Source organism: Pomacea canaliculata, linkage group LG13, assembly GCF_003073045.1.
Source record: "Pomacea canaliculata isolate SZHN2017 linkage group LG13, ASM307304v1, whole genome shotgun sequence".
Taxonomy (NCBI): Eukaryota; Metazoa; Mollusca; class Gastropoda; order Architaenioglossa; family Ampullariidae; genus Pomacea; species Pomacea canaliculata.
In genome coordinates, this window is record NC_037602.1 from 19115206 (window position 1) to 19187110 (window position 71905).

At 41.3% G+C, this 71905-nt stretch overlaps 4 protein-coding genes across 10 annotated transcripts in view; 2 read left to right on the forward strand and 2 right to left on the reverse strand.

The window, feature by feature from the left end:
- Positions 1-2440: 2440 nt before the first annotated feature.
- Positions 2441-31354, forward strand: LOC112553781 (ubiquitin-associated protein 2-like). Of its 7 annotated transcripts, none has more exons than XM_025221223.1 (26): positions 2441-2651; positions 4720-4886; positions 5874-5951; positions 6357-6467; positions 6597-6754; positions 8327-8595; positions 9683-9716; positions 10878-10975; positions 11855-11922; positions 12500-12600; positions 13458-13629; positions 13808-14062; positions 14322-14491; positions 14606-14822; positions 15029-15134; positions 15476-16272; positions 16537-16702; positions 17247-17332; positions 17573-17623; positions 19264-19360; positions 19834-20021; positions 20455-20557; positions 22740-22838; positions 29024-29079; positions 29322-29498; positions 29969-31354. In XM_025221223.1, exons 2-26 carry the CDS (start codon positions 4755-4757, stop codon positions 30062-30064), a joined length of 3885 nt encoding a protein of 1294 aa, XP_025077008.1. In that variant the 5' UTR covers positions 2441-2651; positions 4720-4754; the 3' UTR covers positions 30065-31354. The 7 variants fall into 7 exon arrangements, with proteins under 7 accessions (XP_025077008.1, XP_025077012.1, XP_025077009.1 ...); XM_025221227.1 differs by having other exon boundaries at positions 22740-22826; XM_025221224.1 differs by having other exon boundaries at positions 19267-19360.
- A 2386-nt stretch (positions 31355-33740) lies between these two features.
- Positions 33741-48535, reverse strand: LOC112554531 (TWiK family of potassium channels protein 7-like). The gene is made up of 4 exons (XM_025222331.1): positions 47434-48535; positions 46188-46980; positions 39315-39581; positions 33741-38915 (listed from the first exon to the last, which is right to left on the reverse strand). Exons 2-4 carry the CDS (start codon positions 46609-46611, stop codon positions 38272-38274), a joined length of 1335 nt encoding a protein of 444 aa, XP_025078116.1. The 5' UTR covers positions 46612-46980; positions 47434-48535; the 3' UTR covers positions 33741-38271.
- A 16702-nt stretch (positions 48536-65237) lies between these two features.
- Positions 65238-71905, forward strand: part of LOC112554200 (stAR-related lipid transfer protein 5-like) — a 21142-nt gene continuing 14474 nt past the window's right edge. The window contains exon 1 of the mRNA XM_025221852.1: positions 65238-65764. Coding sequence (XP_025077637.1) covers positions 65657-65764 — 108 coding nt within the window. The 5' untranslated portion in view covers positions 65238-65656. The remainder of the gene's footprint in view (positions 65765-71905) is intronic.
- LOC112554199 (protein Ycf2-like) overlaps positions 71315-71905 on the reverse strand; it is a 4510-nt gene continuing 3919 nt past the window's right edge. The window contains exon 1 of the mRNA XM_025221851.1: positions 71315-71905. This exon is cut by the window's right edge and continues 3919 nt beyond it. The gene's annotated coding sequence lies outside the window, so the exon portion shown is untranslated.

Genomic DNA, 71905 nt, shown 5'->3' on the forward strand with positions numbered 1-71905 from the left:
CAAATTAATTTTTCAAAGATTCCGGACGATGCTAATAAAATACACCAACAGAGTAAAATATTCTAGAGGGAAGAATCTCACGTACAGTAGCAATCACTCTTTCCAGGGCATTAGTCCAGACAGCTTGATACTTGTCCGGCTGACACATCTATTAAGCCATGATGGTCAGAACAACCGTTATCATACCAGACAAGCTGCATCACAGAGAGGTGAAATTCACTAGAACCACTCCTTCCAACTTATAGCTGACTACCCATGCCAGAGGGTTGGGACGGACTTGTTTGACTTCCACAAGAGAGATCAGTATCTTCTGGTTGTAGACTATTATTCCAAGTTTACCTAGCAGCCTTGCTGACATCCACCACATCTCAGAAAGTCATTGAACATCTCAAGAGCATCTCTCGACATGGAGTCCCTGAGATAGTGATATCAGACAATAGCCCACAGTTTCTTTTAAGCAAACATCTTGCTGAGTTCGCCCAACTGTCAGCATGTTATCAGTAGCCCATACCACCAGCAAGCTAATGGGGAAGCCGATCGAGAGAGTTGTACAGACCGTCAAGGGTCTACTCTAGAAAGCTGAGAACCCACATATGGCCATATTAAGTTACCGGTCGACACTATTTAAGTGCGGGAAAAGCCCAGCAGAACTTCTGATAGGGAGAAGACTGCATAAGGAGTCTCGTTCCATTATAATAACGTCCAAACACATGCACACAATAGAGCAGGATTTCTGAGCACACGACACTGCTTCTTCTTCCGCTGCTCACCATGGGGGTAAACAGACTCCCAGACGCAGAACACCATACACCAAACAATGTAAGACCTACTACAACTCATTACACAGGACACCACTCATACACCAAACAATATCGATATACTACAACTCGTTACACTCATACACGAGTCAAAAGCCTGCTACAATTCATTAAACTCTGCATCACTCATACACGACGCCATCCAACCTGCTACAACTCATTACAGGTGCTGTCACTGATGGTTTCGTGGGTCCGTTGCCTCTCACAAAGTGTGTAACACGAAGGCGACTTTTCTGCATATAAAAAATTCATTCAACTCCAGTCTTAGCGCCTTTCACACAGTCTCATCTACTGGACATCGATGGAGAGAAATTTTCTTGCCTTCATCAATCATCCCACCACATTATATTTTTATTGCCTTATTCTGAATTTATGTTATGTTTTCATTTCTACTACTTAGTCCGAGGGATAGATATCAAAAAAAGCATAACTGCTAATATACTATTACCCTCGTGAATAAAGATTTGCCGTCATTTGTCCCGTACGAAAGACGAACAAGGGTTCTAACTGCGTCAAACTAGCTTCATCGAACACCCACATAGTTACCTCCCATATGTTTCCCCATCCCACACGCAGGCTCCCCAGCTCTCTGGGCTCCCTCTGTGCATTATATAAACATCATCAATGAAAACTTCCAGCATATCAAATAAGAACGGTGACACTAACTTTATTTTTGTAGAGATGATTTTTTGGTGGGTTTTAGAATCTTGGGAATGGTGCTCATTACATATAACCATATCAGGTAAAAAAAAAATACTGTATATCCAGTAAATAATAATACAGTATACCTATAGTGTCATATCCCAGTCCTATGGGCAGGATCATGGCGCTTTACAAAATTAAAAATAAAAACAGAATTATGGACGCAAGACCGCGGCAAAGTCTTGGTCAAACCACAGACATTTCTTTTAAATCTGACATTAGTTCGTTGTTTTCTTTTGTTTCCTGCTACGTGTGATTCCACATGCTATAAATATGTAGCAGGAGTAAAAAAGTAGAAACAGGTAAAAGAAAAGCTATAACCGGAGGACATCCCATCCTCTAGTTTGTCACCACTGCAGTGAGGCCCTGGGTTCAGATCTCTGGTCAGGACATTATATGACACCTCTGTTCGTATTATTTTTTTGTTGGACATCGAGAATTTTCTAGGGGTACGCGGGTTTTCAACCCCTCCCTCTCCCCTCACACAGGTATAAACACTTTCCCGCCAAACCTAGCAAGCAACAATTCACCAGACATGAGAACACCAATCGTTGTATCAACAGAACGTGCCCGACACAAAACAAACACAGAACCATATGATCTTGTCTGTGTTTGTGATGTGCGCCATCTACTTCTAGACCACCTGCGAAAACTCTCGAAAATCCCATTTTTCTGATGTGTTGGTACTTATCGCCCGTGATCATCAAAATTACCTCCCTTAGTTGAAAGTTAACAAAGAAATGTCATTTATTAGAAGGCTATTAAAAGTAGATGCAATGAAAATTTTATAAAGATGTATTTTGCACGTTCTTAAAATCATCGTACTCTTTTAATACGACTCATTTGAGCACTATAATATTTTTCTCAGAAAACAATTACTTAGAGCGCCATCTAGAATTATAAAATTATGGATCGGAGAATCCCAAATTAACATTTAGGGGAAGTCAGTCGTATTTTCAAACTGAAATCAGTAAAATTCATTTACTTAGATTTTTCTAAGGTAGTTCAGACAAAGTGATTTTGACTCTTTTGTATATAACTTAGATACTGTATCTTCTGCGAATATTATATGGCGGCGCGAATTCTAGCTTAGTCACGTGACTCACACTTCTCCCTTAACGCAAGACGCAGGTAAAGACGAGAGCTTATAATAATTGTGTTTACCTCTGTCTTTACTAAGAAATTAGCATGTTTTGAATGTATATGATTCATTGTTATGTTAAATATCCCATCCTTGCAGTTGATGACGTAAAACTAAAATGTAAGATGCGATTTTCTAAAATCAAACAATGTGAAAAAATCCAGCATGGCGTCACATGTAGCACGCTAGGTTATGTTTTGTCTAACAACGGTGATCGGTATAGATTATTGAATGCGTGATCATTAAACTAGAGTTCTGTCGACATTAAAAGTTTGTAGTCTGTTCTTTTTAAATTTCTTTCCAGAATGTAGAGTGCACTGTAGCAATTGTTCGATATCTAGCTTTTTATCAAATGTGTTTCATCATGTGGAATTTAGGCGCGACGGAATGCTTAGTCGACCATCTTTTGTTGTCATTAGCACAACCCGAAGTTCCTTTCTTTTCAGACATTAACCTTACGAAATTTTAACCGAACAAAGATATGCCAGGGATAATAAACGAGTTGTATACAATCAGAATGTCATTAAACATACAAAATCATTTTCCCTCCTGTCTGTCGAAAGTCATGTGTATATTATTTTGTATGAGAGGCAAGGTTCCTCCTTTAGTTACATGTTTGTGTGCATTTAAACATGTAACAGTATTGTTACTGAATGATTTAATACAGATCTTGTAAATATTTTTAACTAGTAAGAAACTTTCTGTTGCCTAGACTAAGATCAACTTGTTTGTGAAGTAGTAATTTACACTGGACCTAAGGAAAAAGAAAAAACCAGTAGTCTGGAAAGATCTCATCACTGAGTTCATAAAAAAGCTTATCCAGAATGAATAAATGTGCTTTTATAATATAGTAGCAACATTTTGTTTAAGAAAAAAATGTTATTATGAAGCTGAGCAGGTTGTGCTGACTTGTAAGCTTGCTTTAAAACAGGGTGTTTTTAGGTTGACTTTTACTAATTGTTTTTGTATTGCAATAACATCATTCTGTAAACAAGTCTGTGCTTCTGAGATAAGGTTTAATCAAGAGTTTAAGAAAAATGAGTGGTTGGAATTTCTGCTGATTCCATAGCTGAGTAGATTGTGTTGCAGAATCCATTGCAACAAAAGCTTGAAATGCATCAATAAATTTTAGCTATTAGCAGCTTGATGCTTGATTTAGTTGTTTGATACAGCAGAAGAAGATTCAGGTTTAAGAGACGAATGCTCATATTGTTGATTTTTTATTGTTATTTGATAGTCGTTGAAGATAGTGGAAATTCAGTAGCATTATTAATGAGTTTGGTTGTAGGCTGTGGTCATTTTGTGTAGACACACTAGTTAGTGTACACTTTATACTATAAATCTAAGGATGTCAAAATTTTTGTGTAAGTAGTCAGTTACTTAGAGACTTAAAAGGACTAGCTGTCTAGGAGTGGTAATGTTGCATTAACGGAAATTATCATCATTAGTGATGCAACACTATGCGGCCCTATGCCCATCGAGTAACAAGGAATAATCGTCACAGTGGTTTTGCCAACACATGCATTGGTGATATCACTTGTGAATAGAGAATTAGCATCATAATTTGTGAATAGAGAATTAGCATCATAATTTGGTGTGGTGCATTTCCTTTTTTGCCATTTGCATGTTCAGCAGACATTAATTAGTGTGCCCACAATCTTTCTTAATAAGTACACAAATACCGGTTGGAAAATTTATTTAGAAAATCAGGTATAAATTAATAGGATTTTTTCAAAGAAAAAGTGATATTAATTGTCTCCCACATCTTTCACAAGTGCTCTGTTATGTACTTTTCACTAGCTTCAGTGGTATTTCTAACCCTTTGACCCCAGTGTGCAAAACACTGATACATTGCAACTTGAAGGGTAGAAATGGTTATATGAGTTTATAAAAGATTAAACATTAAGAAAAAAATTGTAATGGCTGCCTCTGACAATTTTAAATACGTAACTAAACTTTCTTACAAACCGTTACAGTTAGTAACATCTGCAGGAAACATTTTTGCATTTATATTTTCAACTGCAGTTCAACCTGGAATACACATGCTGCTTGTTGCAGGACTTTGTACATACACATTGTACATACTGTAAATCATGAGCACACTGGTGGGCACTCAACGTGCCAATAGGACTAACAAGGACAAGAATGCCAAATCCACATCTGTGCTGGGGAGCCAGACGCCTTCAGCCACATATAAGACAGATAAACAGCCTGCCAAGATCCAGGTAAAGTTTTGCACAGCTGTTAATTTATACATGCAACCTTGAAATAAAAACTTAACTCTTGATGTTCTGAACAATTTTTAATATGCTGTTTGGCAGCAAAGTGTTCTGAGTGTTGTTCGATTGTACTTCAAAGTCATGCAACATTCTTCCTCACTATTTCATCAATATTTGTGATCTTCACCGGTTTCCCTCCCCCTTTCTAGATTTTATCACCTGGTTTTGGGGAAGATGTCCTTTAGGCAGTGTGTACCTTCAGGGGAACTGATAGAGTGGTTAGAGCTCTGGCATACAAACCGAGATGCATACTGGTTCAATACCCTTGTAGCACAGGTCACTTCTTCCATTTGACCCAGATGGTGGAAATGGTTACCTGATTCCAAAGAGGGAGGTAAGGCAGTGAGGAAGAAGATATGGGCATTGCCATTTTTTAAAGCTGGCCCTAAGAAAGGACCTCACTCCCTAATGACCTTTTAAAAAAAGGTCATTGAGTGACCTTTGCCTTTAGCACCAAAAACTAAAGAGTAATGTAGACTAAAGAGTATAAGGCAGTTGTTGCATTGTAATATTCTCTCGTACTTTATCTGGGAACTGTGTTTATAGCTGGTCATTTAATGATTTGCAAGTCTGCTGTTAAAAGCTTCTAATTAGCATGTTTACTATATTAAACTTTTAAATATAAAATTTTTACTTCTTTGATATTAGAACTTGTCTTTCTGTTAAAAAAAAAAATTCGCAAATGGGAAAAAAATTGATGTCTGCTATCACACCTATCACCAACACACTTGAAGAAGTCCACAAACATCACTACAATTTGCATTTTATTACAGATGTATATAAAAGGAGGATGTAGGTGTGTAAACATGTATGTTTATCCCAAAACATTAAAGGTGGTCTTAAACGTCAAAGAAAAGGAGAAATTTTTCAAGGTTGGTTTGTGCTTCTGTTATATCTATTTAAGAATCATTTTTCCCTTGTGTATTATTGCAGGTTTTTGAGGATCAGTTGCGCATAGCCCAGATCCTTGACAATGGCAGGGACACTACTAACATGGCTACTGTCAAACAGGTATGCATGTTCGTAAGTTAGGAGAGCATTGTCTTCTCCTGTTTTTTTCTATTTTCCTATTTATCTTAAGTTGTGTCCTGCAGTGTAGTTATAAAATATGGACTAGGCACACATGCATTCAACATGGTCTTTTACCAGAATGAACAAAGATTGTTTTGTTACAAGAAAGCTGCAATATTTTATTTGTATGCAGGAACAAACGAATGCTAAATCAATGTTTCAAATGCTGTGATGAATGTTTTTTAACAGACTATATACAGCATGTAAGTTTGCTGTTGTTTTTGAAAAGATTTTTTTAAAGACAGTTTTTATTTATTTATTTAACAAAGACATTTTAAATGCTGTGTATATTTTTATTACATGATTTGAGAGAAAATGAGAAAGTATTAATTGCCATTGTTGCAGTTATCAGAGATGACAGGGCGATCAGAAGAGGATGTTGTAGTTGCACTTCATGATGCTAAAGATGACCCTCACCGAGCTGTTGAGATTCTTCTTGAAGGGGAAGGGGAACAGGTATTGGTAGATGTAGATGAAAATCTTAATGTCAATTTAAATCTAGTTTGTCTTTATGACCAGCTATTTAAGTATGTTGATAACAAACTTTGAACCATTCACTGAAGCCATCTTTTATTACGGTTTCAGGGTGAGTGGGTTGAGCAAGGGAAAAAAAAGAAACGATCTAACACCCTAAAGAGTGATAAAGAGACCCACAGCAACCACCAGGATGCTGACAGGATTGATGAAAGACCAGATCGTTTGCACGAACGCCCTGAGCATGACAGATTTGAAGCTCCCTCACGGTAAGTCAGGTTGACTGTGAACAGGGTTCGCAGGGTCCTTACATAGAGAATTTTCGCCGTAAGGCCTTATAAGTCTTTATTTTTGCCATGCGGTCCTTACTTTTCTTCACACACGTCCTTACATTTTCTCTATGACCCTTTTAAGTCCTTATATCGATAAAATATTACAGATTTATTTTTCATGCCTCTTATAAATCCACAAATTTATTTTTTGGAGTTGAAATACAGACGATACTTTGCCTCACCGGTATTTTAATCACGCGACTGCCAAGTCTTGTTCACGATGAGAACTTATGTTTCGCAAGATTTTAGTCTTGACGGATGACCACATTTCTTTGTCTTCTTGATGATTCAAAAAATGCCGGGTAAGTGTTCTTTTCAGGAGAACTGGCTAAAGGAAGAAAAATCTAAAGACTGGTTGATGAGAGACTCTAAAGATAAACATTGTGCACAATATGCTGCCTGCGGAATATCCTTGAATCTTTCATCAATGGGCTAAAGTGTTTTGAAAAATCACATGCTTACTGATAGACGCATAGATGCGCATGAAAATATTTCTGGAAGATACACATATTTGTGTTACGGATTAATTTTGTAATCAAGAACCTCCCCAGCCCGCTCTAAATCAGACAGCACCGACCAGCTCTACAAGTATAAACTCATTCCAAAATTGGTTTAGCATTAGAATCACACTTTTTTCACTCCTCTTCTGATCCTTCAAGCCTTTGCATTCCTTGTAGTCACCATAATTTTTTTTAAAAAGTTTGGTCTACACATCTGTACTACACTGGTTGCCCCTCCGTATTCGCAAAAAACACTATTCTTTCAAAAGGTCTTAAAAAACTTCTCTTTCTTGGATCAGAGCCTTGATCTTCTAGTACTGTGCATAGCTCTATTTCTCTCTCTCCCCTTTTGAGTGTGTGCGTGTGAGGGAGAGAGATACGTGAACTGACTCTTGTATTACACCAAAGAATGGCTTTCAAGTCTTGCAATTATTATTACTTAGATTTCTAGAAAACTTGGAACATTAACATTAATGGTGTATGTAATCAGTGCGCTAATGAGATTTTTTTAAAGTTATCTGAATATGGCAGATCATCAGCAGGCATCCAGTAATTTTGTTTACCCGTCTGTGGGAAACAAGTATTGTAGCAACCAGCCGTAGAATGAGCAATGCAAAGGCATTGACTAGCACAAAGTGTAAAATTTTAGGTTCATGTGACTGGGTAGGACAGCTGGTTTATTCAGTTTTGTCCGTTAATCCCCTGAGCACGACATAAAAGTATTATTGGTTAATAACTGAAGACGACAGTGGGTGAAGTTTGTTTTTTTAAAATTGCTGCTCATGTGACCAAGAAGCCTATAATTTTTGGAAAGAATAAGACTTGAATTTTGCAATAAAAGTAATGAAAATTGCCTTCTCCAGCAAAGCTGTGTGGCTTATCGCGCTCTAAGGGTTAAGAGGAGGATATGACAGCTGGCTTATGCAGTTTTGCCCATTAAGAGCTTGGATTACTACCTATGATTTGTCACTTCCTAAGTCACATGTTTTGTTTTAAATTTTGTGTCCAGACGTGGGAGAGATCGCCGCAGTGGAGGCCCCATTCCACGTTTAGTCCGAATAAGAGGTCGTGGTACAAACAATTTCAGTGGTAATCGTGATCGCGAAGGTGGTCGCATTAATCGTGACAACCGCGATCGCAGCAGTTACAGTGGTGAGCGAGAGTCACAAGAGAAGGAAGCAGATTGGGATACAGATACAACAGAATTAAGAGAAAAACGGGGCGACAACGAACGAAGCGCTGGCAGAGAAAGAGGTCGCGGGCGTGGAAGAGGAATGGGTGAGGTTACATCTGATTTTGTTAGTTTGCTTTTGATATGTCACTCAACTGCTTCAGTAGGAATTAATAATTTTCAGAATTCTACTCTTATTTCTATAATGTGGTGAAATTTGCCTTTAATTTGACTGCCATGGTAATGAAGTGCAAAAAGGCAGTCTTTATAGAAAAAAAGCTGATCAAATTTATGGTATGATGTGGTTTAGTTTTGTGAAATTCAGATGTCATTTTGTAAGGTCATATCCCATTTCATACAAGATTGTTTCCATTGGCCACATTTTTAGCAAATAAAATGAATTAAAGAAAAATAACTTTATTATGCCTAAGTATACTTTTAATAATGACATTTAGCTTTTGTTTTTAATTAGAAACTTCATACATATATTAGCTTGCATGTAGCTGCCTTTTTTAATGTGTATTACCTAAGTAGTGCCTTGGTGAAAACTTGGTATGTACTTTAGAAATTCCAGTTTAATGAAATATCACATGAGTAAACTATTCATCCTATGTGAATGAAGCTTACCCAGAATCTGGAAACACAAAATTCTGATGATTTTGTTGCACCAAACTGTCAGAAATAACACATGGAACATCATGCTTTGCTCTCTTCGCCACAAAGAAAATACATTTGAAAAAGACCAGATATCCCATTGTTTAAGCCAAGTGAAGTAACTTGTAGAAAAAGGATTTAGCTTTAAAATACATTAATTTTTGTTCCCGCTCTGTTAACCGTTCATGAATAAAGATATGAGCACTTTACACAGCTGCACAAAGTGATATCTTTAAACAAGGTAAGCCTTTGGTTGCTGCTGGTCGGTGAGTTCACAGTGAGTTGGCAAAATCTTTAGTGGGTCTTCTTAAGTTAAAGTCAGACAGTGAAGTTTGGATTGACGGTCTTTTGGAAATATTGAGACGTGTTTGATACAAAAATTAAAATGCCAAAGAAGCAGGATAGTCTGGCCTGACATACTAGCAAGCATATCTTCTGTAGTTTGTTTGTTTTGTTGGTTTTGTTGTTGTTGTTGTTGTCTTTGCCACTTTCTGCTATCTGTATGTTGTTATATAGTGTGACGATGTCATGCTTTCACAGGTGGTGGGTTTGGCAGACGAGGAGGAAGAGGCAGGTAAGTTACAAGACACAAAGGTTATCCACATATCACATAAATGTAAACTAGCTTTATACATCATAGAGAGACTAAGAACTTTCTCGATGAAATTTAGTCAATTGTAACTGCACATAACAAGCACTTTAACAGGATTTTAGACATGGAAAATAGGAAGCAAAGAGATTGTCATGAGATTCTATTATTGCCATAAAGTTTTAATTACACTGACTGTGCACGTGCATCATTATTGAGGAGTTGAGGTGACAGGCTATTATCTTTCATGATGTCAGCATGCCACAAAAACTTTCTTAAAGTAAATTTTACTGAGTAATGGGTTTAAGGGTCTTACTAGTCTTTTCCCTTTTGCTTTTTTTCCTCCACTTTGGCTTCTCCTATGGGTTCTTGGTCATTGAGAGAGAGGTAAGAGGGGATAGTTCAGTAATAAATTGGTCAGTGGTAACATTTTTTAAAAAAAAGCTATATAAATTTCTCCATTAAAATATCCTTTAAAAGAATAAGTATGAAAAGTTGTTCTTTGATTTTTTTTTTTTTTTTTTTTTGAAAATTTACCACATACTGACCATGCAGTGGATAACTGTGTCCAGAATCTGTCTGCTGATTGTTGCTTTCAGATGACAATAGCTTATGTTGCCTTTATGTAATGCTGTAGACTCAGTTTGAGCATCAAACTGTAGGTTACGTAATGAATTACATCTCATCTCAGCTGAAAACTAGAAATTACAGTGCTTGGTTTTGTTTATTTTGCACCATTTGCTTAAAAAAAATTAAAGCTAAGAAACTAAAGAAAAATGATCAGATTTAAAAATGTGGTTCCTTTCCCTCTTTGTTAATTCTTAAAGAAGGAAATCTAAATTATGTATATCGTGGCACCATTGTAATTGAGCTGATGGGCATAACTGCAGTGTTAGATAAAAGTCCTTATTCTTAAAATAAAACATTATTTAAAAAATTTTTTAGAAGTATTTAGTTATCAACATGGCAAGCAGATCCTTGTTAATTTTTTTTTTTTTTTTTTTTTTTTTTTAATCACAACAGTGACATTTTCTTGGGGATGGCAGTAAACAGTACTTCTGACAGCTTGCTTTACAAATAAATTTCCCATCAACAGCAGTTTTGTAAATAGTGGGTGCACACAGTTATTGTGTCCTGTTTTTCCAGCAGGCAGCAGAGATTTGAACGGCAGAATGAGTCAGGGGATGTCTCCTTTGGCACTTGGACAAATGAAACAGCTGAAAGTGCAGAAAAGGAAAACAGCAGTAAGTCAATTTCAAAAAATTTGCTGGACTTTTGACTGTGAGAGCATCACATTCACATAACCAGCATTTTAGATGATGCAAGGCTTTATTGGTTGCACTTAACTTTTTTTTCCTTTTACATTTCAATAACAGCAAAGGAAGCACAGCAACAGTGAGTGGTATGTGGGCTAATTCCTAGACGACCACATCGTCTGACCACGTCGTCTTGTGTTTCAGCCTTGAAAGTCTCACTTTGATGATGAGAGACTTGGCGGCTATGTTTAATTGTTAGAATGGTAGCTAAAGAAAAGTTTTGCTGCAGAGTAAAGATCTCTTTGCAGCAGCTCTAGGAAGTCAGATTGCCCTCTCTAGCAGTCAGGAGTTTTCCCATTGTCTGATATGGCCACCATAGTGCCCAAAATTATTTTATTTTCGAGGCTGTCTTTAGGTCGTGTTTTTCATTTTAAAAATGTTTATAACTTGAGAGGCTTCTGGATTAACAGTGTCTGGCTATAATTTTTTGTTTTTTTTGGGGGGGGGGGGGGTCCTCCCATCCTTTAATCACCACCCAAAAAATGTTAATTAGTTATTATTTCTGTCAGAGAATGCTTGTATCTTTTTCTTATTTTGGACAGAATATTATTTTCTTCAAGGCAATATATGTGGTGTTTTTCATATTTATATATTAAAGCCACAGAAGAAGCCACTTGTTAATCACTAATAAATTGATAACCTGAAGCTATTTGTGAAGCTTGTATTCAGCATGATGTCTGTTTGACAAGATAACCTGGTGCCGTTTTCCTTTTTTTTTTTTTAAATATTGTCACCAAAAAATCCTGATTTCAACTTTATATTTTTTCCCAGTTGCATTGAAGCAGCTTCATGTTTTTGTTTGTTTAGATTGGGGTGGTGAGTCATTTGATGAGACATGGAAAGAAGATTGGAATGAAGACACATGGACAGGAACTGTAAGTTATATTTTGGTAAATGGTATAGCATACTCTGTCAAGGCTGCGTGTTAGCATTGATAGACTGCTTTTAGGTCTATTTCCAGATCAGTCTGTCCCATAGTCTAACAAGATTGTTCTTGCTTGGAAGCAAACGGTGAGATGTGCGATACTTTGCGGTGTGAGCAACTTGCACTTGAACTAATAGAAGCATGTGAGTAAAGAGAAGAGAACAAAAAAATTTTCTCCTAATTTTACTGCATTTTTAAAACTACAATATTTAATTTCATGTTCAGCAGGCAATTAACTGTTTTTTGACTCCGTATTTGAACCAAACTGTAAAGAATTAACCATCAGGGAATTGGATGAGAAGGTTTTTCTCAATTGCCTCATTTTGCCCCTGGGTTATAACTTTGCTTCATGAATGTAGCCCCTTCTGCTTTGGATTGTTTTCATAACACGAATTCCCCCACAAGCCTTTCTGAACAGTTTTGTAAAGGGAAGCAGAAGCAGGCAGACTTTCAAGATACTGCTGATTTTTTAGCATAAATACCTAGCATTTTGCTGTGGTTGTAGTAATGAGCTTTTCTGTTTTCAGCTAGAAGAGTCAAAGGTATTTACTCCATCTCAGACAAAATCGCAGATGGAATCGGATCTAACTTCAGCTTTAAGTGATTCAACAAATACAATAGGACAGAGGTAATAATCTTTACTGTTTTTATTTTAACCTACAGTTCTTTTTTTTCTGGTTTAATGTAAAAAAAAAAAAAACATTCTTTGACATACACGAAATTTTCCTTTTGAACAGGAAGACGCTTTAAGACAATGTAACATTAATTCAAAGTTGTCTCAGGGTTAATAACAAAAATGTGAATTATATTTACCTGATTACAATTATGATTTTCACCCCTGATGAATTTGGATAGCTGAAATTGAATCTTTAGACAGCAGTTTGCAGGTGAATAGTTTATTCCTTTTGAATCAGATGTCTTCTGTGTCCTATTTACTATCTTCTTCACCATTTTAGTCAGATGCTTTGAAACAAAGAGATTTGGATTTATCAGACATGTTCCAGTGTGCTTTGTTCTTGCAGTTAAAAAATGTTCAATTGGCCTAATGTTTTAGATTCATTGAAAAACTAATTACTGCTCAAGTTCTGTTCCTATTGTTTGCACATGTAGTGATGAGGTGTCCTGTTGTGCATCTGTTTATCCACAAAAATTAAAATGAGTTTTAAAATTTAGTTCTTTGCAAATTTCGTGTTAAAAGTCACATGCACGTAATGCTGAAAAGGAAAAATTTAAGTTATGCATGTTTATTTTAGCTAAACTCTAAATAATTTAGTGTCTCCAGATTGTTTATGGTTTATCACTTATCTGTATTCTCTAAATGTGCAAGTCCATGAGTGTGTGCATGCGTGTATAGACAGACATGAGCATATTTTTAATTGTTAATGTCCCTGAGTTGCATAGTTGCATTTACTCAGTTTATGCGCAGACTACTTTTCTATTTGTCATATTTGTCTCTTGCCTCACGTGATGCACATGCGATGTCAGTGTATCTGTGATGCCTCCTGTATGGCACAGGCTTGATGTTGGGAGTTTATTCTCCAAGTCAGCTGAGTTTGCTAAGGCTCCAGACTTTACTAAAAGCAGCGAGTCAGGTGGAGATTCCTTCATTTCTCAGTACAATCAGCAAGCAACAGAGTCCATCAAAAACTCAATTGGGGTGAGTTCTTATTTTTATTTTTATTTTTTTTTCCTGTTTTGGTAGCTTTACCATCACTAGTGATTGCTCTGTAATAGCTATTTGTCCTGGTGTAATAACTAAAAAAATTAAATGTATTATGGTGCTTTGAAGCGTTTGATGGGCTTAATTCTTAATTTAGCTTTATAAACAATTTCAGATTGGGTCATCTTCACGCCAGAACCTGCCAAACCTCTCAACTGTTACGCATTCTCAGCCTCAGCATCCATCACAGCCTCTTAGCCCACTTCCCTTACCACAGCGAGAGATAGGTCAGTCTGTGCGGGGCTCTCTTCCATCTCCAATCCCTTCTTCAATACTACCTTCGACTTCATCCTCTCTTGGGCAGCAGGCACAGCAACAGCAGCAGCAGAGGCAGCGGTCTCAGAGGTCGAAGCTTCCTCCACCGTCCAAGGTATGAAAAATATTGTGTCCTGTTATACAGTTGTGACTTGTGGTTGTTTTACAAGTTTGTTTCAGCTTATTTTTCTCCCTGAAAACATTCAAATATTTTTGATTTCTTTATGAGCGATATGTACTTCTGAAATCCAAAGAGTCTTAAACTTCATCGATTATTTAGTTTAAAAAATCATTTACTTGTTGGGTAAACAAAAATCAGACCTGTAAAAATTTTCAGCAAATGTAGGGGTTTGTGTTACACTTGATGTGTGCAGATTCCATCCTCAGCAGTTGAGATGCCTGGTCATATGATGCCTCAGCTAGACGTACAGTTTGGAGTAGATTTTGGCACAGACTCGCGGGAGTTTGGCTTTGGAACTGGTGGTGGGGGAGGAGATAATACAACAGTAACTACCTCCTTCTCCAGTGCTACAACTGCCAACAGGTCAGTTAAAGAGTCACTATAAGCTGCATTAAATGTATGGCATTAAACTTGCAAAGATTTAAGTTTCCGGAGTAAACTTTTGATGTTAATTCATGTCTGTATTTTTGTCTGCAGTGTTGGCATTGTAAACCACCTAAGCCAGGTCTCAAAACCCTCAGCAGATGACACTCTTCAGACCTCTGTGATGTCCTCATCTGCTGGTTCAAAATCTCAGCAAGCATCTATCCAAGTTATAGATGTCTCACCATCACGACCAGCAGTTTACCCTAACTCTGTGTATACCACACCTACTAAGTCAGACTCACAGTCTCTTGTACAGTCTGCCAACAAGGTAGAAAGTAAAGTCCTACTCTGCCCTATTTCTCACCTTACCCACCCCTCTCTCAATTTTGTTTTTATTGTAATTATGGCAATTGGAGAAATAGTGGGTATCATCAATTTGTCTTGTATAGCAGGTCCCTTTTTATTGACATGTAAATCTTATCAGTCTTTGTTATATTTGTTTATTTTTTTTAAATGCAACTCATTTTCTTTTAGGTTTCGGGAGATGCAGTTGCATTTCCATCGCCGTCCCCAGACCACAAGTCAAGTGGTTTGATCAGCTCACAACGAACAACGCAAAGTCCCTCAACCTTAGCACAAGGTGGGTGAAACTTGTTTAAGTTGTGTTTGTGAAATCCTTCATTTTTTAACCAATCCCCCACTTTTTTGCGGTAGTTCTAGTGTTGTACCAAGTCAACAAAGTTGCTTTGTTCTATTGGTTTAAAACTTTAATATTAATTAAAGAATTTACAGAGCCCCTATGTTTACAAATTAAGAAATGTCACATGCACATACTCTTGAACTTTTCATTTGTTCTCAGGCTTTGTCTTTTTATTCCTGTATTCAGCTGGATTCATTTATATGCTTATTTTTATAAAATAATAATTAAAAAAACACTAAACAGCGAGAAAGCCTGACTTTTAAAATTTCCCAACTTTTCAGCCACCAATGGTTTTTCTGCTGGTACCTATTCATCTCATGCTGGGCACAAATCTACAGGCCTTACTACAGTATCCTCTGCCTCCCAGACTTTTCCACACACTGCTGCACCAACACAATCAACAGCCACCACGTACCAAAACCAATATGCTAGCCAGAACCAGTTCACTAGTTCCCAGGGACCGCATGGTGCACACAGTCAGTTTTCATCAGCTGGACAGTCCCAATTCCCTAGCAGTCAGTCACAATATCCGTCTGCGGTTTCCGCTGGCTCATCCTCTGCTCAGAACCAATACATGGCCGCACAGGCTCCATTCCAGAGCAGCCAGGGCCAGTTTGCTGCAGTACAGTCTGGCCAGAACCAGTTCCAGGGTGCTGGTAGCCAGTATGGCACTTACCAATCTTCGTCCTCTTCATTCCAATCTCAAACAGGCATATCATCATCAAGTGCTACCCCATCAGTCCAAAGTTCCTTGTATCAGACTTCAAATCAACAATCTGGAAGCTCCTACCCAAGTACTTCTGGTTCGTTCCACGTGAGGGATTCTCAGTCATCATCGAGCTTGCAGCCGTCTTCAGGTAGTCAGTCTGCCAGTGGGTATCAGCCACAGCCAGCAGCCGTTGCTCCAGGTTTGAAGGCACCCAGCACCCAGACTAACAGCAGCTACAGCTCCCAGACATACAGCACCACCCAGCACCCACAGAATTTGCAGACCTCTCCTCTTAGCAATAAGCTGGGGGATAGCCTGTCCAAGATGTCCTTGAAGGATTCAGCGCTAGACACGAGACCAGCAACCCATGTAAGTGCTATGATTATGCAAATAGCAGCACCTTTTAATATTTTGACCTATCATTTGTGAGTTCTTAAAACTGCCAGCTCTGAGTCTTTTACTTTATTTGCACTTTTCGAATCTCTTCTAGAAGACGATTGGACTGTGCTTGGATGTGGTAAAGATAAGTTTGTAAATATTACAGCTGCCTGGTTTCTAATCAGGAACTGGTCTCGTGGTATTGTGTGTTGTTAAAAACCTCATGTAGTCATTAGGGTAACATGTCATATGCAGTATGATCATGGGAGCACCGCAACAACAACAGCTAGCATGACTTCATCAATCAGCACGTCATCCATATCAGCAGTGACGTCAACTGTATCAGCCATGACCACACCTGTGGCGACAAGTTCCACGCTGAATTCAAGAGTTTCATCAACTCTTCCCGTCACCAGTGAGTGTATGTGCTTTTATTTGTTCTCTTTTGTTTTAAGTGTATTTTTATATTTTCTTTCCACGTTCGTTTTAATAGTTGTTTTTTTTTTTTTTTTTAAATCTTGCTTAATCTTAATTTCATTTCATTTTGTACTTTACTGATTAGATTTTAGAGAAAAGTGTGTGGGTGGTGCTCACTCTTTTCAATATAAAGCTACAGACAAGCACAGTATACAGAGTAATTGTAGGTACAAATGATTGTAAACACACTCATTATCATACACCGACTTTAGTTAAAGCTATTTCGGGGCTTGTTCACAACATAATAAACCTGAGTACAAAATTGCTTTGCAATCTGATATATGGAGGTGGACTATAGAGCATGAGGGTTTTGTTTTGTTTTTTTCTTATGCAGTTTTCAGTATTGTATCCAGAATTCTACAACTTAAAGCAAGTTTTTAATCTTCCCAAGAAAAATTTGAGCAAAAGAAGGAAGTGAAAAGCTAAGATTTTTAGTAATATTCAAGGGTTTTTTTTTTTTTTTACTATCTTAATGTTTCTTTTTTCAGCTAAAGCTCCCCCAAATCCTCCACCTGGTGTTCCATTGATCAACCCTCAGCCCTACATTATGGGCCAGGGCATTCCGCCTTACTATGTAAGTTGTAGTTGCTGGGGATGCCGCATGTCATGATTTTGTCTTTATGTCTTAATGCCTTGTAACAGTAATAACCCTGTAACCAATAAGAACTTGATAAAATATTGTTGAGAAATATTAACCACTGCTTTTATAAATCTTGACTCAATTTTTGTTTTTTATTTGCAATTATTTTGCTCACATGGCATGACTAAATGTCTTTATGAATAACAGTATTAACAAGTCTTTTTGTTCTGGCAGCCTTTTTATGGGTTTGAAGAGATGCAGATGCTGCAACAAAGATTGCCTCTGGTAAGTAGATATTTCTGTATGTATTAGTATGCACATGTCACAGACACTTTCCTGGACATTTGCACGTTCTTTTCTTCACAGCTCTATCCTTTTTTTGCAGGCTGGTATACATTTAATGATGTTAACTAATTTTAGTTAAAGTACTTGTTACTCCTCAAGGAGCATAGGGCCACAATAACTAATTTTATGCTAAAGTAATTAAAGTAAATGGTAAATGTAGAAAACAATTTCTCAGTATACAAGCATCAGTCAATCCTTACTATTTCTGATTGTAATCACAGTCCTACAAGAAAGTTCCTTTTCTTGGGTTAATTATCAAACATAAGAATAATAGAGTTTAAAGTCCAGCTCAAGGTCACCGTTAACACTGTCTACACTGATGACTAATCAGATGATACTTGTTACGTGCATAGTAAGATTGTTGTTTGTCCCAGGAGCCTATGTCATCATCAGTAGAGAACAGGCGTTATGCAAACTGGCAATAAATCTTGGGGACGAGCAACCATTCTATCCTGGCCCAAATACTCCAGGATAAAAATTAACAACTCAAAAAAAACTTGTAAATACTCCTTGGGGTCTGCCAGGCCTATCTCCCAGCCCTCAACTCTATGGCCTATCTCCTGGTCCTGTAGACTGCACCTATTGACAGTTACAATAAAAAAAATTATCAATATCTATATCTTTAAAAGAATACAGGAAAAAGTCAACATCCAAAAAAATTTAAATGAACACTGCACCTTTCTAGGAAGACAGCCTCCATTTACCTGGATGTAGTGTCCTTCCTTGGAAAGTGAAGCGTTGACCGGGAACAGTTAATTATATCGTTTTTCCCTTTCTCTCCTACTATCTACTAAAGTAGTAACTGCACGATCTCTCCCCAAAAATATACATTTGAAAAATGTCAGATATAAATAATCATTAAAGATAACTTAAATAGGGTGGCATCCATGTTCATTTTAGTTGATATGCTAAGTATGTCAGGTGGAACTGGATGCAGTTTATCCATACCCAAATGTAGGGTACTGACATGTCAAAAATAATCATCTTTGGTATGCTTGAAATGCTATTTTTGAGTTAATTTACATGGTAAAATGTCCATATAAAAACTAAATTATTTTTATCACAAGTTATACTTAATTAAGTGAATAAGAAAAATTCCATTTTCTCAAAATAGCATTTTGGTCTGCTGTGTGTTCATTTGAAAAGCTAAATCTCGAGGTACATTAAACCTATAGCATTGAAATTTGGTAGTCTTGACCCCAGAAATAAATAATCTACATTTGTTAGCATTGGTTTGTTGATCTAAGCGTTACTTTGGCTGTAATTGGGTTTTGCAAATTATTTTTTGTTGCCTGGTGCCATTGTTGGGTGTGCCTACTTTGCATAATTTTCCCAAAAGATACCTAAAAGTGCATGCTTTCAAAGATAGATAATAGTGACCTATGGTACAGGCTATTGTCTGAAATGAATTTAGCAATAGTTCGTGTTTACATAAAATCTTTGATTAAAGTCTAAAAACATATTTTAATATTCTGTAACAAAAACATAATAAGTCTTTGTTACTTTGAATTTAAGTCTTAGAGCTTGTATGTTTTATTAATCTAAAACAATGTTGATCTTGGTTATTTCTGTATGTGCAGCAGACAGGCAGTTACTATGATATGAGTGCTTTCCCCCCTGTTCCCTCTACAATAGCTGGTAGAGACCAGGCAGCTCTTGGCAGCACACCATTCACAGGTACGAGAAAAATGGTGGCTTGCAGCTAAAATGAAACCCTGCCCATTTTCTCATGGCAAACTAAACATTTTAGTGCAAACGGGCATTAGAAAAAGAGAAAAATTCTTTGGTAAATGATGCAGGGGCTGCCACTAAATATTTACATATGGTGAAAGACCTGTCAAAAACATAATTATAGTAATGAAAACTCAATAGCACACCTTCATTTTTTTATTACTGTAAAAAGAGAGATAGTGGATACTATACTTCTAGCAATTTTTTTATTATTTTTTTCTGCCAATTTCAGGAGGTGATAAGTTATAAAATTCTCAAGAAGTTTCTGAAATGTTCATTCCACCTGTTTTCAGTTGTATAATTTGTTATGGTGGAATCAATGCATTGGATATATTTTATTTATTTTATAACAAGGTATCCAGTATTCTTACTTCGACTGCTTTTTAATTTGTCCTTAGTGTGTACCTTTCTATTGCTAGGGGCTGGCTCTGACAACAAGCAGATGAACCGTGTGGATGCTCAGTCACCCAACTCATCATCTCAGCAGCAGTCTAGTCACAGTGCCCCTCAGCAAACATTGCCTTTCAACATTCATTATGGCTATTACCTCCCAGGTGCTGCTGTTCTGCCTGGGGCTGCAGGCTTCCAGTTCCCTCCCATGTACCCAGTAGGTGCCTGTGTTCAGTGTGAAGGTTATTTTAGACTGCATAGTTTTTTTCCTGTTGCAAAGATTCATTATTAAATGTACATTTTTTCCATCACCACTACTTTATTAATATTGTGAGTAATGTCAGTTTATTTCTAAACCTGCTCTTTCATTCTCATGACTTGTACCGATTCTTGGTACCTTTATATTCTGTCTCTTTGTTTTTATTGTTTGTGTTTAGAATTTTGTCCATATTGTCGCCTTCATTTTTCTGCATGTCACACATTTCTAATGCATAGGTGTGATTTTGCATGGTATTATTCTTTCAGACAGTACTTAAGGCTGTGTAAAGATAGAATGCAAATATGTTAAAAAATATATTTGAAGATAGCAAAATAAATTATATGCTTTTTTTGGCCCTGACAGTTTCACATAATTGCTTTGTTGATTGCAGATGCCGCCAGTGACCAACGCCCCAGCTCCACATGTTCCTGGGACCCCTGCGGCTAATCAGCTGCCAAAAACATATGGGACACATCAGGCGTATGCTTCTAAAGGTAAACAGAAGTAGTGGTAGTATTTTTTTGGCTCGTAGTTGGCATCCTGGTGAGCACACCAAATAGGTTAGCTATAAAAATATTAGAATATAGAATGATGAAGCCAAACTAAAACACAGACTTCACATTTTATTGTATTAGTTTACTTTATAGAATACATAAAGGCTATGAGTCTCAGTTAAAACAGAATCAAACTGCACAATAATAGTATTGAGTTAGCAATGGATGGCTGCATTGTTACCTTGTATGATATACTTCATAAGCAACAGCTGTTGTGTGAAAACAAGATTTGATTTTTTTTTTTTTTTTTTTTTTCTAAACCATTTGACTAGTCTTGAGGCTGAGTGCATTGTTCTAGCTAGAACTGAGGCAGAAGGTTTTGCAGATGAGATTTGTCAAGCTTGGTAGTTAGAGGCATTTTTTTCCTACCTTTTGCGTGGCTTTTGAATCACAATCACATTCTGTGACCCTTCTACAGCACTTCATTGTTCAATTTTTCTGTGCTTGTTCTGTTTGGACTTGTGGGAGAGGACATTTTACAGGAAAGAACATTACTATGTACTTTTTTTTCTCTCTCTCTCTCTGCATGGAAAGGGGAGCTTAGAAATACGTGCTTCTCATTTTACACATGCAAGCAATGCAATTTGCAACCCTAATGCTTTATTATTATTTGATTTTTGGTATGGGTAAGGTTGAAAACAGGCATCTCACTTAATTATCAGCAAACTGTAAATCCTTGTCTTGTGTCTTCATGCTGCATGTGGATTTCCGTTAAGGCAAGACATAGCTTCAACATTAAAAGTAAAGTCACTTTTTTTGGGGGGGGGGGGTATTTCTTAGGGGCCCTGGTGAAAAACTCTTTTTATAAAATAAATTTAGCAATCAATTGGCATGGAAGTGAGTTTAAATGGCACACCAACAAAAGCTTTGTATAATAGGATATTTAAACTTTATATGGGCTCTGTAGGTTAAAAGGCTCTCCAAAGTGGAGCAGAAGGCTGCTGTTTTGAAGACCATTAAGGCTAGTAACTTGAAATAACCCACCCTCACCTTACCCCTCTATCCCATGTGATCACCCTAGAAAGTGTACCTAGTAAGGAAAAAGGAAAAGCAACTCTACCTTCCACGTGTAGCCTGTGTTCACTGACAGCCACTGGGCTGCCGGACACCTCACCTCTGCTTTTTCAGCATGGGGGGGGGGATCGCACTGTTTTGGAAATAATGAACTATGCTAAATCTCAAACGTTTTCAGAAATAATAAAAGTGTGATGCAAAAGATCATTCTATCTATATATGAAGTTTATATTTTTAGATGGTTTTTGGGAAAAGAGAATGGTAGGCAAAACACATGCCATTTTCTAAATGGTTAACAAATCAAACTTTTTCAGATCTTGCTGCAGTGTCTTGCCTTAATATGGTCATGTTTTCTTTCCTTCGGCATATGGAGGCGTTGCAGTTGGCTATAAAGAGAATTAAACAAGTTTTCGGTTTGCTGATTTTTTTATTTCTGAGCAAATTGTAGACATTTCAGTAAGAACTGACCATGTAAAAGTATTACAGGGCTTACTCAGATCTTTTTTGGGAAAAGGTTTAATTTTTTTATCGTCTTGTCACGGAGAGCCGGTTGCTATCTCATACTCCATTATTCTCTTGGAAGTGTGGGGTTTTATTTCTAGACTGTTTTGGGTGGCCAGGAGACGTATACCATTATATCAAGGTTGTGTAAAGCCATGGTTTTCAATATACATGTTTTTGGGCGGTTTTTTAATGAAAAAAGAAAGAAACAAGTAGAATAAAATTGAGGTAAATTATTCAAATTTGTAATTAAATTATGACAGTTATGATGAGAAAGAACATTAAAATATTGTTTACACAGCCTGCTCAGTTTCAGTATTCTCTGGTATTAACATCTCAAAGGAGCTTGCAAAATATAATGTTGTGGGCAGTAACTGTGCAGGAGTAAGGTGTGTGTGTTGGGTTTTTTTTTTGTTGTTGTTTTTTTTAACAAGGGTATGTTGGTAATAGGAAACATGTGGCCAACAAGACTTGATATGCAAGTGTTCGTTTGTCTTTCCTTCCCTCCTTCTTTCACTCTCCTCTCTCCCTACCTCCTCGGACATGCACATTGTGTGTGAATGAGCGCCTGGCCCGAGTGAGTCAGTGTGGTGTGTCTGCGGTGCAGGCTATGAGGAGATAAGTGGCACACAGGACCTGCCCAAACCGTCCTATGGCGGAGTGCAGCAGCAGGCCAAGGTGGCTGGTGGTTCACGTATGTCCACTCGTTAGTCATCCCGTTTTCTCAACTAACTTTTGTGTTTGTGTCTTTGTTGCATGCCTGCTTCTTTGCATAATGCTTCTTATTGTGTCCCCCATTATTTGTTTGCATGCCATGTTTTGCAATATTTTAGGGTTGGGAATTGTCTGTAAGCAGGTTTATTTTTTCCAACTGAAAAGTCATGTTGAAACATGACATTTGAAATAGCTGTATACAGCTCAGAGATCCATATATTGTAATTTGACCTGTGCGGATGGCATAGTAGCCACAAGAGGCTGTTCTTTACTCAAACTGAAAAATACTGTTTAAACATGCCATTAGAGTGACTTTATACAACTGACTATATTCACGTGAAGTAGATGGCATGGTAGCCACAGCAGGCTGTGTGCTTACGTTTTAGGTACATCCATTTAAGTGATGATGAGAGCTAGCATGCTACAGTGAAACTAAAATGATAAAGCTTATTCTGAAGGTGTAATCCTTAACCATTTCTTCCTGATCGGTTTTAAAATGGCAGAAATGAAAATGGAAAACTACATGTACCTCCCAGACTAGTGCATTTAATGTAACAAAGGTTTGTTGTTTGTTTTTTGTTTTTTTTTAAACAGGCATACTGGTGGTTTTTCAAAAAAAAGATTTCATTACTAACCTTTTATTTTATTTTTGCGTAAAAACAACATTCCAGCTTAATCCATGCCTTTGGAAAAATGTCTAGCTGTACATGTATTACTTAAGTTTTTGATGACTCTAGAAGCTTAATCATGTGGTAAAATTGTGTTTTCAAGGTTTCCATCCCCAGCTGTATCATACATTTAAACTTGGCAGAGCACTCATAAAGTAGGGTATATTATAGTACAATTTCTTAACTTGAAAGTTCTTTGCTAAATTTGCTTTTAAATTGCTCTGTGTTTCTTAGATGGTTTTTGCCTTGTGTCCTCATCAACTACTGGGAAAAGTCCATGAAAAAAAAAAAGATTAATGAACTTTATTCACCTACCACCACCACCACTATTCTCGCCCCATGTATGCACATGATACACACAAAACCTTCATTGTGAACTTTATTTTCCCTTCACATTTCTTTTTTTCTTTTTTCTTTTTTTTCCTTTTTAAAGACATTTACTCAAGAATTTAAGATAAAAAGTTTAAAGATAACAGATTTTAATTTTTACTTGAAAACTTCCCTAGAACCAGAATTTCTGGGTTAAGATAAGCCTGAAGTTTCAATCTTTCTGCATCATTGTATCAGTACCTTCCCTCAGCAGCGATTCCACCCTAAAACTTTATTTTTGGATGTTTGTTGATATAACAGCATGCTTTAAGTTATTGCTGAAAATTGCTCTTCACCATCACCAGCATCTACTGCAGCTTGTAACCTCTTTTAGTCTGCATTATGATAATGGATGCATGTTTGTAAAATGTAAGGGCCAGGCCTAGGGCAGCTTGGCAATGTAGCCTAAGAAATTAGTTGATTTGTATTAGCACTTCAGAATAGCAGCCAGGTATCAAACAGTTTGGTTCAGTGTTGAAGACATTTTCGTCATTTGCATTTAAATGTACAAATGCTCCAAAATCTCTCTTCTATAATAACCTTCTCTCTCCATCTAGAAACGGAGGAGACACCAAAAGGAAATATTTTGCAACACATTCATTCGTTGTTCATTTTGAACATCAGAGGAATGGAGTTTGTTACATGGATGTTTACATGAACGTGAGATCTATTTGCTCCTGGATGTTGACTATTCTTCATCTTGTGTTTTCTACCTTTTGTCCTGTTTCTGATCAATAAATTCATGATTTCATGTTTCCCTAAGATTTGCGTGCTGACTACTGATGTTGCCATTAAGCTAGTTGTTTCCTATTTTTAATCATGCCTGGATAACTGCAACTTTCTTTTTCGATGGCCTTTCTCCACACCCTTAAACATGTTCAGGCCACTGGTAGGTACCCTTTGTGCTCTGAGTGCATAAAACCGATCGTACCATTCCCTTGCTTTTCTTACTTTACTGGCAGTCTATCACGCTACTTACCATCTAAACTATCATTGCTATAGATGTCTCCAATACTGCACACCTTAATTCATTCCTCACAATACAGACTTCATTCAGCAGCCAATACCTTCCTCCTGGCAGCCTAGTGGAGCAATGGTTAGCGCCTGTCACCAATACAGTGAAGGTTGGCTGTCCTGTGTTCAGTTCTCGTCTCGGGCACACTGTTATTTATCTGCATGTGGCATCTGTTTACAGGGCTGGCTGCCTTGCCGTTATATAGCCTCAGTTGCTGGCTTGGTTTAAAACGCCAAATCCCTCCACCTTACTGCTCCTTATTCCCACACCATACTGCACTCTGCCAACAAGGATACGCAGGTCCCTTACCTTGAAACACTCTTCCTTTGCTCCTTTCCCGGCTGCTGCTTTTCAAGCGACGACTTCAGGCTGATGTTAGAGCCCCTAATGCCCTAAATCGGTGATGCCCAACCTTTTTCGGCCTGCGGGCCATATCCATTTCGGACAGCCGTGTCGCGGGCCATATCCATTTCAGACAGCCGTGTCGCGGGCCACTTCACCGCAAAAATACAAAAAAGAAAAGAAACATAGAACAGATACCATTTTTATTAGAAGTAAGTTGTACTTACCATTAATTATGTAGTAATTAATGAGATATTTGAAGTTGTCTTGTTAAAATAAAAGTTAGCAATTGTCTAAAAATACATTTTAATCGAGGTACCCCAAGGCGATCTGTCCTGTTTTCCACAGGAAAATGACGAAATTCAAACGCTGTTTCGGTATTGGTTCCTTATCAGAACCCCATTGTTTTATACCTTGCTAGAAAGCCCAGAGTCTGTATTTTCAATCTCTTTAACGACTGATTCAAATATTAATCAATCAAAAGATCACTAATCCCCTGTGGAATGCGGCGTCCCTCGTTCTCAAACACTGGTTGCCTCCCAAGACGAAAATCTAGAATGAAATCCATCAAAAGATTGAGAGACACCCCTACGTAGGGATAAATACTTCTTCTTCCCTTTTTTTCATTGTTTTTTTTTTTTTGTTTGTTTTTTTTTTTTCTTCTTCTTCTTAGGTTTTCTTTATTACTAACATGCCGATTTCCTTTACTGTGGGCAGAAGCTTCGCGGGCCGGACGGCACTGTGTCGCGGGCCAGATATGGCCCGCGTGCCGTAGGTTGGGCATCCCTGCCCTAAATTGTTTCATTGTATTAGCCCACTCTGCAAGTCTCCTAAACTTAGTCTGTTGAAGGGAGTTTTTCGTGAGGAGTTTAGTGAGTACTGCTTCTGGTTGTGCCCTTTTTAGAAGAACACTTATAGCTTTAACCTTGTGGTCTGAGACGTTTAGGAGATTACTTGTGGTTTTAACCCTGTTCTCTGAGATGTTAGGGAAAATACTTCTTGCTTCAACTCTGTGCTTTGAGACATTTGGCCCCATGTACCAGCAGCAAAACCTTGTTTTTTGCAACGAAATTTGTTGTTACACTATATAAACCTAGCCTCACAAACTTAAGAAGGTCTAAACAAACATGTAAATCAATTTAAACAACAAATATCTAACACTTTTGCAATATTTCTTAACAGACTAGATGTTGCAATATTTCTTAACAGACTAGATGTTAAAAAATGGCGGTTAAAAAAAGGAGTTTGTTAAAGATTTGACCAAAAAATGGAGTGCCTGGCCGGTACTCTTAATTTACTGCCATGTTCCCTCTCTTGTCATCTTGTCTGTTCTTGTGGAAAATGCTTACAGAAAGCTTTTCATCTGCACATGCTTAGGTGGATGTTGCACAAATTTTTCAATATTCATGGTATGGAGCAAAGAAATGTAAAAATCACCTTAATGTACCTCACCAACATATCAGGTACAAAAAAATTCAGGGTATTTTTTGGTGAGCTGTTTTGTCTCCACCGTCTACTCCCCAATCTGTGTCTTAGGTCTCTATTTCCAGCACCACCAGATCAACTCCTTCTCTTGATTGTGTCTCGTGAAATATGAAAGTAAGAACTTGTGTATTAAGGTGTGATCTGTGTTTGTTTTTGCTCTAAACACCCTCAGACATTTTACTTGTGCATGCTTGCATGCATATGTGGCTGTACAAGTCTTGACTTGTTTGAAACATTGTTACAATTTGACGTGATTTTAAACATACACATTTCTTCTTATCTAGAAGTAATTTTACATGTGGCACACTTTGGCAAAAATGTGTTGGGATGGGAAGCAGTTTGTGGAACGTTTTTACCCTGAGAATAATTGCCTGTTTGCTGTTGTTATCCACTCTTTTCATTATTCTTACTGCACTTGCAGTACGAACCCTTATTATAGGCTGTTAACATTATGTGCAATCTTGTCCCTCTAAGCAGAAATCATTTTTCAGAAGTATGAGATGCAACCAAAAGAAATGTGATCTTGTTTCAAGCTGTTTTGATCATTTGTGTTTTGAAGCAGAAATTGAAGGGTGGGAAAGGTCACATTGCTGGTTATTACTAGGTCTTACAGTGTTTCGGTCTTCATTTGCTGGCTTAGTTGTGTTCTCAGTTCTCACTGTGTCTGTAATACATTTGACCTTAGTATTTTTAGCATGAGATAAATAGCTCTTGTGGTTGATATTTGACAGAAAAATAAGTAAGGTGAGATGCATGCTTGTAGTATATTGCAGGAATAGTAGGTGCATCACTATAATTGCTGTTCTGTGTTTGGTCCACTGCAACTGAATATGCAGTTTTGAAATAGAGCAGGGTATTATTTAGGTATTAATAGTTTAATTCTTAGAATCCAAACTACAATGATAGAAACAAGATATAAAGATGTGTTTTGAGGTTCCATTTCTACTCTTAACCCTTTTGGAAATTTGGGAGTTGTCCCTCTCTCCCACCATTTGCAACTTGTCAAAAAGAAAATTGTTTAAAAGCACAGCCTCAGTTAAAGGTTTTGTGCTCAGAAATGTGAACAGCACAAGCAGCAAGTCACTGTGAGCCCAAGTAGCAAGTCACTGACAAGGTCACTTATCACAGTTATGTGGTCTGCCCCATCTCTTACACTCTGGCTCTTTCTGGGATCAAAAGGCAGGCGTACACACACACACAATCTGTACTCACATGAGATTGAACACATTTACTCAGTTCTTCCTGAGAATAATGCTTTTGATGTAATAGTTGTACTGAGAAACAGATTATGAAATGCTGTTGAAAGGAAATGGTTCTGCCTAGATGAGTGTGGTACAGCCCATTGTTATCCAGAAGGTTGAAAAAATAACACAGATTCCACTGAACTCTGCTGACTTATTTGAGAAAATAAAACATTTGTTTTTGTGTTTAGGCCACATTATTTAATCCTTTCCAGAAAATGTGTATATCTCAGACAACAATATAAAAGAGCATCTCTGGGTAGTTACTGGCTATGTTTGGTTGTAACGATTTTTGTTTTTGGCATTGACAGACTCCTTATTTTTCCATTATTAGTGTAGAGATCTGACCGGTTTAAACTAATCTTGATCCTCTGTTCATTTGTCTTAGTAAGCAGACAGGACAAAGTTGCATCTTTGTAAATTTAGACACGCAGTCTTGTGCTACTTACAAATCTGACAAAAAGTTAAGATTTCGTACATTTGAGGACAAAGGTCGTTGTGCTGAAGGAAAGGAAAGCTGAAGAAAAGAAAGTCTGAATAAAAATGGACATTTTATTGCCCTGTATCTACTTTATTGCTGTAAGAATGAGGCTGTTAATACTAATACATCTCCCAGTTTCCTTACCTAGTAAGGCTGAACAGTAGGGCAACTGATTCCAGGGTTGGCGCAAGCAATAGACCTTAACAGGGGGTAGTTCTGATATGGGTTGGGGTCAGTCTTTGGTCTGTTGATAAGAAAAAAGTGTGGGTATGTTACATAAAAGGATTTTGTGATTAGGAAGTAGGTTGTTGGCATCAGAGGCTATATCATGGCAAGTACACCAGTTCTAGAATATTCTGGGAATGTTTTACCTTCGAAAATATCATTATGTTAATGGTCTTTTAAGAAGCTATTATGCAGAACAGAAACGTTTTAAACTTTATTTTAGGAAACTTGTGTTTTAACTTGCTTTGTATACATTTATAAAACCTATATGCAAACTCAAAGCTCTGTGTGTTTGCGTGCGCATGTGTGTGTGTGTGCGTGCATGTGCATATGTGCGTGCTTTGTTTATAGGGACAGGGAGCACTGCTGACATGAATGCAGGGGGCTATACCAAATCTCACACTCAGGTATGTTTGGCAGTAATTTTTTTTAAAAACTATTTTGTGAATGGAGTAGACTATTAATAAATGTAGGATTCTGTGTCTTATGGCCTTGTTGGAATGATGCATTTTGTACTTTCGTTCTACTGATCAACATGAACGATGCTTTAAAAAACTGACCAGCAGTTGGCCAGAAGTGAACTGGAGCTGTGACTTGTGAGAATGTGTACCTGACTTCAGTGCATGCTCAGTGGTTTATATGCAAACAGGGATTCGACAAGCAAGGATTTCCTGGAGGCACACCCCCACCGTTTGGTTTGCCACTGACTTCCGCCACCCAGGCAGGTCCTCTTGGTGCTCCTGCTGCACCATATGGAACCCCATTTTTGCCAATGATGCCACCGCAGCCACACAACCAAGCTATCCTGCATCACCAGTTGCAACAGGTGAGTGCTGTCAGGTAGTGCTTGGCTGCATAGTCTTCATTGATGAATCCAGGCAAAAGCTAGATCTGTAGTAGAACTGGTAATCTGTACAGCATGGTACATTGGGGTAAACATGTACACATGCCTGTTTGTGTGGTGAACAGGTGGAAATGTATGAACAGGCTGAGCCTGGATTCTGACCATTTACTAACTCTGCATTAATGTAACAGTGGCCAGAACTACACAGCAAACAGCCTGGGTTCATTACGTTCATGTGATGTGCACTGTATACAGGAAATTGGGAGGAATTGTGTTGACTTCAAATGTTATTTAAAAATATCAGAAAACAGGCATAGTGGCAGGATGACAGAAGTAGATATTAGTTATTTTTATAACATACAGCTTGTGGAGGGCAATGTAGCATTTTTGTACCACTCCTTCATTGTAGTAGACTAAATTGTCACCACCTTTTTTATATTTCTATTATAAAGGACTCAGGTGCAAGCTCTGGCCGTGGCTTGCAGCAGCCAGCAAACCAAGGAAAGAGTGGTGGAACCAAGTCCTATAATACCTACTGGACCAACTGAGCTGTATGCTCGCCTAATCCACTGAAGCCTTCGCCAGTCTGCAGTTGTGCAGAGCTTGGCTGACAGTGGTTGGGAGTAGCTCTGGCCCAGCACAAATGTTGTGGATTGGTATCACACCTGACTACACAAGCTAAAGAAGTCACGTGAAGAATCTGTTGTACTTGTTAGTCCTCAGAGTACCACAGAATAATGTGTATGTATCAAAGTCCTATTTGCGTTGGCTTTTTTTTTTTTTAATTAAAAAAAAAAACAAGTTCCATTACTCCACCTGTCTACATCCTACTTCTTCCTTACACCATCTGTCTTCATCATGTTAATTGCTGTGTATGCTAATTGGCCACATCAAGTTGCCCATAACTTTGAAAGAGTTCTTCAGTAAACCCAGCTTTATCTGCTGGGCCTTTTGTATAAAGATTTCTCCCTTTAACAATGTTTGTGACGTTGGACATTCATTACAATTTATTTCTGTGTATAGATTTTGGTCTATGTAAACTGCTTGTCCTTCAGTTTAATCTTAGGAACCTTTCCCACACAAAGTCATCTGGACAGCGGAGGTTCCATGATTCTGCTTTGTACAGATTTGCACATTTATTATTACAGGGCAACTCCATTTGTAGGTGGCCCAGTGTGTTTGTTTTGGCCCCCAGAGAAAGTTTGTAGATATTGTGAGATATGGTGCCTTACTGTTGTCACTTGTGTGGTCGCCATTTATCAAGCTGGCCTGACGAGTGATGCTCGTGTTTGCTGCCATTTTCTGGCAGCTGCGAATTTTCATGGACTATTACTGTCACTAGGTTATTTCTGGAACAATGGAAAGCCCCTTCATTTGCATGCACACTTCTCAGATGACTGTGATTGTGAAAACGAAGAAGTACAGTGAGTAATCTGAAATATTTGCGACAATCATCCTCTGTCAGGCCAGCTCTGCCCTCACACCCATATTTCAGTGCAAGTACACATGGTTGGCATCCAACAAAGAAAATGATTCCCTTGAAGAAAACCAAGAAAAAAATGATTCCGAGCATTAGAAGAATGCTCTGGCAAGCTTTGTTTTTCCTGATCAAGCATTCTCAGTATGAGCGAGTGTGCCATCTGCATTTCCCTCTCCTCCTCCTTCCTCCCCCACCCTCTTCGTTCTAGTGCGTCCGTGTTCGTATGACTTTTATTAGCATTGGTACATACATGGTCTCAGTGCATTGTAATCTTTCTTGTGTTGAAAGACGTTGGCTTTTTTAAGAACAGAGAAATTAATGTACAAACAATATTAAACATTTTGCTTGTCACAATGAATATGGATTTTTTTCTTTTGTTTAATTGACTGCTTGAAACTGTTGTGGTTTAAAAGTCGGCTTTCTGTGGAAGTTTGCGTGTGTGCTTGCAGGTAAACACAAAAGAACTGCATGGTTGCATACGTTTTTCTTCCAGTCCATGGTTAGATAATATATATTCAGAATGCAAATTGTGGAAACCTTAATAACTGCTTTTCGAGTAGTCCTTTGAATTCATTTTGGGTTTATTTTTATCTCACCCCACCCCTCTCTTCTTTTTTTTTTTTTTTTTTTTTTTTTTTTTTTCAGTAGATGAAAAATAAAAGATGGGTAAATAGGTAATGACCACTTCTCACTCAGTCACGAGATGACCGCCCATAACACATGGAGTGTGCTTTTGAATGTAAATTTTTTTTTTATAAAAAAAAAGATGTAATATCTTATTGTAGGGTACAACGCTGAAAAATAAATACACCTTGATGAAAGACCTCATGCGATGCCGATACATAGACATGCTTCATGATAACCTTTTATTAATGTGATAACCGGATTATCTGTTCGACGTCACTCGTATGTAAAATGATGTGCCAAACAATGTTATTACCTGCCTATTGTCATGGTTTTACAGGTGCAAATTTCTTGAAATGTGTAATTGCGATAAATACATCATCCTGCTGGACAGCCCGTTTTCCCTGATGTTCGCAGCGATCTGTATCTTGTTCCAATATGGCTGTCGGTCGTCTTCTCAAGGTTTCTGCTCATTTCAGGCTTTCTCCTTTTCAGAAACCTGTAGGTACTGGGCAGCAAATCTTCAAAAATAGAAGTGTTCACAGCTATATTGAATTGAAAATTTGCCTTAGCCCGAAAAGCCTGTTGATTGCCCTAAATTATAATCTGACGTCACAGAAGGCTGCAGCCAATGGGATAGGGAGTAGACTAATGAGGCATTACCTTATCAGTCTGACCTTTTGACATTGCGGGAAGCGACCAGGTGAGATGAGAACTGCGATGTTCTAATGCTTGTATTTCATGAACGGAGCCAAGCTGCTCGTTCATATTTGGGAAATTAACATCTGGGTATCAATAAAACATGAAATAATTATGCACTCAGCTAACCAACAACTGAAAAATTAATTGAAATTGTATCTTCATTCCACCAAAAACCTACAGACGAATACATGGAAACTATCACATCCTGTATTACGGATAGCAATATGGTGTGCACGTATGCAATAAAATTGAAAACTTAGTGATCATTGCAGAAAACTTTCCAATGAACAACAACTATAGTTTTGAATAATTAAACTTTTAACTATACACAGGTTAAGAAACATACGTTGTACTTATTAAAATGAACTTGAGAAAAGCCAAGCTTGCACGGTACCGGGTGTTAACAAAAATATAGTCTTCTGCACTGCAAAACTAAAATTTCCGTAGTCCAGATAGTAAAACAGTAAATAGACACCCCCCCCCCCTTCCATCCACGCCTTAGAAAAGGGCTGGCCACCCAATTTCCTAGAAGAACGATGGTTTCTCAAGACAGCAGCATGCAGAGGTAAGAGGTTGAAAGTCCTCAGGGTAGATATAGATATCAGCAGTTGTAGTTTAAGTGTTCATTTGGGATCATTCAAAGAGAAAACTATTAAAACAATGATAGCTGTTGCAAAGAGATTGCTAAGACGCACACATTTCATATGATTCTGATATCTGTGTGGCGCAGCGAACTCCTCAACCCCACCCCATCGGTGGACCCATGCAGTTACCGGATGGGGCGGGGGAAATGTGTTTTACGCCAAGCCAGCAACCAAGGCTACATCACAACAAAGCAACCAGTCTCATAAACAGGAGTCAAATGCAGAAAAAAAAAAAACAGTGTGCCTGAGATTGGCACCCAAGGCGTTCAATCCTCACTGTATTGGTAACAGGCGCTGACTGCTGCACTCACCCAGCTATCGGGAATGAGGTACCTGATTCCATAAACTGCATAGAAGGTTAGGGTAAAAGCATCGAGCGGGAGAGTAAGTGGGTACCCCCCTCGTAAAGTTGTCCCCCGAGAAAAGTGTACACACATCACTACCACTTCCTTGAATAGCTTAAAGGAAGACCTTTATTAAATCACATGGGACTGCTATCAAATGGAAGGTCACATTTCATTAAAAGGTCACATTTGGCGTGACAAGTATGTTGCAGTTAATCCTTCGCTTTTTCTCACCCGTACTGTCGATGGCAATTGTTAATTTTTTCCATTCCATATCAATTTTTAAGCTACATTCCTGCATTCCTCCAGGAGTGCAATCGGCACACAATCTATTTCTACAGTCAGAAATAAAGTGTCGTTAATTCAACATGTTTTTAGCCACCACTGACACATCAGAAAACAAAATTTCAACTCAGCGTCTAGGAACACAACGTGTGTAAACAATTTGTATTCTGTGCATTCTTATGAGATTGAATTTCATTCATTTCATACAGAAGAAAATATATTTCCAGAAAGTTTTTTCTTAACCTGTGTAGGCACAACACCGACACCTACAGGAGAAACAAAACTGACATTACTAAAAGCTTGAATATACAAAAAGATGTGAGTCATACAAAAAGAATAATGCTTAAAATGCAAGATTTTTGGTAGTGCGACTATAAAAAAAGGATTTAAAAAATAATTGAAAAGGGGTTTTCGTATTTTTTTATTGTTTGTGACGAGAGGTTGAGGATACGTAGCTTCTACACGGTCCACCAGCAGTGCGTTTCCAAGATGTGAGGAATCAAATCTAGTTTTTCGTTCGTGAGACGACGCATCTACGTGGTATGGACGCCATTTTGCTTAGAAAACTGTTGAATTCAACGAGTTTCGCTGTTGGATGATGCTGTACAAGTTGTAAAACCCACACTGATTGGCTGTTTAACATCTCGAGCCGTGATAGATCTGAGGCAACGCGTACCTAAAAAAGGAAGGTCGCAATTTTAAAAAAAAAGTAAGTATACTGCAGTAGTTTTCTTGAAAATTGGTTAACAATTGCTTTTAAAGAAAGTTTAGTCTATTCCTTGTTACTCCTCGAGGAGCATATAGGCCCTTTTTAATGAAAGTGCAGTAATTATCCTGGGGCAGGCAAGGTTTGGGCATGGACGTGCGATTGCAAACCATGCGGATGGGTGGTGCCAGAAGGACGGAATTAATAAAGTGAAAGAAAGATTAAGTGCATTCAAACTAAGTTTACTCCAATTTGTCTACGTCTTAAACTGCTTAAATGTGCGTTTAAAGATATTAACACGCCAATTAAACTTACAAAGATATCACAATCCAAAACAGTACGAGAAACCTAGAACCTTCGTATGAAAAGTAGTTGTCAGTGGTTGTGTTTGTTTTACATACATTGAAGCAAATATAATCACGTAAACTTGTAATCATGTAGGACTTATGTGTTGACCAAAATCACTAAAATTAATATAAAGCAATAAGAATGATTCATAAATCATGTAAATAGCAGTTGATTGTGTAGCGAGAATGTTATGTCCCAAAAGTCACGGAATGGTTTGAAAATGCAATAATGTTTTTGATTATCAATTACTTTTATTTCTTCACATAGTGAAATAAAATGCTATCCCTGTTAGTACGGAGAATAATGCTGCATTTTGAACTTCTCACACGGTCGGTGTTTGGGTGATGATGACTGTTCTTTCTTGTCCATGAGCTGTAAGAACTTCATGTGGTTAGAGAGGTCAAAGAAAGCCGATCGGTTGTTGAATCGTCTTGCTGTATAGTGTAGACCTTCAAAAACACGATTATTCGTCTATTTCGAAGACTTTTCTTTTCAAAGTAATGACGAAATGCTCTTAGTATGGGGATAATGACTATTTCAGAAAGATCACTCATTTGGTGCCTTTACCTTTTATATTCATTAAATTATGAGGATCTGCAACAGAAATTGTTTTAAAACAATTCTACATTCTTCGTGACTTTTGGGCAACCATGTATTTCAGTTAAGGAAGGAAACTGCATATGTAGTAAAGATATTCATCGAAGCGTTTTATGGCCTATCATAAAAAGGAAACACGGGTTTTTTAAAATATTGCCATGCCATGAGAGCAATCACCATCTCCGTTTCTCTCTCTCTCTCTCTCACTCACACTCTCTCTCTCTCTCTCACACACACATATATATATATAAATACTCAGGTGCAGAAGAAGAGGACAATAATTACTATTGAGATTCTCTCCCACCACCCGGCACCTTTGCTTCCTCAGCTCGGCAAACTAAAGTTAGCCAGATGTTACCAAGATATTGATACATTAACAATCTTAGCTGTAACAGTATACAAAAATGCGAATTAGTAACACATACATATATATATATATCAACGATCAGCCTATCAATAATCTCAATGTTTTATAATCAGCAACAACAATAAGTGGATATTCTTGAAAAGCTACGCGAAACGTAGTCTTTACAAATAACTCTGTTGATATCTCCATTTTATCAGAAACATTTATTTAATCATGATAAGAAGGGGAACACACACAGGAACCAGAGAGTGAAGACGAATAGTGACAACGACATCTCTGCAGGCCAGTGGAATCACAGTTTGAAGCACCAGTCAACGTGCGTGATGGGACAGTTGTTTTTGTGTCTGCACACTAACAATTATTTGGGAAAGGTTTTGTGGTTTAATCAAAGTAAGGTGAGTAAATCTTATTGTGTCTCCTGCACCTTGCAGGATGTGTGTTACAGTAATAAAACGGATTATGTCTGCTGTATATCTGAAAGAACAAGGTTAGTGCTGTATGTCATGGGATTTTTCTTTTTGTAGAAGCGGTTTCTTGGTAACCAGTTCCCCCGTCTCGAGTCAATGCTTTCACACTTGGGTGACCCTTACTGGCTTATGGTGAATGTAGAAAAGGCTTTTATTGCTGGGTTTTGTTTTAGTTTAGTTTGTTGGTTAGTGCACTTTCTTTCATCGGAATACATCCGAGCGACGTAGAGATGTTGAATGTCAGTGCTCAAGACAATTAGGAGAGAGGAGAATGAGAGACTGGCAACGACCAAAAACGAAAAAACCTCTTCCCGTTCCTTGGGTAAAGGCACGGGTGCCGTCGTAGCTATGGGAATAACCACGAAGGTAACAACTACATCCGAGCCAAATAACAATTCCAGGGGTTATGGCGTGTTTCTCATAGTGCATGTCATTCATTTTGCTACCAGGCTTAGGTCACCTAGGTAAAAGATTTAATATTAACAACTTGACAAACATGATGTGGACTACACCAATGTACCATGCAATACCACCACGACCAAATCATATACATTATAATCATTATACCACATGTTGCCTTCATATAACAGTGGCTACCTGCATCCATGTATTTGTCAGTACAGCAACATCTCAGTACTTGTACTAAATGGAAACATGGACGGAAACGTAGTCAGCAAAGGATAGAATATTGTAAAATACACACTGTGGACAAAATAAGGCAGCCCCTTTGAGCATCTTTCAGCCTGTGGGGATTTCAGGGGTAAAAAAAGGGCTGTTCTAAGTGGACACCTACTGTCGAACGTGTGACTGTGTTTGACTAAGTTGTAAACACTTCCATTTAAAACAATTGGAAAGCAAAGTCACATATTCGACAATGTGTGGTCGGTTAAGAAGGCCCTGAAAGGCAGCCGCGGCTTGGACAAACTAGTTGTAACAATCACAATTGGCTTGGGCAGGACGGACCAAGGACCAAACAGTTTTGGGCACTGGAATGGGACTGTGGGACTGTGGAATTCCCTCAACTTGTGCTCGTCACAACACACTTGCCCCAGTGCCAGCTGTGGACGGTTAATAAAACAAACCTTTAGCCAGATAAATGCCAGGTCAGTTATGGGGATTTTGGACAAGGTGGTTATAACCAATAACTCACAATACATATTCAGCTGTGGAAAAATATTTGCAGACTTTGGGTTAAACATGAGATACTGTTTGCAAGGGATATGATTCATAATGTACAGAATACTTATTCCTTCCTTTTGTTTGGGAAGTGACGAGACTTCTACACAGTAGGTTTAACTTGGGACCTGAACAACTCTATCATCTCACCCAGCAGATGTGCATCTGAGTCATCAGGAAAGGTGACAGACGACAAAAGAGAGTGTTGGCCCTCCAACTACCGTGTCTTCGACACGATGAGCCACTTACAGTCCACTGCTTCTGCTGCTCTAGACCATAGGACCCATCAAAGTCGTTCCATAGATAATAGGAGTCAGACCCATGGTGGTCGCAGCATTTTCATGGTGAATCACCAGAACACTAGCGCCGCCACAGGAACTGTTACAAGCTGGGTATAGCAGGGTTATCTTCCCCAGTCTGCACCTGCGTTTCCGAGGCAATGATGATGAGGATGAAAAAGTCGACGAGAATGACAAAATGTAGACAATGTCTAGTTCTACAGACGATTTCCAGTGCATATCGTGTCTATACATAATATTACAAACAATTATCATTTAAGGAATAAAAATGAAGTTTAGTTAAAGGTGCATGTAGAACGTTCTGAAAGAAAGGGAGCGAAAACTGGAGAAAAAAAATTTAAAAGATCAAGTATATCTGTTATAGAAGTCGACGACCGTTTGTGACGTCAACACATGTTCTCTCAGCAGCAAACACGTGCGCATCGTCCTGGTGGAGCTCGTCGGGATACATCTCACTGACCTTCTCTCACTCCACCTCTGTAGTCGTCAATGTTCATATACGTAAGAGTTTGCTTTTTTTCTCTATATCTCTTTCCTTTCACAAAAACTGACTTCAAACGATGCGCTATTGAGACTGAACTGAGAAACATCTTTGGACGGTGTATCTCGGGCGTCTGAAGTGTTACTAACCAGAAGGTCTAGCAAAGTCCAGTTGTCCGCCATGACCACAATGCTCAGCGTCTGCTGAATGTTTCTGCCGATAGGAATGACAGAGTCTAGTCGTCCGTCCTGTCCAGAATGCCCAGCTTCTGCCCGATCCAGCGGCACTTGCTGACGATCTCCTCCTGCATGAGAGAGAAGCACATGGACAGGATGGCCATGCCGAACAGCACGTAGACGGAGCCCAGCAGCAGCTGCGCCTGCGCCGTGGGGTTCTCGAAATCTGTACCAGGCACAACGTCACCGAAGCCGATGGTTGCCAGGGTGATGAAGCAGAAATAAGCCGACTGCAGCCAGTCCCATCCCTCCCACAGGCCGAACAGCACGGCGCCGGCAAAGATGTAGCTGCCGATGACGATCATGGTGATGGTCAGGGGCACGGTGATCTTCTTCTCGTCCAATTCGTAGTCGTCGTCATCTTCGTCGCTGCTGTCGTCGTCTACGATGACTGGGGGTTCAGCCTTGGTCGGGCGGTTGTGACTCAGCGTCTTGACGTCCAGCGGCACGATCTTGATGGAGCGGGTGGGCGGGGTCACGGGTCGCAGCTTGGTGGTGGAGGAGGCAGACGACGGCCGCGACTGCTTGTCGCTCTCCAGCGACTCGGAGGGGGACTTGCTCTGGAGGCGGGAGAACTCCGTGTTGGTGGGCGGCACGTTGTTGGTGATGATGGTGGATTTGTCAGCCTTTATCCCTTCGCCGTCTGTTGGGGGAAAAAAGAGAAACGTGGCGGTTTGGTTAGAGTCGCTGATGAGGGCCGCACGGGGGCAACCGCAGTGTGTCACAAAACACTAATAATATTGTCATTATTGTAAAGATTCTACTAGTAACGATGTCAGTCAGTCAATTTGTCTGTCTGTCCTGTCTGTCTGTATGCGTGCGCGCGTGCATGCCTGTGTGTGTGTGTGTGTGTGTGAGAGAGAGAGAGAGAGAGAGAGAGAGAGAGAGAATGTTAATAGCTATCACAATAATGAACGGAAGAAAAGTTGATACAGAGAAAGGGAAAAAGGACAGATGAAGAAAGACATTGAGAGATACACGAGGGCAAAGAGGCAGTTAAAGAGATGACAAACTACTCCGAAGGGACAATAACGGTTCTCACCGCCCAAGTTGTCGCTGTTCTTGGTGATGATCTGTCCTTGCTGGTTCTGGTCCTGCTGTTGCTTCAGCGCCTGCAGGCGTCTCTCCCGGGACTTGCGCTTGCGGCAGCAGGCGCAGCAGCAGATCTTGGCGTAGATGAAGCGAAAGATGTCGGCGAGGACATCACCAATGTTGGCCAGACACAGCAGCATGAGGGGGATCCCCAGCACTGCGTAGGCGATGCACACCAGGCGGCCCCAGATGGTCTTGGGTGCGATGTGACCATATCCTATGGACACACAGACACATAAATAAATACACTCGTCCACGCATACACACAGATATGGGATATAGCTTCTTTAATAATAATAATCTTTCTGCTTACTTTTGATGTTACGGGCTTTGAAGTGATTTTATGCATTACACTTCAAGAAATCTTTAGTCACATAGACTTGTGTGCAAAGAATATTAAAGAAGGCGAAGATTTCCAGAGACGAAAATACTTCTTTGTTTTTAAACCTTCAACTCTTTTTTTCCCCCGATAAAGACACTCACAATCCAAATAACAACAGACATGACAAGAGTACATCCTGAATCTGAATACCAAGTGAAAAGCTTTTCTTATTTTATGTCCACAAACGCATGAGCAAAAGAATATACAAGTATAAGAAAAAAAAACCACATTTTTCTTTCTCTCCCCTCCTCATAGAAACAACAACAACAACAACAACGTATGCATATGCTTAGCTTTGTTCCGAAACAGTTTTCTTTGCCCGGTATTAAAACTGTTGTATGTACAACGTAGTTAGGCAACCGTATGTTACTATTAATAAAACGTGTGTACAACCCAGTAACAACCCCACTGTTAAAAAGTGGTTGTAGTACAGGCAGCACAGACACGAACACAGGGAGGACATCTTGTAGAGTGGACCATTTTGTTTTTGAGAAGTTAAAGACTCCAGGCATCGAGATCGATCTTTGGTTGCTGCGCATTTTGAAATCAGATCGTGAAGGAAATGTTTTTGTGTTGTGAACCACATTGTCCTGAAGACACGGTGCTTGATGGCGACATTTCCGCTGCCAGGTCTCCGGCACTGAAGGAGGCTTTGTTTTCTGCTGTGGGAGCCGTGATAAAGGAATCCAGCTACCCGGGTTACACTTGTTTTCTCTCACACCCGCACACACACACCCTCCCACTCCTTCTTGTCATGTAGGTATTGTTCAGATGTAAAAAGTTTTGGTTCGAAACCACGGTTGGATAGCGACACAATAACCATTGTGAGGCACACGAGGTGCACTGGACCAAAAAAAAAAAAAGAAAAAAAAATCGAAGATGTTTTAGTTGAGGTTTGTTTTTGCTTTAAATCACAGGTGAAGTGTTATGCCCCGAAGTTATGAGCAAAATGGGAAAAAATTCATGTTAGCTAGTTTGCTTTGGGTTTATGTCAAACCTGAATTGCTAAAACAATAACCCTTTGATACAGTAGTAGAAGGGATGTGGGTTGGAGGGGAGAGATGCAGACAGAAAACAGAGGATACACTCGATTATGGAGGTTTTTGATGAAGCACAAGATGGTGGACATGACAGATTGCTTTGCCAATATTACCGGAAGTCCAATCAGGCCAGTCAAAAGCCAGAATCGATGGCTTCTGATCTGTGGTACCCAGCAAATGGGAAAGGAATGGCAGTGTTTGCATTGTCCGCTCCCTGCCGGGGCGCCGCCATAAATCTGGAGAACTCTCTACTGCAGGAGACATTTTCCTTCGGTCTGTTGCTATATTTGGCTTGAGCAGACGCTAGGAATTCCTGGCAACCATAAGTGATCTCAAAAATTGGTCAAAATAGCAGATTTCCTCATGTGGAACTACCAACTAACGAATAGAACTTCTTATATCACAAAACATTCGGAAATCGCTCGGTCGGTTGTAGGACCTGATGATACAGGGGCGTATATGTGCGCGATCACGTGTTTGTGTGTTATGAAGCGCGTGTGCACACAGAGGAAGACGTGAAACCTGAAAGAACGAAAATAGTCTGATTACTTCGAAGGTATGAGGTTAATTCCTGCCTTGAGTTAGCACCATTATATATATTTTTTCCATGTCCTAAGTACTAGCGCCAGCTGTGAAAATTCGTGGCTGTGTCCGAGTGGTTAATCGTGCAACCCTACACCTTGGCCACCCAGGAAATTATCTCCCCTCCCCACCAGCTAAAGAGCTCATTACGAAAGTAGAAGCAAGCGTTGTCACCGCTGTCACCGAATAACCCCCGAGGCGCAGGAAACCCAAGATCCGGGACAAATATTGGCGCTGGTGTTGATTGCGGTGCCGCGGTGTGGGGCAGGTACTGACAGGTAGTCACAGCGCTTTACTGATGAAGTGGTGTGGGACAGGTAGTCACAGCGCTTTACTGATGACGTGGTGTGGGGCAGGTAGTCACAGGTAGTCACAGCGCTTTACTGATGAAGTGGTGTGGGACAGGTAGTCACAGGTAGTCACAGCGCTCGACTGCTGACGTGGTGTGGGACAGGTACTGACAGGTAGTCACAGCGCTCGACTGATGACGTGGTGTGGGACAGGTACTGACAGGTAGTCACAGGTAGTCACAGCGCTCGACTGATGACGTGGTGTGTGGCAGGTAGTCACAGGTAGTCACAGCGCTCGACTGATGACGTGGTGTGGGACAGGTAGTCACAGGTAGTCACAGCGCTCGACTGATGAGGTGGTGTGGGACAGGTACTGACAGGTAGTCACAGGTAGTCACAGCGCTCGACTGATGACGTGGTGTGGGACAGGTAGTCACAGGTAGTCACAGCGCTTTACTGATGAAGTGGTGTGGGACAGGTAGTCACAACGCTCGACTGATGACGTGGTGTGGGACAGGTAGTCATAACGCTCGACTGATGACGTGGTGTGGGACAGGTAGTCATAACGCTCGACTGGGCCAGACACTGGCATGGCGGCAGTTTTATGTCTCCAAAAGGTGGATTACTGGGCAGATTACGGGGTGCATTAGTGGGTAGTTTATGGGACGCATTACCGGGTACGTGGGCGCAATAAAAGTAGAAAGACTAAAGTGCGGAAGTCGCACCAGCGCCAGTTTTGTTGGTGACTGAAGCAGAGACAAACCTGGCACCCCTCCCGACCTTAAATGAGAATGACCGCAATCAAAACCTTGTTTTCACCAACAGAAGAGTGATTTAGGGGGAGACTATGGCTTTAATTAAAAAAAGTTTATGCCCTGTATATGCCTCAGCTAAGGATCAGTAGGTTGGAACCGTTTTATGACAAATTGCTACACGAACACTTTTTCTGTCACGTGGGTGGCTGGATGGCCAGTGATGTGGGTTTCATGTCGCCGTTACTGAGGGCCGCTTGTGTCGGAATGACGAAATGGAGGGTGTGTGTGTGGGGGTGGTGGTGGTAGGACTTGAAAGGATTGTTTCCCTTAAATGTTTTGCATAGTGGTGGTGGTGGTGGTGTGATTAGGGTGGTGACAAGGTTGGTTGAGAACGATGTTTGCCCTCTTACTTTGTTGTTTCAGCCGTTAACATTATTTGTGTCCAGCAGAGATGGATTTGCACTTTTCCGTCTACAGGATGAAATGCGCGTGCTGACCGCTGTCGATAGCCAGTCAAACGTGAGATAAAGTTCTGCTTTTGTCCTGTGCTTCGCTCAAACATTTCTGCCTTGCTAATCTCTCAGCTACTTTATGTTGTGTATAGAATACTATACAAACTGCCCACAAAGGTCACAACTTCGCTCGTTTCTTTTTTTAATGTCGGCGGTGAGCTGTGTTTAGCGGGTTTTACAAGGCTGAATGAAATGAGCACTTCTACCTTTGATTGTTTCTTGTTTCTTGTTTCTTACTAACACCGCCTGTGTTCTCTGGGTATGACCGTCATTTGACCTCCTCCACATTCTGGTACAACAGACATGGCGGCTGAAGAGTGAGTAGACCACGAGCTTGTATTACTGGACAGCTGGCAGAGGATTTTTTCCAGTTAACTACTAAAACCAGGCAGGAGTGTACAAAGCTTCCGGTTTAGTCACATTCTTTGTTACGGCTCGCCGAGACTAACAGCGGAGAACTTCACAAGAGGCTAAGCGTTGGTCTCGGCAGACAGCAGTCCACCTATACACGTCAGTGAGTATACTGTGCAGGGTGGAGGGTAACTGTGTGTAAGGTGCGGGGTAACTGTGGGTGGGGTGCAGGTAACTATTGTAAGGTGCGGGGTATATGTGTGTAGGGTGCAGAGTATTACGATGACAAGGGAAGTATGGTTTTTTGGGGTGGGGTATTTTTAGTCAGTTGGTCAGTGAAAAAATAGTCCCAAATAAACTGCAATAAAAGCATTTCGTGATGAGCCACACACACTTTTTACACGCGTGAGACATTGTTTACCGTTGCCACTTTGTCACCATATCACTGTCACATTTCGTGTCACCACATCACTGTCACATTTCGTGTCACCACACGACATCATGAACATGTAATCCATCGTTCGTTTACGATCGCGATTACCTGGAAGTTGACAGCGAGCACGCGAGATTCTTGCGTCACTTCCTCCATCTTGTGTTTTCTCCAATGGCCGTCTGGGCATGCGCCGTCCCTTGCCAAGAACGACTCACCTGACGTCACTATGACCCACGAGTAACCCTTTCATCTCTGACGTCATCAAAGGCGTTATTGTCAAACGTTTGCTTTCAAACTTGACAAAGTTTGTCGAAGGAAAACGTCGAGGAGGATAAAATGTTGATTCAACCAATCGACAGCCGCAGGGGAGAGACAAGGGCTGCTGCAGGTCGCGAACAAAGGGAAGGTTAGGGAACATAGGGAAGGCTGTATTTGATCACGAGTTTACAGAAGCGTGGAGTAATTAATTTGGAAAAAGGAAATTCACAGGGCAAATTAAAAAGTAGCAATGTATGGAAAAAAGGAAACAGCCTTGTTTTTAACTTGTTTTTAATTATTTGAATTACTTCTCTGGCCAAAGAGGTGCATCCTGGGTGAGTAATGGATAGCTACTAAAAGCATATTACTGACTATTCCAGGGAAAAAATACTAATTTATAAAAAAAATTTACTTTGTATTTTTTTAAATCCAGAATTTCACTTATGATAATGCTGATCTTTCACTAGAGACAAGTGATTACACAGTGAGTTATTTTTTTTTAAGATACGGTGGTGTGTACTTAACACTTGTTTTTTCAACAACTGAAACACAAATGTTTTGTTTTGTCTTTGTGGACCGAGGTTACCGAGCTGATGTTTTCTACGTCCGTTAGTCTAAGTCGAGGTTTTATTGATTTGAATTTTCTCTCCAACCCGACTTTCTCTCGAGTTTCACTAGATGGCGCTCTCTTTCTCCGAAGTCTGGTTCCACCAACACGAGCAGCTGGTATCAGCAGTGTTCGCGGTCCCTGGTGCCTCCTAATCATCTCATCCATGATAACCACTCGCACACAAAGCTGCTGACGTCGTGTTCAATGGCTGGGAGGCCTGCCATTGCAGTTTCGCCTCATTGAATTCCTTTGCGATTGTGAATTCCAATCAGAGCCTATCGCATCTTTTCAAGGGTTCCCGCGTTACCTGCAACCACTTCAATGAAGACCTTTAGCAACAGCCGTAGTCATTTCACTAGAGACAATGTCGGTTTTGACCGTGCCTTAACCGCTTTGTACGGACTCCAGTTAGATGACACCATCGTCAGAAGTCCTCAGAATGGCAACAAAAGCTGACCAATCAGAACTCAAAGGTATCACAATACCTACACAAAATAATGGCTAGGTAAAAAAGCATGACTACATTACTGACTTCAATAGATTAAAATTATTTTGTTTGAAAATTTTTATAACACAACGGTAGGTGTACATTTAGCTAAGGTTCAAAGTCATGAAGGTACGAGCTGAAGACAGGCGGTCTGGTAACTCGGGGATAAAGCGCTTCTGACTCAGTGAGAATCCTTCGGATCTTTGCTCTGAGCACACTTATTTCTCTCTGGACAAAGGTTTCTTTGTTTGTGGTTTCCTCTCGGTATTTAAATTTGTTCCTTCTTTATCACTTCCATCTCCAAACCCTCAGCCCCATAAAGCAACAGCACTGCCATTGGCTGCTATACGTACGTTACCAAGGCAACAAGACCGCTGACTGACCGTGATCACGACTGTCACAGAAATCACACGAGGAGAACTATATGACTAAAGGCCATTCGTAATCTTCAGCATGTCTTCAATTTTTTGTTTGATTGTTCCTTTCTTTGACCGTCCTGTCAAAGTATGCCACAAAAAAAACTCATTCATAACTTGGACAACATTTGTGTCTTCAAAATGTCTTCGACAAACTTCATTTTCTTGGCTAGCGATGAGGAAACTTCTAATTGTGAAAAGCTTAAGTGAAAAGTTCGTTCACCTGCTGTGGTCACACTATCTTGAAAGAGCACTTGGCTAAGGCAATGAGACAAACAACTTCACTTCGACAAGAAGACAAACTTGATGACAAAAATAAAAGGAAATAAACCACTCTACAAAATCAAGAAAATGAACTTCGTGACTGAAGCAAAAGGACAAATTACGCGACAAAAAAACAACAAACAAAAAAACAACAAACAAAAAAACAAACAAAACAAAAAAACAAAACAAACAAACAAACAAACAAAATACGGGACAAAAGAAGACAAATTATGTGCCAGAAACAAGCACGAAAAACTTCATGACTAAAGCAAAAAAGACATTCTACATGACAAAAAAAAACAACAAAAAAAAAAACAAGCAAACAATCAAACAAGCATGGAAAACTACAAGACTAAAATAAGAAGGCCAGCTACGTGATGAAAGATAAGTGACAAATCACGTGACGGACCAAACTGAGTAGTCAGGACATGAAGACCGCTTACCTATGGTGGTCACCACGGTGACGGAGAACATGAGGGCGCCGGCCCAGGTCCACTCGTACTTGGGTCCACCCTCCAGGCCGTAGCGGTCGCAGTCGCGTCCGTCGTAGCCGATGGCCAACGTGTTGTTGCGGAAGGTTTCCAGCACGCTGCGCAGCTGCACCTCCATGGTCTCGCGGTTGGCGTCCGACACGATGCCGCCGTTCTCGAAGAAGATCTTGAGGGTGGAGTTGACGGTCTTGGTCTCCATGGGCTGGTACTCGGACCGCGACTCGTAGCAGATCTCCTCCTCGTTCTTCTTCTCCAGGTGCTCGAAGATGAAGCCGCCCACCACACAGTACAGCACCACCATGCCGCACAGACCCACGTGCGAGAAGAGGAACTTGGCGAACTGCTTGCAGCAGGCTCCACTTCCCCTGCTGCCCATGGCTGACCGGAAGTTGTGGCCGAGCTCGGATGAGAGTTTCCTCCGACCTTGGTGAACAGAGGCTGCTACGTGCTGGCTACCCTGTCGTTGCTGGTGCTGAGATGACGAAGATGGTGATGATGTCTTGGAGATGAGTGAGGTTAGAAAGTTTTGACTATTGACTAAGGGTTAAAAAGAATGCACGTGAAAGAAATGATTCGCGCTCATGGTGCAGACTTACACCGGGGACCAGCGAGATGAGATACAGACACCGGCGACTAAGACGGGACAATGTCGATGCCAGACCGCAACACGCCCAGAAGATCCCGTCTGTCTTTGAAGGATGTCTTATCACGGCGTGGCGACGTAAAGATCACGTAGTGTTCACACCTGGAAAAGATATAGGGGTTGTTGCTGTTGGATCTAAAACTAAATGTTTGAAACTATCAAAGAAACAACGAACCACGGCGATGGACTTGACCCGTCTGATTTAGCAGTGTGTTTTTTTTTCAAATAGCTAGAATAAAGTAGAACCTCAGAATCCTCCTCTCCACGACCAGCACTCTGATCGCTGACCAAAGACATTTCTGTTGCTCTGCAGTCGAGTCAGCGAAATTAGACATCCAGTGTATTTCCATAAACGAAGCCAAGTTTAGATAACAAACCAGTTTCACAACCCCCACCCCTTTCCCTCACCATATCACCCGACATTCTCCAACCTCAACCCACCCCACGAGTTAAAAAAAAAAGAAGAGAAAAACCCAACATCGAAGACAGAAAAATCAAAGAGAAGAGACGAGAGCTTGAAAGGAAAAGGTAAAATCAAAAAAAGAAGCAAGTCACCTGTCAGGTAGCGCACGTCACATGGCGGACTGCGGCCGAGCACGGAATGAACCGGAGAGGCAGCGTCCCACGGCACTCACTCCACGCAGCCAGCAGAGCGACTCAGTTGCCTTGACGCCGGCTCGGCGCGGAGGATGATGGGGAGGTCCCTCCATGGAACTGGCGACGTGAATTATTGAGACGAGCCCTCAGCACGCTGGCTGCACGCCAGGCTGGGAGGCCGAGTGAGGTCTGCGTCCCCTGCCCACGTCTCTCTATCCTGCACATCTTCTGACCCCAGCTTACTCCTGCACGGGCCTGTGTGCGCACGTGCACGCGAGAGAAAGAGAAAGAAGGGAGGGGGAGAAGGAGGAGAGTGTGACAGACAAAAGTCAATGATGGAAGATCACAATGAGTTCACAGAAGAATTTACAGCGGCTTCCGTATCCTCTGCTTGCGGACATGTTGAGTGTAGTTTGTATCGAAGTATTAAAAATAATAATAATAAATAATATTTCTCACACTAACATCGTAAATAAAATTGTAATTAAAAAACCGGTCCACCCCATTTTTCTGTCGTTAAATATCTGTAAAGTACATTTCGTTGTACGGTGTTGACCGGTTATGTTTCCACCACCCGTTCAATACAAATGTTGGGTGAGAGGCAGGTGTGACAACATACTGAGGCTGTGATCTATAACTAGGGGTGGCTTTTGGGAGATCACATTCGCCACAAAATGTAGCCAGAGGCAGGGTGGGGAGGTGGCCAGTATGTAAGCATTAACTAGGGGTACATCGGGGAAAACCCGTTGTTCCACAAAGTGTGGCGAGAGGCGGGGTTGGCGAGATAACGAGTTGCGATGTATTTTTATTGAGATAATTACTGCTAGATAAAATGTGTGTGTGTGTGTCCATCAATACTCGACAGCCTCTGTATCATTAGCTGTCCTTCCAGAGGGATTCACACAACAAACACCTTCTAAAATGCCACCACTAACCTTTGACACCATATCCTTTATTCTCCTGCCTCGTGTTTGGACGCCTGCGTGCGCGTGTCTGGTGAAGACACAAGTAACAATACTGTAGGAACACACACGCGCTTACATGTGTGTCAATGGGCAAGTCCGCGTATTTCTTATTTATTTATTTTATTTTATTTATTTGCTCAGTCCTAAAAATGCTGTGCGGTTTGCAGCTGCTGCAAGAAGGAAATTTCTATAATTTTTCTCTCTAGTTATACAATTCGTTCTATAATTACAGAATTTATTTTAAAATAAGAGGTAGAAACATTCTGTAAATACAAAGTTTTTCATTTATATTATACTGAAAAGTTTCTATTAATTTATTTTATACATGTATACAATTTCATTCTGTAGCTATATAGCGCATTCTCTAATTATAAAATAAATTGTATAGTTACATAATGCATCTATAATTATAAATGGATTGTTAATCCACAGAAAGTATTTTATAATTATAAAATTAATTGTATAGCTACAGAGAGAAAACTATAAAAGCTTCCTATCTTAGCGCCCACAACTACTACAATCAAGATATCCAGTAGCAAGGTGTGAGGCCATCTTGCTTTCAAAACTTGTTTTCATGTTTGGTGAGCAGCGACCACCAGCTTGAGACGGGGCTCTTACCCTCCCGGTGGGGAGGCCTGTTTCATCTCCGAAAATAACACCTGAATCGTTGGCGATGTGTTGTCGAGGCAGTTGTTGATGTGGGCAGCGAATAGACTGCCGCTGGTGTTTTCATCCACTCCACTCTTGCTGCCTTCCCTCCCACCCGTCCACCCCGCTAGTCCCCTCCTCCTTTGACCCCTGCCTGAGAAAGACATCAGCTGACATCACTAGGGTCATGCAGCTTAGAGACAGAAGGACAAACAAGACTGCTCTCTCTCTCTCTGTCGTGGCTCGAGCCTACCCTGAATAAACAAGTCTGAAGTCTCTCCCTCTTGTAGTTCGCTTCCTTGGATAATGTTTGCTTTATATAATACCTCTCTAAATAAAATAGAATAAAAATATATATATCTACACGTGTGTGCGTGTGCGTCCACTAGCGAACGTGTATAATGTGTAAAATGTTTTGAGATAAGAGAGGTAACTGAGCTTGTATCACGTGCTGTGCCTTTGTCTTCTCTATCCGGGTATCTGATGTTGGTATGCATGTCAATGTTTTTATTGATGCTGTTGGTGTGGACACAGAGCAAGAAGGCAGGCATGTGAAAAGTCTATGAAGGGTGTGGAGGGATAGGTGAGTTGATGGATGGCAGGGTTGTTAATTCAACTCACCCTGTAGATGTGAGAATGGCTGCAATGGCAGGTCATCAAAATGTTCGAGTTTTTCTCTCTCTCTCTCTGCTTTGTTCCCATCACCTTGAGTTTCATTTTAAAAATGTATAAACTTGTTTTGCATTGATTTTCTCCAAGCCTTATTCTTTCAAATTGCATTGATCTTACAGTTTCCGATGTAAAAAAAATATATGTGTCTTAAAACAAGTCCTCGTCAATATGCTAGAACAGTAAAACATGTTTATGGACACTGCATTTCTCTTTCATCCTCGTTGTGTTTGTCATCGTGAATTTAAAAAAAACCCAACGATATCCATCCTGCTTTTTTCTCTCCTCCGACCACATCCTGTTTCAAACAATCCATGATGACAAGAGCCCTTGACGACCCGCATATCGGAATAAGCAATTTATATCATGCAAATAACATTTTCGTCATCAACGGGAATCGAATCCCCATGCACAGCAAGAGGTCCACAACACAGACATGGGGATGATGCATGGAGACATTAGTGTAGTCATGAGAGCAGCCAATGACAAGAGCTGACACTAAATGTTGTAAGGTCTAGAGCAGGGGTCTCAAACTCGCGGCCCGCGGGCCAACTGCGGCCCGCCGGACAAAAGTTTGCGGCCCCCACCTCAATATCAAAGTTTCATGTTAGTGCGGCCCGAGTTTGATACTGTTATATCTTCTCCTCTCTCGCTCCCACAGAGGCAGCCCAACGTGTCTTATTTGCACAGAGAAAGTTGCAGTGCACAAAGAATACAATTTGAAACGTCATTACACAACTAGACATGCTGAGGAGTATGCAAAATACCAGGGAGATGAGAGAGTCAGCCGGGTTGCTAATCTTAAAACACATCTACTGAGGCAACAAAATTTCTTTAAGAAAGCAACCAAAGAGAATGACGCAGCAGTCGAAGCTAGCTACGTGGTTAGTGAGATGATTGCTGAAGAAGGAAAGCCATTCAAAGAAGGTGAACTTTTAAAAATGTGCATATTACAGGCTGCATGTATTGTCTGTCCAGAAAAGAAAGGTCAGTTTAGCAGCATCAGCCTTTCTGCCAACACCGTAGCAGAGCGCATTTCTGACCTGTCAAGTGACATTTATGATCAACTGTGTGAGAAAGCAAAATGTTTCAGTGTATACTCAGTCGCTCTTGATGAGACCACAGACATCACCGACACTGCCCAACTCGCAGTCTTTGTCCGCGGTGTTGATGACACTTTTGAAGTCATAGAGGAGTTGCTCTCAGTGATTCCAATGCATGGCCAGACCACAGCTCAGGAGATATTTCACCAGCTGTGTGATGCCATTGAAAATGCCGGTTTGCCTTGGAGGAGGTTTGTTGGAATAACAACTGATGGAGCGCCATCAATGACACGGAGGACTGGTGGCACTTGTTCAAAAATAACAAAAAACAAAAACAAAAAACAAACAAACTGGAAGAGGAAGGTGTGGAGGAGGCCATTGCTCTGCACTGCATTATTCATCAGCAGGCCCTTTGCAGCAAATGCCTGAAGTTTGACAATGTGATGTCTTTCGTTGTGAAATGTATCAACCAAATCAGATCCAGGGGCTTAAAGCACAGAAGGTTTCGTGCTTTTTTAGAGGAAATGGAGTCAGAATATGGGGATGTGCTCTACTTCACCGAGGTACGTTGGCTCAGCAGGGGAAACATATTGAAGAGATTTTTTGAGTTGAGAGCCGAAGTGAAAGCCTTCATGGAGAAAGATGGGGTTGCTGTTCCTGTGCTAAATGATCCAAAATGGCTCATGGACTTAGTTTTTTTTTGGTTGATATGACACATGAGCTTAACTTACTGAACAAGAAGCTACAAGGTCAGGGGCAACTTGTCACTGCTGCCTATGACAACGTGAGAGCATTCTCTACAAAACTTATGTTATGGAAAGCCCAGCTTTCTCAGACAGACCTTTGCTATTTCCCAGCATGCAAGGCACTCATGGATGCAGGCACACCGTTCAGTGGTGAAGAGAATGTGGATGTCATTTTGAAGCTACAGGAGAAATTCGATCACAGATTTGCGGATTTCAAGACGCACAGAACCACATTTCAAATTTTTGAGGACCCCTACTCCTTTTATGTACAAGATGCTCCTCCTGTGCTTCAAATGGAGCTCATTGACCTGCAGTGCAACTCTGAACTCAAAGCCAAGTTCAGGGAGGTGAGTGGAAAAGCAGACAAGCTCGGGCAATTTTTGAGAGAATTGCCTCCTAGCTTCCCTGAGCTTTCCTGAATGTTCAAGCGGACCATGTGTCTTTTTGGGAGCACATACTTGTGCGAAAAGCTCTTCTCTACCTTGAACTTCAATAAGTCCAAGTACAGATCCAGACTTACTGATGAGCATCTTCAAGCCGTACTGAGGGTCTCAACTGCTTCCTCCCTTAAGCCAAATGTAGCTCGGCTATGCGAGAGTAAGCGCTGCCAGACCTCTAGCAGCAAGAAGTAGGCAGAAGAAGCCATGTTCAGAACAGTTTATGTTCAATGTTCCATTCATGTTCAGAAAGTTAAATGTTAAAGAAATGCTAATACAGACATTTGAATCTGAATAATAATAATTACATTTCTCTGGTCAGCAACTATATTTTCTTCAGTCTTCTATATCTGCTGTATTATTATTTTATTTTCATTTTCAATTTATTCATTTATTACTAATTGATTTATTTTTTTCTTATGAATTTGTTAATTTATTTTTAATTTTTAACACAAAAATAAGATGAAAAAATAAGACATTTGATAACATTGGAATGTTTTTGTAAGAGCTTTTCTTGTGGAAAACCTGATGTGGCCCGGCCTCATCCAGACTCTGCCTCCAGTGGCCCCCGGGTAAATTGAGTTTGAGACCCCTGGTCTAGAGTCTAGACCATGGACATTCGTGACATGACAGCTTTGGTCTCTTTTTGTTGATAGTAAGGTGAGTAGGCATGTATCTCGGTTACAGGGGCATTTCATTCTCAGGTTTCATGTTTTTGATTTTTTAAATGAGAAGTATTTTTGAACCGGGTTCAACTAGTCAATAAAAAAAAATATTTTACAAGAATCAACCCAGTTACCAAAGAATACGCCCAACAGGACCTTTAAAAATTAGGTGAGACCCTCCTCCACCTTCCCTCTCTCACACCATCTCACCTCATTTTCCTGACAAATTAGTGGCAGGACCCATTTCACTCCATTATTCTGCCAGCTTCCCCTAGTTTCTTTTTTTGTTTGACTGTTAAAAGGTCATTGCGAGTCAAACGTGAAATGAAACTCCACGTCATACAGGCCAGGTGAACAGAACAACCTGCTCTACCTGTGATAGTCCATCGATCCCAGGCCCCACCCGACCCCACCCGACCCCACCCCGACCCCCACCCGCCATTACACGGCAGTCAGAAAAAGCTAATTTATTGTAACAGACACCGCAGACCACTCACAGCTCTCTCTGTCTCTGTCTCTGTCTCTGTCTCTCTCAGACGTTTACCATCTCCACACAGATACCCGGCTCCTGGTCTCCTAGCAGCTGTGGCTTCAGAAATAACTTATGTCACACGGCTGTTGGTGTTTGAAGAGAGTTGTCTGCCCGCTATTGATCAAAAAGACAGCGAGTCAGGGGGAGTAAGAAGGGGAAGGGAAGAGAAGCAAGAGAACCTCGATTTTTTTCGGATTGATATGTTTGTTATGTGTGCTTGTATCTTCATATATCAATCAGATGTGGAGCGATGGAAGGCTTCTTTCTGTTGCGGGTAATATGACCGAGGCAACTGAAATAAATAATTATTGTAAATACTTGTTATCTACAGACTGACGTTTCACTTGCGATATTAGACAAAGGAGAAGATTTTTTTTAAAGATCTTGAACAGCCTGTATAGCTCTGTCCAAACAAAGCTTTGCAAAGCTGACAGCAGGAAGTATTAGGGGGACCCGGTGGACTAAGTGCGCAGGCGCAAAAATGTGCTTCCGACAATTAACAGGAAGTTTGGCATGCGCATGCTCGCAGATTGCGCCTGTAAAGCAACCAAATGCAAGAAATTTGTAAAGTGACCAGATCGTGGAAACCTGCAGCTAGAAATTAAAGATGGCCGAAAACCCCGAACAACTGGAAAATGAGTGTCTTCATTATGGATTAGTTTGATTTTATCTTCTTTTTTTTTTTTTTTTTTTTGTTTTTTTGTTTGTTTTTTTTGTTTTTGGTTTGTTTGTTTTTTTGTTTTTTTGTTTTTTTTTGTCTTTTTTTAATAGGTCTCCGCTGTCTTAGGACACGAGAGCGAACTCGTTAACAACAGTCTACATGAAGATATCTACAAGAGTCAGTGACAGGCCATTGTTCAAAGTTTGCAGCTGCGTGGTATAAACTAATAAAGTTTCTGCACAACTACAACACTCGACATTCACGAGACGGTGCCATGTTCTTAAAGCTGTGTTATTATGGTTTTGAACCTTGTTCAGGAAGATCAGAAACTAATGGCGATACTAGAAGTGTCGTTTCTTAACTAATCCGATCTCAACCCTCATTTGACCAGGGATGTAAATTAGGTTTATGATTAAGAAAGGATTCAGTAATGTGGTAATGGAATTACTGTCTGCTTGTTGGTCCTCGTATCTGGTTGGCTAAACTCGCGTACTAAAAAAAAAAAATAAATAAATAAATAAAAAGCAAAACAAAACAAACTGGAATTGGTTGACTTTTAGTAATTTAGGGGGCGTCGTGCCAGTGTCTTTGCTACTTATTTTATGCTGTAAAGAGAGAGAGGGTAGGACCGCTCTTATAAATCCCATAAGGAACATCTATCTTTGATAATTTACGTGCAAATTAAGGACGGATAAAAATGTAGATCGCCGATGAATACGAAACAAGCTCATGGTTGATCGGCTTTTAATCAAGAATGCACCTCAGACTGCCTGAAAATCGTTGAGATAGGGAACGACCGCCAGACTGAAGGCAGGACTCATGATTTCACACTACTTCGGGGCACAGGTCATGTAGTTATGAACAAGGATGTAATCCTAGCACGGAGGTCCCCCTATAGGGCACCAAAGATAGCTTTTCGTATTATAGCTTGAAATGTTTTGTTCAGTTCTAATGGCTTTGAAATGGTTAGCACAATGATTAAAGACGAGCACAAACAGATTTGTAGACAAAATAAAGTCTGGTCCTTTTTGACAGGACCTTTAAGCGAGGCATTTTCAGGGATACAGTTTGGCATGGAAAGGTGGAAAGGGTTAACTGTTGTCGTGTGGCTATCCGCGTTTTACATGGACAGTGATCTTGTAATCTCTAACCTGTAACCTTAAACTTATACATTATTTGGCCAACAGTCTCCCTTGACAAACATGAGAGAGTTGTTGTCATTTCATGGCGAAATAAATAAGTAACACAGCTGCCAGTCACATGACCAACCAGAACCCTCCATTACCTAGACTGCCAAGAACGACAATCGACCGGGAAAGGGAGGTAAAACAACTCGGAAAGGCTGCGTCTCGGTCCGAACATAAAGAGAATTGAAAGGAGAGAGCTGAGAACAAACAGGAATAAATGTCAATAGCAGAGCGAGATGGGCATGCGCAGTTGAAGAGGTTTAACAGGAAGCAGTCCAGAAAACATGGCATGCACGGTAAATAAAGATGAAAATCAAGAGGAGAGATAGATGAAGGAGAAACGTGGAAGAGACCTTCAGTGTCGGGAGGCTGGGAGAAGAAGTGGGGAGGGGAAGCTGGGCTTGTTTTCAAGACAGAGGTCAACCCCTAAACAGTTGTTGCGAATGATGCGTTGCTAAGGCTTTTTGCAGAGCTAACGGACTTAAAAGCGACCTGGTTTCGTAAGCCAGGCGGCTCTGAAGTCTGGGGATTAAAGAATTACTTGGCTGACGCCGCCATCGATTGGAGTTCGACCCGAATACGTTTGAGGTTAAAGCTGGGAGGGGGAGAAAGAAAGAGGGGCGCCCTCAGGTTCTCGTACTTTCAACGGAAGACACACCTTTGTTCACAACAGCAAGTCTTCGGTATGTAACAGAGAGAGAATGGGGGTTGTGTTTGTTTGGGTAGAGGGTGGGAGGAAGAATAATTGAAACATCACAACAAATGAATGGTCGTGGACATAGTATGGCATCGCTGTAGTTTGATTTGATTTTGTTTTTAGAAAAAAATGGTTTTCGGGCTCATTTATTTACTGTGTATTTTTATTATTTTAAAACATAAAACAGTTTATTTGTGCAACAAGAATAAAGCCCGTGTTAATCCCGGAGTTCACATAGAGTCACTTTTTTTCGTTTATTTGTCCTCCCTCCTCCTTCCAATGTTTGTTGAATGCCTTTTTCTTACTTCTTTCTTTTCCTTTGTTGTTCGCAACAAAAGATCCTCCTCCTCCTTCTCCTCCTCCTCTTCCTCCTCCTCCTCCTCCTCCTCATCATCATCATGGACTGGTGTGCGTCTTGCCGCTTCCTCTTGTTCTTTCCCTGTCCAGCGGTCATCACCTTTTCTAGTTCACGTGTTTAGTTTACAGCAGTTATCGAACGTGGTCCATCCCCCATCCCTTATCCCGCCCTTAACAAACCATCCCCCCTCCTCCAACCCCAGCAACCGTCTCTTTTACTTTTCTCTCCTCCTCCTCCTTTGAGCGGTGATCAATGGCTCGTCCGTGTTGTACCCACCCGCCGCCGCTTGGCAGCGTGCCTAGCAACGGAGCTCTCCACACCGGGAGGTCGGAACAGGCCACAAAAGCACAGCGCCACCTCTGACGCAGATCAATGACCAGACTCTGTCACCCGCTGGAGGCGCTGCAGGACACGAACGCGGTCGGCTGGAACGGACGGTCTCGCACGGCCGCCTCACATGAAGGATTCTGTCCTGTTGACAATGCCGCCGACGACAGACTGTCATCAACAAGAAGCTGTTGTCAGCACCAGTCAGCACCAATGGTGTGTGTGTGAGTGCGAGGGCAATTCAGCTGTGCGCCAATATAAAAATCATCATCATCATTATCATCGTCATCATCATCGTCATCGTTGTCAAAGATACTTTGTGGAGCAAACCCAAAATGTCCAGAAGAAAAAGCCGCAGTACAGTTATGATTTTATTTCTAAAGACCGGACTGTAGTTGACAAGCATGATGTCGTAGATGAAATAATAGTAAAATAAACTTATGATACCTGAAAATAAACAAGTCACAAACAATATAAATATTTATTTCAGTTTCCTTTAAACTTTTGTCCTTAACGTATTTCTGTTCATCCTGTCCGTGTTCATGATGCCGGGAGATTGGTGAATGAAGACAAAGAACTCAGCGTGCGGTGCTCGGAACTGGTGGCTACAATGACCCTTTGTGCCCTGACTGTACAAAAATAACTGCAAAATAACTATTTTTATATGCTTTTCGTTTTTCTCCACCAGTCGTCTAGGTCCTCGCGAGGATGTGAAGAATGGTCCCGGACTATTGAATATCATTGTTCATGAACAATGCAGATCGGAAGTCAGTGAACTGTGAATGATGCAAGCCAGTATCAGTTGGTAGGTGGCAGACGAGAGTCAGTGGATGCCGGAAACCTCGATAATCTCTGGATGCTTGGTAGTGAAGTGGTTAAGACACTCCATTGTCATCACTACAGAGAGGCCCTGGGTTCGGATCCCGTCTCAGGACACTCTCTCTCTGTTCGTAGGGTCAGCCTCGGAGGTTTTCTCCGGGTACTTCCAGTGATTCTCCAGTAACTCTCCCATCACAGTGCGAAATCACCATTAGGTGGAAGAACTTTCCCGTCAAAGCAACCAACTCCCTTTTGCAATAGTTTTTCGCGAAAGGAAGAAAGGTGTGCTTTTTAGCCTATTACTGCTTGATAGATCGTTAGACAGAGAGGTTAAGTAGGTGAGAGTGCGAGATAAACAAAGACTGACAGCCAAATAGTCAAAGAATGTCGATATCCTCCGACTTCGTCCTCCATGGCTTCTCCTCATGTCTAGCGGTGTGCTTTAGTTAGAAAACAAACAGAAGAAAACTCTGCAGCACTTTTGCCAACAAACAAAAAGAAGGATCGAAGGTATAAATGGCAGTATGGAGTCCCAGCATCTGCAGTCCACAGAAGTCTCCTGTTCTCTCCATTCTGTGCCAAAGTCGCGACACAGAGGTCACGTGATTCTGGTCGAAGGTCTGCCATGTCCTGTCACTGCCTTGGGGTGTAAACTATCCCGGAAGTTTAGTTGATTGCTATCCTTAGTTGTGAAGGCTGCACCCTATCTACCCCGTACACGCACCCCACCATCCCAAAACAGGTCGGATCTTGGCCTGAATGGAGAAATCAGAATGTATTAGGGGACTGGTTGAATAGGTCTTGAATAGGTCTCATCTGGACTAGTATATTGAGAGACCAGGAGAACTAGACTCAAAATAAATATACTCAAACTACAGAATGTTCAAAAGTACCTCTTCAGTAGACCATTATTTTAAAATGCCGTCTCCTCGTTATTATCTCTTTAATAAAAGTTCGGACACTAAACCATTCCTTCAGGTGAACAAATGTAGACACGACGAAAGGTTCTGCAGACTGTGACAGTGAAGATATAAGTGATGAATTTCATTATTTCTTCTACTGTCAAGAAAATGTATCCCTTTACCATATTCTGATTTATTCCATTTTATATCCAGTGATACAGTGTGTGAGAGAGAGAGGGGGAGGGCGGTGCCGACCTCCACTACCTCGTTGTCTTACCTCCCAAACCTTGTAAGCCAGGGGTGGGCAATTAATATTCCCAAGGGGCCTCATGAGAAATTGGGATGGTTTTAGAGGGCCGGACTAACATAGTTACCTCAGTTTTACCCAATACTGTATATATAGTATATATACTGGCGGGCGGGCCAGCGGGCGGGCCAGCGGGCGGGCCAGCGGGCGGGCCAGCGGGCGGGCCGGTCAGAGACATAAGGCGGGCCGGATGCGGCGCGCGGGCCGCCACTTGCCCAGGTCTGTTGTAAGCCATCTACCTGTTTCACAGTTGGGGCGGAAGGAGGAGAGGACGGTATATTACATGCATCATGGGCTGTTAAATTAACTAATTAAAAAAGAGGGGCAAGAGGGACAAGCTTTGATACGACGACTACGTGGCACAAGGAATGGACGTGAATTCAAGCTTGAGACAGGGGAAACAACAGATAAGGACTGTCACGCACGCGCCAAGTTCGTCACACACAGGTGCTCAGTTCGTTTATTGTAAACCGAAAAAAAGGTACAAAACAAAACTGATCCTGGAGCAAAAATATAATAGTCAAGTGATTAGAAGAAGGATGCGACTGAAACTACAAGAGATAAACGACAGGGGAGATAATCAAAATGGCGTGGGGGAGGGCCCCCACTGGACTAGAAATGTCTGAAAATATTTTTCCTTAAAAAAGTGTTGAGCGAGGAAAGAAATGAATTTACATAGCTGATGATAATATACTTTGAATTGCACAACTAGCACGTTTCTGAGTGCATCTAGGATGACAGTGATGTTCATCCCTCAACTGCAGGAATACGGACTTTTTTTCACACACTGTCTGGTATAAATATGTTTGAAATTATTTCTTGTATAATTAATCATGTAGACTTATCATTGTCCCATATTCGACAATGTAAATCCGGTTAAGAAGACCGTGAAGTTCGAGTCCGCTGCGATGACATGGACATGGACTGTGGAGGTCACGTGATTCATGCAGGCTGCTGCCCTGACACGGCACCGCACCTCATCAGTGCGACTCTCGGCGCTAATTTCCATGACAGTTACTCCATCAGCAAGCAGTCCTGCCCAGAATGCAATGTGTCCTGGGGATGACTGAGTGCGTTTCCGCTGTTCAAACACGTCCTGGGCAGCTTCATTTGTCATTTGCATAACGAAGAAAGAAAAAATAGCTGTGAATTCAATTTCCCGACTTATCAGAAGAAGGAATCGTTAGAGATCTTTCGAGAAGAGATAAGTAGGTAAACGTGTGAAGGGAAATGGTAGGAAAGCCTACAGTGCTCTTTCTCTCACATGGTTGACTGAGTGTGAAGAGAGAGAGAGTGTGTGAGTGTGTGCCTTCCACTGTAGGTGATGGCCTCACACAATCACAAATAAATTATTGTAAAATTTAGGATAATATTACAGGAATTTTATTTAATTGGAAAAGCGTGAAGCAAGTTTACATTCAGTTTGTCTAGCTCAGGGAAAGTTATAGGATTTGCTCTAGTTATAAAATACAGCGAGGAGGTAATGGAAGGTAAAGGCGGCGGATGGAGAGAAAGAGTTGACCTTTGCCCTTAAAATGACGTGCCCTAGACACGGTGAACCACATTCACTGCCCACGCCCCGCTACAACCGCTCAGCTTTGCGACTATTAATCCTTGACAATCTTTTACATAACACCAACCATTATGCTACCAGCTTTTTCTTTTGATTATCATCCTCGAGCAGAATTTCATGAAATGAAACTGGACTCGCGCACCTTGTCCTTGTGTTTGCAGTAGACACCTGAAACAAAAATCGAAAGAATGTGTAGGAGAGGTTGAGGTAGGAGAGGTTGAGGTAGGAGAGCACGAGAAGGGGAAACAATCCATGTGCCCCTCAAGTGCTGGAAAAGTCGAAGCGGACTTTTAAGGACCGCTGCCCTCAGACAAGTTCTATTATTCATGAGTCGCTACACACTATAGGTTGTCATGGGAACTCTGGGAGCACTAAGCTTTATACATTATGGTTTGGGCTGACTGACAGCGTGACCACAGAACTTTCTAGAACACGTAAGAGTTATTTTAACTGCGATTTACTTTGGGGGTTGGTAGTATTTAGTCCTTCTCTCTGTCTATATATATATAGCACATATATAACCTACATCACACACACACACACACACACACACAGATATGAAACAAAAAGGCACATATATATATCACACACAAGCATGCATATTGATATACATAAACAAAAACACAAATACGAGGACACACACACACATTCACGTCATCAAGGACTGACACTCTGTCATACACTCACACGCACTCAGTCACACACTCACACTCAGTGTCACACACTCACACTCACTCTCACGCTCACACACACTCACACTCACACACTCACACTCAGTGTCACACACTCACTCTCACGCTCACACACACTCACACTCTGTGTTCGCTGCTCACTGGAGAGGACGACTTCGTGTTGTCAGACGATCCTGGCACTCAGGCTCACATAGACCTAACATATGAGCAGGACTAGAACATTGTTCTCATCAAATCCACCCACGTAGAAACATTTGTATTCCTGTGATTTAAATTACACGCTACGGTTGTAGTGGCGGTGTTGGTGTTAACCGGGAGGGTTGTGGAGGGTTGTGGAGGGCTGTGGAGGGGGTAGAAGGTGGGGAAACCAGCAGAACCAGCGCACCAGGCCTGATGGGTCTTGTCTTACACAACATAAACGACTTTGAGCTTTGGTTGTCAGCTGCTGGTGCTGACTGGATGTAGGTAACCCAGGAGAAGACTGGTGTAGAGACTGTCGTCTAGTCGACACCGGCTGTCGGGTCACACGGTCTTATCTGTAGCTCAGCGGTCGAAAGCTCGGAAAGCCGCTGTTCAAATCCCGTGTGGGTCTGGCACAGAGGCTCAGCTCTTCCAACAATGCAACACTTCCCTCCAACAGAAAAACTAATTATAGTAAGGTTGCATACATTATGAACAATCCTTTCCAATTGAAAGTTTTTGGTATCTGCTACATGCGCACTTCTTGTTTTACATTCAGAAAGAAAAATGAGCCAAACAAAATAAGCTGAAAAATGTCTGTGGCGATAATTTTCTCAACTATCTAAATCCGAAGCTGAGTAATGCTTTTTTATTTTTATTTTTTAACAAAAGTCAGAAACGCCTACACATTTCGTAACAAAGGCATGTACAGTGAAACTGTCTCAAAGTTTCTGTGCTGAAACTATCATATCAGTCCTGCATTTCGTATTTCGCATTTTTTTTCCCTGAATGTTGCTGTAGTAGTTGTGCTGATGCTGCTGTTGAATTTGTTGGTCAAGGCCAACCGAAGTGTATAAATTACATGCCAGCATTAAAACCACATTTGGCAGAGCTGGGTTATCTGATGGCGGCCATAGGACTAGTGTCACTAGTGTCACCAGTTGATATTACAGAAGCAAGGTCACAAGCTCCTACACCAGCTGCAGTGCTCGGCACCAACCACAATCATCACAATGTAACTCGTCGTGCGAGAAGTCTCCAAGAGAATAAAAAATGCCTACGAAATTAATATCTGACATGGTAAAACAATAAAAACTTGTGAATTAGAAAAACGCATAGAAAACACGTTTTATTTACAGGGTAACAATATCTGAATAGTGCATAGAAATTGTGTTTCATACTTAAACATGTATTAAAGCTACCCGATCAGCGCAGTACGTGTTAGTCGGTTGACATCAGCGAAACTGACGGACATCTCCACCCGGGTAGGACAGGACAGAGAACAAGACTTGTGGAGATAAAAACTTCCACTCTTTCTATATCACTAAGCTGACTGGATGGCTAGATCGGTGGGTTGAGATGTATAACCTTCCCATTTGATACGTACAGACGAAAAAGAGAAGAAGAAATAAATGGAAGGAGAGAGAGCACCTAACGCCGCTTAGCATTGTGCAAGGGAAGCCACTGCAGGACGTTTCTTTCAACTGCAAACGGAGTTATTTTTCCTGGCAGCATTTTGTTGATATGACAGGAGTATTACACACAAACACGCACAGGAAAGTGAGATATGAAAGAACTTGCAAGTTAGTCTTAGTTCTACAATTAAAATTTTTTTTTATTATAAAGCTTGATTCGCAAAACTGAATTTCACGCTACAAACTACTGAGGGCTTTGGTCCTTCCTTCAGTTATTCCCACAAACACTTAATTAGCCATTAAATTAATTACACGTGCAAAAATTTATTGTTGCACATACTCGACTATTCACAGTTAAGTGTAAATCTATATTATGAAATAAATGGATTTATTGCTCTTCCCACTTTAACTTATGTTTCAAAACATGTATACAAGTTTTCTCTATTAGACGAGGTGAGTGCTCCGTTCGGATACACCTAGGTCTTACTCGATCGACGGTCGATTCCCAGACTGTACAGTAATCTCACAATCATTACTATGTTTAATGAACACATAATCACCCACATATTGTAAAAGTTTTTACCTACTTTGTCTACAATATTGTATCCCTTTCAGCCATACGCTGCTATCAAGCTACTTTCAGTACATAGTAAACCAATTTTTATGCGCATTACTTCCCATCATACACCAAACATCATAACAGTACACTATATAACCACGAACTAATATGATATAACCATCTGTAGTTGTGAAGCTAGAGTAAGTCGTTTCTCCAGGGCAAAATGGGGAACTGAAGGAAAAGCATCGTCGAGACCCGCGAACACGACTTCATGGGGTTTGTATATAATTATATATACCCCATGACATCTTTGCCACTGCTTTATTACTACAGCCCCAGGGTAAAACATCTGTTGGGTCTGAACATCCCTTTATGACTTTAGAAACACTTTGCCACAGAGCAGCGACTGTCCCTCGCTTTGTGAATACTGCCAAAGGCACGGACGCATCCATGACGCCCTCAAGACGATGTCTCATCCCCATCACCATCCCGCCACCCGAATTTTTTTAATAAAAACACGATGAATAGTCATGTACCCAGGAACTTACAGACATTCATCTTCCTTCTCATACACTGTCTGCTTCGTGTTTCGTGGGTTTCTCATGACTTTTGTAGTGCGATGATTATATATAATTCCCGCACCGTTACTGACTACTGCACAGCATTGCTTTGACCTTTGAGATGACCCCACATCCGCTGATAAGTAACAAAAGATATCAGCCTTCAATCACGGTGGTTAGTGATACCAGCGTGACGTCATACGCTTTGTCAGACGATGTCCAAGTTCGGTTGAACTGAGAGACGAAACAAGGTGTGTGAGTGTGTGAGAGGGAGAGAGAGAGGGGGGGAGAGAGAGAGGGGGAGAGAGAGGGAGAGAGAGAGGGGGAGAGAGAGCCGCTTGTTTAACTTTTCCATCATCCTTTCGACCTCTGGCTTTGTCGTCTGCTGTGAAAGGAGTTTCAAAATAATCTAACATCTGAATTGCACCAAGAAAAGCTCCTGAAGGGAATGTTTAAAAGGTCTAATGAGGTGAAACATATTTAATTGTTTCTAATGGCTTTGTGCAGGATACTGCATCCCCAGACATGGGCGTCCGCGGATGTGCATAGGTGGATTAATTGCTGAGACTAATTCTTAGCCTCTTGCGAAGCTCTTCACTCTTAGTCTCGGCGAGCCCAAACAATGAATGTGACTAAACCGGAAGTTTTGTACACATCTGCCTCGTTTTAGTAGTTAACTGGAAAAAAAAAATCATCTGCCAGCAGTCCAGTAATACAAGTTCGTATTCTTTGTTCTCAACATACACATCTACAAGCATTATCATGCACAGAAAAACGTCACACGACGTTACATTTGTACATTTGTAGACAGATATTCCTCTTCACAGCTCTCCCATTGGCTGAGGCGTTGACAACGTGAACGTGACCACGTACAATCCTGACGTCTGTGCTGTTGACCTTGACCTGTGCGAGGTTTCCCACGCAGTTTTTCTAACAAACGATTGGGAGGTATTCTCCCGGAATTGGGGATAGAATATCTTGTGCTGTGCTTTACAAACACAAAAATTGTACCCCAATGGACCTTTAATGGATGCACATGAAGCTGTATTTTATTTCTACCCGAGATAGTCCCGTAAACTGCCAACTGTGATGTCGTCAAATTTTTGGTATCGGTGCTCATGTGAGTCAAACTTAAAGACGTGTGGCTTCGGTAGTGGACTGTGGAGTGGACGCCATTTTGTATCTGACGTCATCCCTGTAGCCAAGTGTGCTCACACTCAGACCTTGCTCTCACTCTCGGCAAGACACAGCGTGACACGGTGCTGTCCTGTCATTGACCTCAGCCCCACTGGACATGATGAATCACTCCCTGACATAGCAGTGACGTCACACACCCCGCCTCTCGCCCGTCTCCTTATCACAGGGGTTGAGGCAAACAACGGGGGTTCGAACACCTGGGTTTGTTCAGACCTTTCTCGTGACGCAATCATTGTTGTTTCCTCTTCAAGTGCAGCCGAACGCCTCCAGTCCAGAGTTCGCACTTCGTCGTTTCCATGGCGACACCCTGTCGCGAAACTCTTGCCGCAGACGAGCTTTTGCTGGTGGTGGTGGCGGTGGTGATGTAGATCCGAGATTTGTTGTACAAGACTGCTGCAGTGACGTATGAACCTTGGGGAGGGTCAAGGGGGACAGTCGCCCCCTCTAAAACAGTCACCGAGGAGGCAAGAATGTGAACATCATTCACTGTCAGCATGGCCCCTCCCCCAATCCCTAGAGACGAGCATCATCCTCCTCCACTGTGATGGTCTCGAGGTCACGGACCCCACTCTCCCCCCCTGCAAAGAGCTGCTGGTGGTAAAAGTCTGTGTGTGGCATCGTGTAGTGGGTGGGGTGGGGAGAGAGGAGTTGAAGAATGTTACAGAGAAAATAAATGTCAAGGGACTTCTTGAAGAAAAACGACACCGGCGGCCGCACCGACCTTCGACCTATTACCCAAAAGGGGTCACGGGAGGCGAGGGCTGCTCGACTCAGCGCGGAGCAAGGGAGTGAAGCGAGGAGAGAGAGGAGTGTGTGTGTGGCGAGTGAGCGAAAGGAGAGGCGCAGACTGGAGGGGCCGACAGCTCCGGTTACCCGTCAGTCAGTCGACGAACCCACGGCCGGCAAGTTCGGGCGTACCCACAGCGACGACAGGCACAACAAGGTACCCGTGTCGCGCCTGCTGCAGCTGCAGTGTCGCAAGGCTGAGCAGCTGACGCACGGAGTGGAACAGTGGGCAGTGTAGGTTCCAGTTGCAGCGGCCATGGAGGGCACGGACGAATATTATCGCAAGACGGCGGAGGAGACCGCGGAGATGTTGAAAGTCTACTACAACGACAATGAGGGATGGGAGTTGGTCAAGAAGACACCGGTGAGTAGTAACTGCTGCTGTTCATAGCCACGTTCACACATCACTGCTGTTCACAGTTGTGATCACATTCATTGTTGTTCGTAGTTGTGTTCACAATCACTGTTGAGTCACATGGTGATGGTTTACACCGGTGTTCACACGCTGATGCTGTCCATAGCTTGTTCACTGTCATGTTCGCCTATATATAGTCGTGTTCACTTCTTTCACCGTTTAAGCCCTTGTTCAAACATCACAAGTATTCACAGTCATGTTCTCATCCTACTTTGTACATGTTGTCCATCTCTATATTAACGTACTACTTACTGTTCACAGCTGTTCATCTCCATCTTACTACAGTGTCGTTTATAAGCACGTTCATACACTTTTCTGTTCATATCCACCTTCACACAGCTGAGTTCACACAATTCACACACTGTGAGTTGTTGTAAAGTACACGCAGGCTATCGTCTAGATAAGAAGTTAGACAGTGGAACATCAAATTATTGTTATCTGCAATTAAAGGATCTCTCTCGTGACTTTCTCTCCCGATGCTTTCATTTCTTTCTTTCTACTTTCTTTTCTTCCCGATAACAACTCGTTAGCTCTGCTGAGATTCGATTTGAGATTTGACATCAGCGTTTGCTCATAATTATTCAGACAGCCATCAGCCACCGAGTTCATTCATCCTCAGGGCTCCCTGTGCTGCCCTCTAGTGGCCAGTAACATTGAGTACATCTTCACAAAAGTTCTCTGTGGATGCTGCTGACACTTCCTCATGTCGAGGGGCAGACGACCAGTGACACCCAGGGTATACCACAAACACTGAGGATATATGTCTTATGTCTTACCGCCTGGCGGGTCTCACGGTTGTTTAAATCCTCTGTACATCCGTTACGGACAAAACGGATGAGAAGTGTAAATAAGGATTTTACATTTTTGTGTGAATGAAAAAGCACCAGCAGCAGCAAGCTATGAACATAAAATAATGCGACTGTATCAGCAAGCGCCATTCTTATTAACAATTTTGTGAACTGCAATATTCCAGATGTTGTACGAGTACAATTAAAACTTTTTTTTTTAAGTCATTGAGTCCTACCTGACCACCCCAACCTCACACCCACCTCCCCATACAGAGCATATATCCTATCCCGGACTATCTCCAAGGGTAGGGGTGAAGATATTGTAAGCTTTTCTAGGCCGCGGATGCGAAGCAAAGGCTTGTGGGATACACAGAGCGACATCGCCTACTTTTCCTACACCAGGGCTCATGCACGGGCTTCTTTCTTTTTTTCTGTATTGTCTGGCTGTATGTAGGGCAGGCGGAAAGATCTTGGGCGAAGTGTGGTCGGGGGACGAGTCATAAAAGTTTTGAGAGGTTGCTAAGTACGAGCTCATCAGCGCCACCTTTTGTTGCGGCACGCGGGAAGCTGCTGCATGTGCTGTGCGCGTCCTGCCTCCCTCACGCGCGCGCATGCGTGGGATATGAACAGGAACATTGTGGGAAGTGGGGCGGGGGAGTGAGTGTGTGAGTGTGAGTGAGGGTGGGGAGCAGAGTACGCAACCCTCAGCGAGTTACACTCGGGTCCTTCCTCACGCCAAGCGAAAGGTCAGACGTTTCCTTCCCACACAAAGACCAGGCCACGCTGCAATCACACTCCTCCCTCCTTTCCTCCTCATCCCTCGCCATCCTTAACCCTCCCCTCGCTACAGCTCCACATTTTAATTACTTCTTCTCGTTCTTTGCGCCTTTGCAAGCTGTTTAAGAGACAAAACTGTTCACTATAGGATGTAGTCTGTGTGTGGCACATGTTCACAACCTCGTCAGTTAAAGGTTCACCCGACTCTAACATACTAGCAAGGTGGCAGAATATTCAAGTCATTAACTTGTTACAAACATTCCTAGAATTTCTAAATATTCTGATTTCTAATAATTTGTAAAAGACGTATGTCGAATAAAAGCAATGTTGGTTTGCCCAAACATGTCTTTGATACACGAGTGAATGTTGAAGCGAATCCCAGAGCCACCAGCAAAAACTAATTAACAAGTTGTCAATCAACAACATTATGACCTCGTGGGACAGGAGGTCGTGGCTTTCTTCCAAACTCCAGTGAGAGCTGCGATGTTCAAAGGCTTGTGAATGGAACAATTTTTTCGATCAGATTTTATGAATGATTTATTTAAAAGTAAACTTCCGCCTAACAAGCATTTGAAAAAAAAAATGTACTTGGAGTTATTCTTCAACCTGTTGTTGTCTGAGATACTGCAATAAACACTAATGAGCTTTTAAGTCAAATGACTGTTTCTGGAATCCTAAATCGAGTAAAATAGATCGTGAAAGTGTCCGTTGTTCTCTATAATGCACACAAATACAAGCCAAAAATACAAATAACAATAAACCTTTATTAATCTTTTCAAAAAATTATGTCTGTCATAGATAACATTAAATAACAAAGAATATTATATAAAACGTCAACACCGGTTGAAAAAGAACGTAAAATGCCTGCAGCCAATTATAATTCATGTAACATTAGCAAAAAGGTTAAAGTTCAGCGATGTGACCTTTGTCCCTCCCCTCCTGCCACTTAGGGACTTACGCGTGATGTCCGCTGTCATTAAGGGTGAGTTGTGGGGTGAGGGGAGGTCTCTCGGGCTCTCCTTTCGGCAAAGAATGTGAGGGGTCAGGTGGCAGAATGTTAATGCCCTCCGCATCTTTGCTGAGACATCGGTGACAAGCGCCCTCTGGTGATTAGCGACCTGGTGAACGCTCGGTCACGGTCAGAGAACCACTGTCATGATCTGAGCACGAACTTGTACAAGACACCTTCGTGATCTGAAGGTGGACAGAGGGTGTATGATATGTCCACGTGCCGACGATGGTGGGTCGCAGTTCCTTGCTTCCCTATGTTGCTGGTCACTGGGGTGGGAGGAGAAATAACAGTGTGTGCGCGCGCACGATCGTGTCCTCATCATGTCAAATATAATACTTGTCTGTATTTTATTTTCTCCGTTAGTAGCTAAGCCCGTTATGTCACAGCGAAGACTGCAAACAGTAATGCAAAATGTTGCCAGCTCCAGAGAAAATCCGTGAGGTGGAGCGAGAGATCCTAACACCCTCCCACACACACACCCACCGATGCTTACCATCAGGTCAGAAACGCTTCATCGCTGCACCACTGGGCCACCCCAGGCACAACTCGGGTGTGTTTGTGCGTGGATACGTGTCTGTGAGTGCGTGTGCTTAGTTCTCCAGCGACGGTTTTCTTGATTTACACCCAGTGTTCGTATTTCACTACAAGAAACGACTGATTAAATCCCAGGGCAAGCTGTAAAAGTCCCTTTGGCTTCCAGGACATGTGTGTGTGTGGCGGTGGATGGGTGGAAAACACTCTCTACCATTTTTTTTTCTCTTTCTTGTAATGCCTTGTGGGACATTCTAGATATACCATTACCATCAGCACTCCCTACCAACCCACTTCCTTTGCACCCACAAGGTTCTGTGACAAGGTTCTGGACCACCGCTTGCCGCGCGTACAAGAAGCTATGTCAGCAGACACCCTGTATTTTGTCAGATGATTCAGTCCACCAGCAAGACCCCAGCGATCCTCATAATGACATACAACGAGTAATGGTGGTGGTGGTGGTGGTGGTGTTGGCGGGGTGAGGATGGGTCTTACTAGAGACGAGTGTTGAACTAATGGATCCCGTTAAACTAGGGTAGTGGGGTAAACCCCGCTCTTTTCTCTACTCTCGCAGAAACATCCACGAGCAAGTAGGCGGGTGGGGTGTCTGACGAGACTATACCTCCGTTTGGTCCACGGGTAGCGCGAGACTACTGCGTGACGTGGCTGGTTCACACCTCGCGGTGTCATAATAATAACGCAATGCACGCCATGACCTCTGTGGGGTCGCCAACGCTGACGCCGTTTGCTCGCTACTCAACCTGCTGAAAGGTGCCATTCAGGTTTCTTTGTGGGAGAAAATCCTTCCCCTGCTGGTGGATGGTAACTTAGCCTGCAATTTGTTCTAAAAAAACCTGGGAAGCTCGAGTTGGGTCGTTTCTTAACGGTGTCACCAACTGTGTGTACGGTTGGAAGGGGTGGGGTAGGCTTGACACCGATGGAGCGACGCTGACTTCTGTTTTGTTCTCAGAGGCTATCGAGGCTTTAACCGTTTAACCGGATGTAATATATAATATTTTCTGTCCTGTCCTGCAACGCTTGGGTGGGTCATTGACGCATACTGACTGGGGGTGAACATGGCCTGTCGTGCCCAGGCCCATCACAACAACTCGACTTTGCAGGCATAATTTCACTCCAAGTTAACATCCATTTCTTTGTAACACACCCTCCATGTGTGATGCTTCTTTCACTAATGTCTTCTCTGAACAGGTTGATGTTTTCTGAGGAAAGTGGAGTGCACTGGAGTAGATAATGGTTTGTCTTCTGTAATAAGTAGGGCGGTTGGCTACTGTACTACATATGACACCCCGATGTTGGGGTAGGGGGGATGTGTGACTTCCTCACACGATCCCATTTTGAGGCCAAGCATTTCCCGTTATTTAAAGTGTTTGGAGGTTTGAATGTTATGGTTCATGAAGTGCAAATTTCCCTACTTTCTTCATCACCGAGGGAGGGCGCAGACGCCACCTCACGACTGTGCTATTTATTTAGTCGAATGTACACGTGTCTCATGGTGTGATGTGGCCCTGTGGCCTCTGTGCCAGTCTTCACTCAGTGTTCAAATGAGACACGTGGAGTATAGACTGCATAGACCACCGGCAGATTCCTGCTAGACACGCAAGAAGTCCCTCCGGTAACTCAGAATGTCGCGAGGTTGTCTGGTGCTTCAGGCCACCTTTAGAAAAAAAAACTGATTGAGGAGTGGACAGACCTTTATGGTCGCCACCTGGCGCTTGTCGCTGCTGGGCAAAGGTCATTGTGAAGTATCCCCTCCCCCCCATCATACCATCCAGACCTCCGACGACTTCTGGTCAAAGGGCTGATCTTATCCATGACGAATTGTTGAATGTTAAATTTGTCTTTGTTTATTATATTTGTCATTGTCATAACTGTCTGTCAAATATCAAGTTCAAATTTTAAATAAAACAAAAACTATGTAAATACTTAAAAGTGTTTATGCATATATATACACACATTGTTTATGTCTGGATAAGTATATATGAGACATGTAACTAAGAGCAGTGCTATAGGCGGTGACATAAAAGAATGTTCAACGAGTTACTGAAGAGTTTCGTAAATCAAACACACCGTGAAATCACTTGTCCACTTGAAAATAAAGGTGTTACAACCCCCACCACCCGCTTTCTGTAGAATTGCGAGGTCTAGACTCATCCACCCTCCCACCCTACAAGCTCCCACCCACAGATCGCGCCGCTGTGACTCACTGTTGATACACCGGGTACCTGGAGAGACAGAAAGTGGGTTTCATGCAAAGACTAATCTGCTGTATACCTCCTGGAATATGATTAGCCACTGTATCAACAGTCCATGAACTAGCTGTCTGTCAGACACCCATACACCTGTAACGTACGGTTACGTGGGCCCTGTGCGCAATGTCTGACTATTGCATTCAGTCATCTAACATTCTCCCACACACCTATTACAACAGATTCAATAACAAGGTTTCCAACTTAATGATAAGAATATAATTAACAGAGTGCATATATATTTACAAGAAGATAGTTCACAAACATTCCATAGGTAATCTCACACTTAGCTTTCTGGCTTTTTCGCTATGGTGCTGGTCGCTGATACATCCAATATTCACAAGTTAAAGTTCGCACTGGCGTGATGACTCCACTTGTTATATGCTCGTCATTTAAAGTTCACACTGTCCTAATCATTCCAGTGTCCACAGTTTCGTCAGTTAAAGTTCACAACTCAGTATAATTCAGAGTCCCGTGGGTCTTTTACGTCCTTTCTCCCGACGGACTTTCTGTCGGCCGATATCCACCTCGCCACCCAGAAAAGTAAAGTTCTTTTCACTCCTCCCTACTGTGTTCGTTTCCTGTGGGGTTTTACCCGCCGAGGAGGGTGGCCCGAAATCACTACCAGAAGGCGTGGAACAATTATCTCCCCTGGCCGTACGTCACGCGCGGCCGTCCACGTCAGGTGCTCGGACGAAGTTGACACCGACACTGG

Excerpts from the sequence above, each read along its gene's own strand:
- LOC112554531 (XM_025222331.1), bottom strand. The coding sequence starts at position 46,611 with ATGGGCAGCAGGGGAAGTGGAGCCTGCTGCAAGCAGTTCGCCAAGTTC. Across the intron at positions 39,582-46,187 it reads CACCGTGGTGACCACCATAG|GATATGGTCACATCGCACCC; the intron begins GTAAGCGGTCTT and ends GTGTGTCCATAG. Across the intron at positions 38,916-39,314 it reads GAACAGCGACAACTTGGGCG|ACGGCGAAGGGATAAAGGCT; the intron begins GTGAGAACCGTT and ends TTCCCCCAACAG.
- LOC112553781 (XM_025221223.1), top strand. The coding sequence starts at position 4,755 with ATGAGCACACTGGTGGGCACTCAACGTGCCAATAGGACTAACAAGGAC. Across the intron at positions 19,361-19,833 it reads TGGCAGCACACCATTCACAG|GGGCTGGCTCTGACAACAAG; the intron begins GTACGAGAAAAA and ends TTCTATTGCTAG. Across the intron at positions 29,080-29,321 it reads ATACCAAATCTCACACTCAG|GGATTCGACAAGCAAGGATT; the intron begins GTATGTTTGGCA and ends ATATGCAAACAG.